This window comes from Strongylocentrotus purpuratus, unplaced genomic scaffold, assembly GCF_000002235.5.
Source record: "Strongylocentrotus purpuratus isolate Spur 01 unplaced genomic scaffold, Spur_5.0 spur5_scaffold_2, whole genome shotgun sequence".
Taxonomy (NCBI): Eukaryota; Metazoa; Echinodermata; class Echinoidea; order Camarodonta; family Strongylocentrotidae; genus Strongylocentrotus; species Strongylocentrotus purpuratus.
In genome coordinates, this window is record NW_022145605.1 from 16,907,802 (window position 1) to 16,958,286 (window position 50,485).

Sequence of the window (50,485 nt, forward strand, 5' to 3'; positions counted from 1 at the left end):
ATAACATTCACTCATTCTTTCAATATGTTCCCCCTCGCCGTCACTCTAACTTTATTCTGAACGTCAATACAAGATAATAATGCTCTTTCAGTTCTGGGCCTGTTTCTAAGATTTGCATTATAGGTGGGGCCGGGGAGGGGTCCACAAGGCCCTGATAATGATTTTGACTTATTCTAGCAAATTTAATCTGAGACAGATCAGTCTTTACTTCTTATTTCAATCTAAGTTTTACCGCCCCCCCCCCCCGCGCAAACCAGATTGGTGGCGGGGGGGGGGGGGGTCATTCCTAATCTTTATGCCGTCGATGATTGGTCGAAAGTCAAATTCAGCTGCGAAGTGCTGCTACGGTGCTAGCTAACGCAGCCACGCCGAGCTAGCCTGATGTGTCGCGCGATCGCAGTCTAGGCGCGGGCAGCGCTGGGCCGCCGGGGGCCGGGGGCCTGGCGATGCCTGGTAGTGTCAGCGCAGCTAGTTAGGTACTTCAGCTTCAAATCTGCTGCACGCTGTATGAATCCTGCAATGCACATCAGGCCGTCAACCAGATCAAAATGGAAATAAATCGAAGCAGTCATAGTTCTGAATCTAAGAACATTTTGCAAAGTATTCAAGATAGCTCTTTTATTGGTATGTAAATTTACATGATTCTTGAGTCAAGAGTTAATAAGGAATAGCTCTACTTGTACTTTTGGAATATACTCTTGCAGCCAGTCCCACGTGCTAATTTTAATGTTAGTGGACTGTTACTCTAGATAATCTTTTTGTGGTGATCTAGTAGGTAGGCCTAGTACATGTTGATAACGATGTCGATGATGATGAGGAGGATGATAAAGAATACTGTGGTGATGGTGATGAATCACTGATTGATAATGATTATTGTGATGTTAATAAGGAGGATGAGGATGACATAGCTCTCTGCCTCTGCTAGCCGCTGGGGAGCAGAGTAGCTGGGGAGCGCTTCCACTTTGGGGTGACCTCCATAGCGGGGTTCCCAAACAACAACTTTACAAGTTTATGATGACAATGGTTATAGTCCTATTACTACATAAGATGTCCAAGATGAAATATACTGGACCATCATTAGATCTACTCAATAGAGTTCTAATTACTTAAACAAGAAGAGATTTATATTTTCATTTTTAAAAACAATCTTCAAATCGGCCACCAAAAAAAATATAAATTAAACAACCATTAACCTTGTTCTCTTGTTACATCATTTTGCTGTTTTGACATCAAATGACATCCTCTCTCCATTCTTACAGCAATCGATACAGAATTCACCGGCCTTCATGCAACGCAGAGTGACATCAACAGTCTGTTCGACACCCCAGCTCAACGCTATGAGAAGCTACGGAGGATGGCCATGCAGTATACCATCTGCCAGCTAGGTGAGGTACAAACTAGGAGGAGGGGGGGGGGGGCAGAATAGAAGGAGAGAACGAGTGAGAGAAAGAGAGAGAGAGAGAGAGACAGACAGACAGACAGACAGACAGGAAAAGACAAACAGAGAGAGAGATTTGAGTTGTGTTTTCCAGTACTAGTTTATTCTCATTTTTGCTGGTCCAAACAAACTTTTTACATCATAGTTCACCATTTCAAAATTTGTGTTGTTGATTGGTGCTAGGTTCTCTATTTAAAAAAAAGAAAACAAATCTGACTCAAACTTAAGATTAGCTTTATTGGATTAATAAAAAAAAAGGAAGACAATTTCATCTAACATTTCGCTTCCTAAAAACCATGGACCCTATAAAAACTATTGGTAGGTGATGAGACCCTTCTATATGACAGTGTTCTTTTTCCCCCTCTCACTATATTTTGTTTTTTTAACAGGAGTATCTGCATTTGTCAAGGTACCCAATACGAACACGTGAGTATTAATTCATGTCTTATTATTATTTGTTGTCTTGAAAAAACTAAGGTATGATTTTCAAAATCAAGTGAAATAAGGCATACGGTAGTACAAACCTGGGGGGGGGGGGGGGTAAAGAAAAGTTTAGATTTTTTTCTCAAAGTTTGTCTTCGGCTGATTAATAAACGGTAGTCATAAGTTTTGATGTTGATGAAAACAACCTCTTACAGTAAAAAAAAAAAAAAAAAAAAAGACCACATTGTTGATTAAATCATATCAGCCATCGCATAAGTAGAATATTGGTTTTCCCTGTTGTTTACATTGTTATTTCTGTTGTTTACTTTCAGTTATGAGGCACACACGTACAACTTTCATCTCTTTCCAAGAAGTATATCCTCTTTGGATGCAAGGTTCACATGCCAGGTATTAAAACATGGTCATCAAAATTATAAAAACATGCATTGAATCTTTTTTTTAACCAGTTGTAGATGTGTAGTTAAAGACACTAGTTATATTATCATTATGTCAATGTTACAGATCATAAAACCTTCATTGTGAAGATAAGCAAAGAAGCTGAAACCTAGTTGTAGATGTGTAGTTAAAGAAACTAATTACATCAACATTATGTTAATGTACGAGATCATAAAACCTTCATTGTGAAGATAAGCCAAGAAGCTGAAACCTAGTTGTAGATGTGTAGTTAAAGAAACTAATTACATCAACATTATGTTAATGTACGAGATCATAAAACCTTCATTGTGAAGATAAGCCAAGAAGCTGAAACCTAGTTGTAGATGTGTAGTTAAAGAAACTAATTACATCAACATTATGTTAATGTACGAGATCATAAAACCTTCATTGTGAAGATAAGCCAAGAAGCTGAAACCTATCAAAAACCAGCATGACACCTCATTCTTCATTTTCTCATTATTATATGATTTTTCTGCTTTGCAGGCATCCAGTATTGAGTTCCTTTGCAAACACAACTTTAACTTTAACAAGGTGAGATAAAATTATCTTTTAATATCAGATGGACTGGTCGATATCCAAACAGTCTTTCAGATTGCATTGTAGAATGTGTAGTATCTTGTTCTGATTAAATGTTTGATTTATTTCATTGTTTTGTCTGTGATATGTCAGGAGTGCTACAACCCTAGCTTCCATTGAAGTCTAGACTAAACCATCTAGTGAATTTTAAATATTCCAAATAGCATGATGACAATTCCAGAGCAAAGGAGAACTCAAAGCAAAACCACCATAGTACATTTGCTAGCTCTTAAGATTCTGGAAGGTAGTCCTCGATTTCTGCAAGCCTACTGGCCTACTGGTCATTTACAAGGCCTATATGGTGGCGTAGTCTAGTGGATACATCACTGAACGTAAGATCAAATAATGTGTGCTTTAAGTGTAAGCTGCAAAACTAGTATCCTTATACAATCATTTTGTCAGCTTTTCTATGAAGGAGTGAGCTACCTAACTAGAGACGAGGAAGAAGAATTGAGAAGCCAGGCACAAACAAAGCCAGTTCAACTTGCCAGGTAAAGAGGTTTCTGTTTGTAACTTATTCTTGAAAGGAAGATACATATAAGGGCTTAGGATACATTTTCTTCTTTAATTTAGCAAGACTGGGTTTGTTGTGGTATTGCTAGACATTTTGTAGTACAAAGTAGTTGCTTAAAGCCTGTCTGCACTAGTTTGGCCAGGAGGGATTAGACCTCTCTGCATGGTCACTCACAGGTGGTTATCTCATCAAATCAGCTCTCAATTAATATAAGAAAAAGGGGGATCATGGGGGACCAACATGTACCGCTTAGGCATTGTTTGCTATATATAGAGGGCATAAGTAGCTACAAGTAGTGCAGTCCCGCTTAAAAGAAATATTTGTGGACAAATACTTTGCTAATTTGTATTGGAGAATTGGATTTTTAAAACTTTTCCTCTAGGGGACATAAATACATATTCATGATTATAAATGTTATTATTGTAATGCAAAGTTAGATTAAAATGAAAGCCACTTTCCAATAATTCAATACCTACAGGTATATGGATGAGGATTTGCAGAAAGAGGCAATATCAACCATTTCTGAATGGCTGTCGGAAGCACACGCAGGAGATGAGCTTACGGTTGGACAATACGAAGGTTAGAACAAATGTCCAATACATCATATACACCCATTATGCGGGAAGTGATGTATATTAATAGCTACCACCCATTCCTATTTTGGAGGAATGACTCTTATTTTTGGCTTTCAGAGATTTCTAATTTTTTCTGTTGAGTATTGGCAGGAACACACATGTATGCATTTTCATGCATTCTACAAGATTTTTCACAAGCTACCTATCCAGTAAAGACTCGAGTACAAGATACTCTCCATGGTCTCTTAAAGCCCCTCTGCACTAGATTGGCCAGGAGGGATTATACCTCCCTGCATGGTCACTGACAGGTGGTTATCTCATCAAATCAACTCTCAATTAACATAAGAAAAAAAGGGACCATGGGGATCAATGATCGCCGATTAGGCATTGTTTGCTATTTAGAGGGCGCAAGTAGCTATTAGTAGTGCAGAGGGGCTTAAACTCCAGACCATTCAGGCACCCATTCAGCTACTTTTCCAATATAATGGAGACTTGGAGAGGGGGAAATGTACAAGGCTGATGAGGCCTTTGATCTGAGAATGTTCACCAGTTTTAAAAAGTTTGGAGTAAGAGATTGTGGGATGGCAGATCTTTGCAGCTGTTGTGTGTGTCTCTCTGATGCCCTTTCTGCTTTAATATGTTAAATCAAGTGCATCAATCTCAATCTTCACAAAGAACATTAAAACTTTTCTAAAAAAAAGAAGAAAAAACAAACTACAATTGATGATTGCTATAATCATACAAATTATTATTCATATATGTAATTTATTGATTTTTTTTAGTCAGCCTTGGGTGGATATGTGCGTTTAACAAATCTAAATTTACAATTTTTATCAAAATTATTACTATGGCATCATAGTAGCACTATCTTATTCAGAATGACCCACAAATTCCTTGCACATATTTTTTTCTTTCTTTCTTTCATTTTTATTGAAAACTCAAGAACTGGATGGTCTTCTGTTGCAGCTTGTTATTCAAGACTCCTTTCCCCTTCTCAACACTTGCTTTGATGCTACCACCACACGGCAAGTAAGTTTCCTAAGCTGGTCGAGTTTACAGTTCACCATGCGTAGTCGTGAGGACTGTTAGAATGTAACGAGAATACATCAGTAAGGAGTGTGAAAGAGAGAGAAAGGGGAGAGAGAGAGAGAGAGAGAGAGGGGGGGTGGGGTATTTTTGTCTTGTTTCATCCTGAGAAAGACTACTTTAAATTTGGTTTAGATATATAGAGAGAGAGAGAGAGAGAAAGTGAGAGAATGTTCTTTCTTGAATAGAAAAAGGACTTGTACACTTGGTTGAGGTAGAGAGAGAGAGAGAGAGACCAACAAAAGTGAAAGAACATTCTTTCAGCAAGGCTGGAAGATGAAGGAAATCTTGACATTTTAAACAGGAAGAAAAAGTCGCAATGTGGACATGGATTTACTACAGTTTTCAAGTATTTTTTGACATACCTGAATGAAAGTTTAATAGCTATTGAACATAAAATCAATGTGTTGAAACTCTCCATTTCCTAATCTCTATTAATCTCATGTTCTACCTCTTTGTTTTAAAATGGTGATTTTCTATGCTTACATATTTTGCTTCATGAATGAGCCTCTTTGTGCCACTTTGTTGAGCTAAGCTACTTTAATTGTTGAACTCTTTCCTACCTGCTACTTCTTTTTATTAGATGAAGGTCAGAGTAATGGCAACTGAAAACAAGGAAGGATTAGAAGAGGATCAAGTCAAATTAGGACACAGGTAAAAAACAAGAATTTGAACTAAAGGCATGAGTCTAGTAAATGTCTCATTTATGGTTATTACATTTCATTACTGAATAACAAGGTGTAATAGAAATTCCACTTACAGCAAACATAATAATTTCCAAAGACATTTGGAAGAGCATAGGGACTCTAATGTGATATGTGCTATACAAAAACTGAGTATTAGTATTACAATACCAAAAGGAATATCAGCATTACTATACAAGCACAAAGTATTTGTATTTCTCTAAGTGAACAAAGTATCAGTATTATTTAAAGCAGTGCTTCTCAACATGTCTGATCTTACATGACAGAGCTGGAATTCAGCTATAAACTGTTGCATTTCTTTAAAAAAAAATCACAAAGATTTATATCACACAAAATCGGGGGTAAGTAGTGTAGTAGTAGCATTACAACTGACAGTGGCAAAACACATATTATTACTACAGAGTTTATTCTCTATTTTCTTGTGTCATGTGTTATTGTAATTTTTTGGTTGCCTATAATGTTTTTGTAAGATGGGCCTCTTTAAACATTTCTGACATCCAAAATGGGCCTTGAGTTAATTAAGGTTGAGAAGAGCTGACTTAAAGATTACCTTTAGTTCTGCTAATGAGGCTGTCTTTTGAGAGAAACTGTCCTAACACAATTAATCTTTTAGTCAATACTATTCCTCATTTTACTGGTGTTTTGGTTTCAGAGTTGTTGATAAATTGCTGGGTTTCACAGCAGTCTTCCGTGCCCTGGTGGAAAGTAAAAAGGTACGTTTGACGATCGATTCTAGTGCCGCCTCTCAGCAATCACTACTTCCCCTTTCTTTGAAAATATAGTTTCTATTCCTTTCAACATCATATTAAAATTTTCTAAGGGTTAATCTAAGTAAAACATTAACCATTTGTTTATGTCAAGAATACTATCATGCATTGTATGCAAAGAAGAAGTAATATGTAAAATATGAATAGTGTTTTCTTCATGAAGTCCTTTACCGGTACTTTTATATCCATATTCTTAATTGCTATTGAACCATAGTGTGAAGTTATTCTTATCGAGTAGTTTACATGAATAGTTTTCAATTGATATATCATTAGACCTGATTGCTCCCCCAAAACAGCATAACAAATAATTTTGACTTTTCTGAAATCCTATCTATGCATTTTTCAGCCCATTATAGGTCATAATCTTCTCACAGATCTGATGCTGTTTTTCCAGAAGTTTCACAATCCTTTACCACGTAAGAACACGTTTAAAAACATATTTTTCTATTCTTGTTTGGTGTTCTACAATACCATTATATCTTACAGTGTTTTGGCATGTTTTAAAAGTACAACATAATTTCAAATCCTCTTTTCACACTTGAGGTTTTAAGATGCATTGATATTCCTGTCTGATGTACTAAATAATATGAGATTCCACTGAATGTGTTTTCCATGACATTAATAGTACAACATAACAGTCCTCTCCACACTTCTTGAGTTTGTCGATGATTGGTTTCCTTACATATTTCAATAGTGTCCTGTTATTATCTATACAATCCTTCATGAATGGGACTACACAGCAAATCTACCATCGCTTTCCTTCATTCCAGGCAGTTATTCAACCTTCAAGGTCCAACTCAATGAGCTATTTCCAAAGATATATGACACAAAGTACCTGTCATTTGAAATGAGGAGGGTAAAGTACCAGTCTTTTTAATCTTTTATATCAATATCTGTGTATTGCTCTCAATGAATGCTGACATTTTCCTACCTACATTCCATTATTTTAACATTAAATGTTATTCATAAATTTATGTATCAGACTCAACAGTTTCTTTGACTTGGTGTACATTATTTCTACCATCGTATGATCGTATCCATCTGTTTGTGTTTTTGTTTATATATGAAATCCAACCCCAAGTTTTGGTTGAAATAAAGAAATAATACCGGTAGTAATTTTATTGCTTGATTACCTTTGTGATATTACATTCTGCATCCATCAAGAAATATTGATCATTTAATACCGAGGTTAAAGTGTACCTCTCACCTAATTAAAATCATATATGTGCAGCTAGAATCTACTATAAAATCAAGCTCACAAAATTTTACTCTGTATTCTATGGGCTAATGGATAAAGGAGTATGAAGAAAATAAAGAACGGCATATAACCGCACGCGTAACGTAAGTAAGGCCTGGGTTCCATGCGGGCCCTAGTTTAGGCGAGCACATACGGGTGCATCAAGTCGTCTACTCATAAGTTGCTTTTATTTCAATTGAGAGTATTTTTAACTTGTAATATCTCTCAGCAAAAGTAATATATAATCTCAGAATTTAAATATATTATAACAAAATGAAACTACTAACACACACAACAAAATATATGTTGGTGAATGGTGCACTTTAAAGTCTTATTACTTGTGAGGTGAGCTATGCCTGAAAATTTATCAATCAATATTTGTCTTTTCTTGCAGAATCTAATTGATGCTGGCCTACCGGTCCAAAACACAAGCCTAGGTTCCCTGCTAGACAACCTCTCAACGTAAGTTCTGAATTAGCTTCAGGTATGCATCCCAATTAGGATAAAGGCTGAGTTATTCCTGAATCTTGATACATGTATCTTTGAAAAACGAAACATTAAAACATGTTCATTATAAAGTTTGTATTTGTTTGTGTTTGTTTTGTGTGTTTTTTTCTTCCAAGGTCAAATGTGTGAACATGTTTTTTTGTCTCATTCATCAAATTTTGTTTCAAGTGCAACCAAACTTGGGCCAGGGATGCACTTCAGTAAAAGTCATGTAATTTAGTCACAGGTGGGTGAGACACAATGTGGCTACTGCCTTGTGCAAGGGAAGAAATGTCCCTCATTATCATTGTTACATTAGATAATACTGGAATTATTTTCATGTTTATTTGGAAACAGAAAGGAAGGAATCCTGATTGTGCTTCACTCTCCTCACATCGTCCATGGGTCAGGGTTTGACAAATATGGTAAGAATTAAACAGTATGCTTCATTTTTCATTCCCTGGCAGGCGTACAAATATTAATTTTGTCTATAGGGTAGTATCAAAGTGAAATGCTAGGTTTCTAGACTTGCAGTGAATCACTGCAGAGTGTCTCACTGATAATGCAGAGTTGAAGATGTAGCAGTGAAAAATTTGATGAAATTTAGTCATTAAATTGACTGAGCACATTACTTAATCTTGTTATGTCATTCTTCAACCATACTCATGCATGATGGTTTTCAATTTTGAATATTTTGCAATAATCACTCTTAAAACATATGGGCATGTATTCTTACATCCTCTTTAACTGCCACTCTACCATCTATATGTAAAATGTACTGTTTTGATGAGGTAATTGTCCTCATTGTTTTGATTTTAATTGCCAATTAAATCATACAAATTCTTCTGTTATTTGATTTAGTACAGTAGCAAGTACAGTAAATTATTAATTCTACAGTTTAAGTACAAAATATACACTTGTATGTCGGTCAATACAAAGTGCTACCAACCAGATTGTAATTTGTTGTTTAATTGATGTGACACCCCCCTTTAAAAATAAGTTTGTCTGGATTTTCTTCTTTTTGTAAAATTTCAGTGAATGGTGGGACCCTACACGAAGCAGGCTATGATGCGTATGCAGCTGGATATGGTAAGAATACCTTTTGTTTTTCCGTAAACGTAAAATTATCTCCCTCTCTGTAATTTTGTTGCCCCCCCATCCTCTTCCTCTGCATTGTTTTACCTTTTTCTTTGGGACATTGTATTTCTTTGCTGTTATGTAACTTTATAACTTCTCCTTTTTCTTGTTTTTATGTTTCAAAATTTTGCAGAAGAACTTGGTGCTTTTCCATTATGTAGCATTTGTCTGAGCTGAACAAACTGCTATGCCTGTACGTATCGAGTACACTGTACATTTAAGATATTAATACATTGTGTTTATTATTTTAATTTCAGTTTTCCTGAGGCTAGCACATTACATCACAGCCAAGGATATCAAGTAAGCAATTTTTTAATTTTAAATTGTGTTGTTCATGTTTGATAATTTCAAGTATTTTTGGCTATATATCTTTTGTCTTTTGTTCTGCTGTATTGTAAGCACTTACTGATAGCGCCTTGAGCACCATTTGAGTGGATATGTTGTACATTTTAAATGTCTGAATTATTATTATTCAAATTGAAATAGTCACTTTCTGTGTATTATAAGATACAGAAATGTGCAGCATATTACATTTCGGTTGTAAAAATAATACATATCTGCTGCGGTTTACATTGTTAAATGTAATCAGCCTTAAAAGTTGTTGAAGTGCAAGTCCAATAGAGATTTGAAATATGGATAACAAACAGAAGTCCTTCCTTGTTCAACACATTTCTGAAAGCTTCACAAACAAACACCATAATATTATTGGAAATAGTGATAGTGATGGCTTCTAAGTTCTTACATAGCCTTCAAGTCTGTCATGCCTTGACGTCATAGCCGAGCAGCCAAATAAGTAGCACTCTAGCATGTTGGGTATCCATTTACACCTGGGTGGAGAGTGGCAAAAGTGGATTAACGTCTTGCCAGAGGACATTCGAGCTAGGCTGGGATTGGAACCCTCAATACTTTTATTGAAAGTCAAGTGACTGAACCACTGTACTATGACACCTCCACATATTAAGCCTTATATTAATTACTTTTTAATGAATTTTAGATGTAACAATTAATTCTTTTGGTGTCTCTGTCCTTGACCTATATAAAAAAATCCCTATCTCTCTCTCTCTTACTAATGTCCTTTGGCAAGACGTTAATCTACATTTGCCACTCTCAAACCAGGTGTAAATGGGTACCTGATATGCTTGACTCTAGTTACTTTGGCAGCTCAGCTGTAACCAGGGTAATATGTGTAAAGCATCAGAGCCTGGGGGATACCGCCGCTATATAAATATCCATATTATTCTTATTATTATTACTTTCTATCTAGTGTCATGGCAAGTCGACCCCTTGACTTCAGAGAATACATGTGGAAGCTCAAAGACTATGTAAACAAAATCAACATCATTCGGGCAGCTGTCAATCATGTGGTGAGTATATACGTCTGAGGATGCGTTCAAGCGACACTTTTTTAACCCTAGAAATGCGGTTCTCAATTTTCCGTCATTCGTAAAAATAAACATGTTTTAAAATGCAAAAAAAAATGAAACGCTGAAAAAGATGCGTTTTGTAACGTGATTCTGCTCAAAATCACTTGAACGCAACAGAGATCTCAATCATGATTCTAGGATGTCATTATCGTGGCCCTCCACCGGTTCGGCTGACAGTCGACCGTAAACAAATTCAGAAAGTGCGCGCCGAAGATGACCTATACTTCCTGGGTCAAACTGCGCAGTGTGATGCGCAGTGGCTGGGCTTGAAATGAGCGAGAATCAGCGTTCATGGAAAATCGCTTGAACGATCTCCCGCAGTAACCGTGTTTTGTAACGGCGTTTTGATTTGTGATTCATGTTTGTGATTCTAGCTTCAAGAAATTGCTTGAACGCACCCTATATCATGCATAGATGATTACGATGATTAAAAAATGATCAAAATAAGCAAAGAAGGGGTTGCTCATTAATTAGCTATTTATAGTATTGTCAGTGATGTGAATTTGTATGGCTGCACTACCTAACGTGGTGCTGGAGGCAGTATGTTTTGGGTAGTCTCTCCATCTGTCATTGATCAATAAAAATGTGGGCAGAGGCATGGTGGAGATGCAGTTGCATTCCTCTCGTATTTATTTATTTATTTCTGATATTTAGACAGGGTGACTCATTATCACCAATAATGGTCGTCTTCCATGAGGCCCTGTTGTACAAAAATGATAATAATAACAAAATCATGAACATTAGCTCATAACAGCAAAAAAGAATAAGTATTTTTTTGCTTGGCTGCAAAATGCATGCATTTTCCCTAGTAATCTACAATCTGTAAAATCTACTGACCTCTATAAGTTATCCACTGAAGTCACTCCCTTTCACCCTCCTTTACTATTCAATTTTATGATCTTTAAAGGTAATACAAAGTTTTGGTAAATTTTGAAAATTGGGTGGATAGTGATTCTTTACAATTTCGATATAATTGGATGCCCCTGTGGATGTATAATAAGCACTAGAAAATTTAGCCCCTAAAACATTTCTGCTTTCGAGAAAAATTGGATATACAAATTTACCGGTGCTCCCGGTAAATTTTGATACATTTCAAATAGCGCCTACGGCCGTACAACGATAGCTGCATCCATGAAAATCTCAGTATATGTAGTTGTGATATATAATTTCCGAACGGAAATAGGTAATTGGTCGAATTTAGTCGATAAGCATTGTTTTATAGCTTAATTATTATCTTGACCTTGAGAGGGAGCTATACAACATAAAGAGTTTATTATTTACAATTTCATAACTTTAGACTCGATTTCAACCGCAACAACGATTACTGAATATTGTAGGACCGCATATGCTTCCAATATGTTCATTTGAACCAAATTCATGTCCCCATACCAAAACTTTGTATTACCTTTAAGGCATAAAAATAGTACTTCATGATGATCAAGATGATACTTTATAAATATTTATACAAAATTCTGAGTGATCACCTCCAATAAAAATATAAACTATATTATTGTGTATACAAAAGCAAATTTGACTAGAGATGTTCTCCATGCAAAAGTCAAGGTAATTGGAAGTTGAGCTGTCTGAAGAGATATGATAAAAATGCGAACCCCCAAATGAAAACAAATATATCCTCCAGTCTGTCAAAGGCAGGTAATATTTATATCAATGTTTTCATCGGCAAGTTTTCAATGATGTTTTATTTCATTTTATTTATTTTTTTGAACCAAGAATCTGACCGGGACAGACCCACAGAGCAGGAGACCAGAATGGTTACATGTGACCTCAAAGAAGCTGAGCCAGTCATTGGATGGGGTCAAGGTTAGTGATGAACGTCTGGTTTACCTTCTATAAACCGATCAGCAAATCTTTTTAAACTATATTAGGAAAGTCATTGGGAAATTGAAGATGTGATGATTACTGTAATATCTCAAACTTTCATTTTCATGAATTTGGATGAGTTTCATGCATAATCCAGATTTTAAAAGTTCATGCCATGGAATATTGAATTTGTTTTTCAGCACTAAATTTGCGTTTATGGTGGAAAATATTGTGCCATAAAATGGTTAATGTTCAAAATTCTTGACAGTTTCATGTGGCAAATGTTTCCATGGTCAATATATCAGGATTTTGCCTCCTTTTTACTTTCTTCTCTATGTCCGTTTGACCGACGCATATCATAAAGTTTTACTAGGAGTGATTATACACTTCACTTTTGTTGTACCTGTTGGTTATTTTGCTGCAGATTACACCCTTCAATACTTTGGACTTGTGTTAGTTGAGGTGTAGAATTGAACCGTATCAATATTCCTTGCATTTTAGGAAATTCTCATGACTGTATTTCTTGTTCACATTTTGTGTTACCAATTCTTTTATTTTACAGCTTGCTCAGGTGTTTGGTGCTTACAGCTCTGTTGATGTACAGGTCATTGACAGAAGACACGCTCTGCTGGCAGTAGCACATTTTGGAGGGTGGGTACATATATTTCTTTCTCTCTCTCTCTCTGATAGGATCAATCATATAAGGAGTCTTACACAATAGGCCTGTTTTCATCAGCTCGAGTTGACAAATTACCCGCTATTTTAACTATCCCGATCGCAAATTAACCAGTTAATTTGCGTCTTCATCAGCCTGCAGTTGCAATTATCAGGATATTTGGTCAAGAAAATATCCTGAGAAATCTTGGTCTTGTTTCCAAATATCCCGCTATTTGGGAAATAGCAGGCTAATTTGCGCCTGTCCGGGCTAGTTTGTGCCTGTCTGAGCTAGGTTGTGATGAGCATATCGGTCTGGTTAAGACGCAATTTTGAGCTTCGGGATAATATCCCGAGTCTGAAAATAGCAGGTTATTTGGCAAACTCGAGCTGATGAAGACAGGCGTATGATCTGAGCCAAAAGGCAGTCTCCAGTGATGATTTCAATATGTCGTTGTATAAGATCAGACGATTATATTACAATGATTATTATAACGTGAAGAGAGCAGTTGATAAAAGATATCAAAGAGTATGGCTTGATGACTGTTGCGTCATCACTGAGACATCAAAACATGTACATCTCAATGATACTTATTGTGCCATGTGAGACATCAAAACGTATATCTAAAAAAAAGTATTACCTTGTCTCTAAAACATCAAAGTATATATCTCAAAGAAATTGCAATATAATATCTCAGTGATTGTCAGTATGTCATATCGGACATACATGCATAGAGGAATGAATTGACACATTTCTATGATTGTTGTATACAGAGGGGCCATATTATAGCAAGAATATCATGAGAGCTTTCAGGGACAGTTTCTGTTCTTGTTACTTTATGATATTAAAGTCAGAAGGGGAAAAAAACATTTAAAAAAATAAAAAATAAAAGTCAGAGCCTACCGTATATCTCACTTTGCCAAATAAGAAATTTAATCGGTATACTGAGAACCGTGCTTTGATATATTTCTCTGATTTTCCTACACAGAAACAAAGATATCATGAGAGCTTTCAGGAAAATTGATACTCGTTCTGTTCTGGTTACTAAGTCTTATAAGACATCAGTGCCTATATCTCACTCTGTCACATAAGAAATCTAATCAGTATACTGAGAATAGTGAATGAATATATTTCTCTGACTTTCCTTTACAAAAGCAAGGGTATCATGAGAGCTTTCAAGGAAAAAAATAATACTTATTCTGTTCTTGTTACTATATCTTATAAGGCATCAGAGCCTTTATATCTCACTTTGTCATATAAGAAATCTAATCAGTATAGTGAGAATAGTGAATTGATGTATTTCTATGATTTTCCTACACAGAAGCAAATATACGATAATGAGAGCTTTCAGGGAAAGTGATACTCATTCTCTTCTTGTTACTTTATCCTATAAGATATCAGAGCCTATATCTCACTTTGTCATATGAGAAATCTAATCAGTATACCGGTACTGAGATTACTCAATTGATATATTTCTATGCTTTTCTTTAACAGAAGCAAAGATATCATGCGAGCTTTCAAAGAACACGACAAACTCTCTGTGGTCAAGTATAGCCCCTTACACCACAGCAAACGTGTTAGAATAGGACTTTGGTGAGTTGATCATTAGTGCAGTCTCTATTTCATAGTTTTTAATATGTGATGTTCTGCTTAAAGAAACAAAAAAATGATTGGCTAGATGTTTGAGCAAACTCCAACAAGTAACTAGAAATATGATTACTTTTGAAAGGGATCAAATGATGAATTTAGATTTTGTGTAGAACTGTGTCATGTAAATATCATGTTAAACTCTTCTTGCTCAATGTCATCATATAGAGATATTAACCTTATTTTTAAAAACGTATTGATATAGTAACTTTCAGTATGTTTTTTTTTTATTCATGGTTTAGCTTTATTGTAAGTGGAAAATTATATACAATTACAACTTTCTACTTTCCATATATATATTGTCCATTACATATATTTTTATTCAATTGCTATGGGCAGGTTTTGAAACATTGTATATTTAATTTACTTTCCAAGTAGAAACAGCATGTTTTGATATTTCTAGTTTCTTTCATTTAATTCATCTTTGCCAAATGGCAGTTACGTATATTTTTGTAATTGGAGTATTCACAACATTGGCTGCCAAGTTCATAGTGTTTATTCTCCTGTCTTCTGTGCAGGAGTGCATTGCTTGTCTCTGGGGCTGTGTGTGTCTGGGCTTTCTTCGGCAACCAACCCAAACCAGCCAGATGATTCCATTCCTCACCTGACAGCCATCAGGTGACCAAGTCATGTGACCACCGCTGAATCACACAATGATGTTGGATTATGACGGATTTCCCAACTTCACTCCTGGACCCAACACTTCACCCGACTCTAATAAACGCTGAGCCTATTATTGAACCTAAAAACACAATTGCAACCCAAACTCTAACTCTAACCATATAGCAGTGATGAAATAGTGCCTGAAGCAAATGTCAGATCACCAGACTGAGAGATGAGGGTTCATATCAAACTTGATATTAAAGGGGGTGTAGCATGGTTAACGCCATCTACGACTTCTTTTGGACAACTGCACGTAAACGAATAGACTTGATTTGCAGTCAGCGCACCCTAGCATTCGCAAAACAGACCGAAGTTCTCCTCTCGCTTCGGTTTCATGTATGTTGCATGCACGTTAATACTGTGATCACGTCGTCCGTAGTCATATTATACCCGATTGGCCCCGAGTCAGGCCACGTGAAAGACACGTAGTCTCGTCATGCTACACCCACTTTAAGCTGATGTATCCAAAATAGTCCTGAGAGTTAAACTTCTTTAGACAGCTATTATACAGATGAAAATTCAGTTGACTAAATATCCTCTGAAAAAAGGTACTGTAAATTGAATTTCTCATGGAATTATGTCTACCCTCCAATATGAAATTGTCTACCAGCTGAGCTAACCGTCCAATGTGCTATGTAAGTTATTTCTGAAAAAAATAGATTTTTTGGTCTGTTTGCATTCAGAAGTGTGTTAATCCTGTGTAAGTTAATGCCCTTCTGGCTCCAAACAGACTTTTTTTTTAATATATATGGGGATATTGTTTATCTATTCAAAATGTCATGCTTTCAAAACTGTGCATCTGTGATATAATGAAAACAACACCTTTTATTAGGGAATACATCAGTATATCTGGGGGGGGGGGGGGGGTGTTTCACAAAGACTAAGATCAACTTAAGTTGGACTTGTACTATGGCAGGGCCTTCATGCCACTAGTATCTCTAACCATTCCTGGCATTGGTTTCTCAAGGGACGTATAAATCGTGGTCACGAATGTACAGAATTTTACCTTTTTTGATAATTCATTATTGAAGGAAAATATATTATCTAAAGATCATAATTAAGAGAGCAAACATTGGCATGATTGGCCTGCCATAGTTCAAGTCCAAATTAAGTTGATCTTAGTCTTTGTGAATCACACCCCCAGGTGATACATGTCTTGAAATAGATAAATTTTTAGGTCAAGGAGTTTAGATCTTGCCATCTCACTATTTTTAGGTGACCATTTCTTTTTAGTATTAAATGATCACCTGACATTTTCCAGTCATGTGACCAACATGTGCAATGATACATGTCTAAATGAGTATTTCTTGTTGTGTGTGGAAATGAAAATTTTGAATGAAATAAATTTTCTTGTTGTACATGGTACAAATGGTTTTGTCTAGTGTTTGTCTTATATATGTGACTTGTTCTAGCATTAATGTCCATGGCACGGTCAGCTCTCTGTCTTTGCCTATAAGCTGACTCAGCGGACCTCAGTTCGAGACCAAGTCACGTCTTACGGATGGTCGATCTTCAGACATAAATTATCATATGTGATTAATACACGTCTGTAAAATCCCTTTTTACACTAATAATGGAGTGCCAGGAGCGGCACCATCGCAGCCATGAGCGCCTTAAATCCCCACTGCACTATTTATAGCTACTTGCACCCTCTATATAGCAAACAATACCTAATCGGTGACCACCGGTCCCCCATGATCCCCATTTTCTTATGTTAATGGAGAGCTGATTTGATGAGATAACCACCTATCGGTGACCATGCAGGGAGGTCTAATCCCTCCTGGCCAAACTAGTGCAGTGGGAATTTAAAAGACTCCACTGTTATCATCATTTTGACCATTATTGTTAAGATTATTATTATTATCATTATTACTATGTAATCTAAAGTAGGTCATCTATTAGTCTCTAACCGCCCATGGTCGCTCCAAACCATCACATATTAGTGCCCCCCCCCTAAAAAAAAAAAGCACCTGCTGACGCCCTAGACTCTCACTTTGTTTATCTTTTCTGTTTGATTAGAACGCCTCCAACCACCACCCCCCCCCCCCTCCCTCACCTTGGAAAAATGATAAAAATACCTCCCCCATATCTATAACCAATTTCAATCAACATAATGAAATATCCACCACACTTGGTGATCGTACCCGCAAAGCAATTAGGGCTTCACCGGTAATGAAAATGATGTTTTTCGTCATTGAGGCATACAAAGGCCTATAAATATTTGATAGATTAATTTTGAAAAAAGGCCATGCATCCGATATCACTTCATGATAGTCGTACAATAATGAAATGACTATGTTTAATTCAATTTTTTTCTCTATGCACAAAGTTAGCTTTCAACAGATTATAAGCTTTCAAATTTAATTGATTGGATTTTTCAGGAAATTAAAGGAATATATATGTACATGATATGTACTTTTAATTGGTATTAAATTCTCTGTATCCCTCGTCCTTCATTTTTCTTTTTCATCTCTCTCTCTCTCTCCCTGTCTCATTGTGTGTAATTTCATCGACTCTTTCTGTATCTGCCCATCTGCCCCCTCCTCTCTTTCTCTCTCTCTCTCTCTCTCGCTCTCTCTCTCTCTCTCTCTCTGACACTCTTTCTTTATCTCACTCTCTTATATTTGTGTTTTGCGCCCTCGTTTCAACGTTGATGTCAAAATGTATTGTTGCATATTGACATGAACAAATTTCATATAATATAAGCTGTCATCTGCAAGAGCAAAAACTAATTTAACAAATTGCAGCATACGTGACATGCATGTATGCTTAATTTTAATGAAAAACTAAGCCATCAAACTCGATATGATAAATTTGTATCAGTGTAATATCGAACTCAGATGTTATCAGGTTTCCTCTTCCCTTCGAGTCGATAGGCTTCACAAAATGCAATATCACTGACAATTATGGTTATGAAAATTGTGGGCATTGGTTTTTTGAACATCACATTATTTGCACCGGCGTCAATATTAGGGTGGGGAAGGAATTAGGGAGAGATTGGGGTGGGGATGTCAGCTTTGTCTCTGTATTTTCAGAACGAGTCACACCCTCACTAGACCTGTGATTCTATCTAGGGCTTATCAAATTGTTGATTGCGAGTAAACCTTTAACAAAAATGGAGGACAACATCAAAAATGGGGAAAAGAGAGAGAGAGAGAGAGGGGTGGTAGTAACTTAAAATGTAGATGATTTAATCCCCCCCCCCCCCAACAAACACACACTCCCACACACATTGTCAAATATACCAAGTCATCTCACCCCATCCCCTGCCCCACTCGGTGGCCTTGTTTTCTATCTCATTTACCTAACTCCTACTACCGACTCCCCTACCCCCTCCTCTCCGCCGCCACCATGGCTCCTTAAAAGGCTAAACTTACGCTACGCGCCACAGCCCTGGGGAAGACTATAGTACCCTTTTCACATCTACCAAATATTGCTTAACCCCGGGAAATAGGTGGGGCTAAGGGGGCTCTTAGCCCCACCAATTCCTTCCTTAGCCCCACCAATTACCCGGGGTAATTTTAGCCGGCTTTCTGTTCACATTACGTTTTGCCAAAGTGGGCTAACCCCACAAATAGTACGGGACTATCTGGCCCTGCAAAATAGCAGGGTTAGCCGGGCAATTGCGGGGTTAGCCGGGCAATTGTGGTGCTAAGCTGCGTAGTGTGAATCCGAACCGGGCTAAGGAGAAGCGGGGCTAAGCAACAGCCAATCACAGACAGCGTGGTCGTGTGGTCGTGAATTTGCATTTATCGCGCGCTATGCATGCAGTTCACGTTACGCATGCATGCTCTCTGTATTGACGTTTAGTCTTTTACGAGGCAGAGGTCATTATGAAAAAATCTTTATTATAAAATTGATTAAAAAAAATAGTGAAAGAACATGTAGCTCATAATTTTTTATTGCATTTATCATTATCAGTCATATTTACGTAGGTAAATTTATCAAGTGAATTGGATGAAAAATGGGTTATTGATTTGTATCGGTAAAATAATAAAGGGAAAACGCTTTGCGCGGTAGCAAAAGCATTAATATTCATGAGCTATCGAATAGTCCGGGGCTAAGGCGAACGTAGTGTGAATCGCGTGAAATTTTTTAACCCCGGCTAAGCACATAGTCCGGGGTTAAGAAAATAGATGTGAACAGCAAAAAAAATAGTATGGGGTTAAGGATAGTATGGGGTTAAGGATAGTCCGGGGTTAAGAAAAATAGATGTGAAAAGGGTATAGGGGTGCCTATAAATCAGGCGAAGATCCAGGATTTCTAAGGGGGGGCAACATTTAATGAGCACTATTTTTTATTTTTGGGGGGGGGGACCAACTCCAAAAAATTAACGCCCCCCCCCCCCGCCTGGATCCGCTACTGCTATAAATTCACTCGGCTAATCAAGAATGTTCCTCATCATTTTTTTTTTTAATGAATCGTGTTATATTTGAAATTACTTAAGCTTCCTTTGGCTTTGACTCTACTCCAAGTGTGTGGTTAATTTGAAAAGACTCCACTAATTTTAGCACGGATTTCCACTTTAAACGAAGTAATCCTCCCCCCCCCCCCCCCCCCCCACCAGAAACACCTGTGCCCTCTCAATACGCCACTGAACAGATAACTTAATTTAATGTATCTATCACTCAGCTAATTAAGGGTGTTCCTCCGCTCAAAAAAAAACACGTAGGCAATGTCTTAATATAGAGGAATGGAAATCAACTCACTTCAGATGTAATGTCCCCGGAAAAATGGTGCTCTTTACATGCCCTCATATTTATATATGATGAAAATCGGCTAAAAAGTGTTATGCCACATGTGTTTGTAATCCCATATAGCCATTTTATTTCTGCATGCGAATTTCAGCATGACATAATCAGTTTCTTTGTTTTGTGAATACAAAACCTCACAGAATATACACTGTCGCTCATAAAGTTGGAATATGTTAGTTTACCCCAATTTATGGTATTATTTTTAAAATAATTAAAAAATAATGATAGATCTAGATAATAGTATACATTCTCTGATTTTATTGAATGATAATTTGACAATGTGTGTTTTGCGTGACGGTTTACCCATGCTTTTCTGAACACTTCTTCATTTGTTATATTTTTGTCCATGATAGAGTCATAATCTTTCTCAAGATCCCCGTCTCTATAGCCTCTAAAAAAAATCAAGCTCTTTGTTTATTGTATCTATACAGAGTGTATTTGAAAAGCATTTTTTTTCTCGCAATGAAGTACTTACTCTGTATATGAAGAAGAAAACAACATTGATAAATAATAAATGATAATTCGGTCTCTGATCTACTTAAGAGCGTTTCTCCATAAATACGTAGATCTTTCGTGATGCGGAGGAGTGAAAACTAATTCCTTTTCTACGAATCATATTGCATAAGGGATTACTTCCAGGAAGTCCTTCACTAGAGTAGAATCCACTCATAAAAGTTGGTTGAAAAACTCTTTAAGGAGAATGGATTCCACTAACTTTAGCGCGGGTTTCTATTCCAAACTGAGTAATCCGTAATTTACTAATCAAAGGTAAATTTTAATCGTGTAGATCTAGAGAGTAGACAGATTTTAATTTGATTGAATATTTTTTTCAGTAACTTTCCAATACAGGGGCATTAAAAGAAACAACTTTCTGATCAAATCAAATGGCCATGTGTTCATGGTCCACTATCATCGTTGCCCCTCTTTCCTTTAAACGATAAACATCGCCAAACTTTATCTCATATTTTCTGCAGAGCCCTCAAAGTGTCAATTTGTCACCCCACTATTCCTGTGAACTCGTTCAATTTGAATGTGGTGTCATAAGGTGCTTCATTTCTATCGTAGCCGCTCAGGACAATAAAATATGTAGTTTCATTATGTCCTTTTTTTTAATAAATAATAAGTTACAATTTCATAATGGTGGCCTATGTACAATCTATGACGACGGGGCATTTAAAATGTGCATATAAATCATATTGAATTGCTAGCATGTCCACGTTTCAAATGATCGATTCAATTGAATATTCCAAGGTTTCTATGTTCCAATCAAGCAACGGCGCGTTCTAAAAAGAAATGAATAAATAAATGAAATATGTTACCTTTATCTCTAATTGGAGATGTAGCCAATTTACATTTTATTCTCATTTTCATACCACATTCATCATCCTACCATGTCTATCATCAAATTGGATATCCTAGAGTGATCAATCATCCTAAATAGGCTGATGAATTAGCTTTATGAGTCCTTTCAAATTAATTAATGAAAGATATCATTCTTTTCCAATATATCGTAGAGGTGTTGTCAGGGGCGGATCCAGACGGCGGCAGGGGAGGGGGCCCAATTCGTGAGGAAATATTTAGCGGCGAAACAGCCAGCCGCTAATTCGCTCAGTGGAGGGGGGGGGGGGGGGGGGTAGTGAGCATTATTTTTTTTTTTTTGGCCCTCAAAAGTTTGAAATATCGCACCCCACCCCCCCCCCCCTTGAGCGCCAGGGGAGGGGGTCCATCTAAAAAAAACAAGGTAAAATTAACGTGTTTTTACGCGTTTTTCCCCAGGGAAGGGGGCCCCTGGATCCACCACTGCCATTAGCTGCATGTTATAACTTGTAAAGTTGTAAGAGAGAAATAATACCGATAATGATGGAATAGCAAAGAATTTAGGAGTATCATGCATGGGGACCATCAATTCAATGGAAATTTGTATTTTAAAAAGAGCCCCCGTCAGTAGTAAAAGAGCCCACGTGAGAAGGCTCACGAGGGCTCTTTTTGTTATGGAAGAGCCCCCGTGAACAAAAAATTAATTTGAGCCCTGTTTGCGACTTCATATTCAGTTTGATCCAAGTTCTAGTAAGGCTATTGGCTTTTGATACATGAATCAGATAAACTAAAATCTGAAATGTGGACAGCAATGTATGATTGATTGATTGATTGATTTTTATTCGACAAGCTTCCAACATACAACAATATACAATAATAACAGATCAGAAATAAGTCAGCTTGAACAGGATAACCCACGAGAGCTCGAGAGCTTATTTCCAGTGGGGTCCCTTACGTCATGTATAAAAATTTAATAACTTAAAGTAGTAACAATTATTTACAGACAGATAAGAAAAATAAAAGAATTACTTATTAAAAATAATAATAATAGCAACATTAAACTGATGATAGAAATGATAATAAGTACAAGAAGAAAAGGAAGAAGGAGAAGAAGAAAATGAGGCGGAGGAAGAAGATAAAAACCATCCTTGATGAATGCTCCGGGTGCGGTTAGAGAGCAAAAGATAGAATATTGTAATCCAGGTACAGTTGTAGCACACTTCCTGAAATCAAAACATCCTCTTTCCGCCAGAAACGGAAACTGTTTACTTATTTTGTTTGACTAGTATAGTCTGAAGAAAAAGTAAACTTCGGGGAAAAAATCAAGGATAATTATGTAGAATAAGTTCTCCATTATTGACAATCTTGATTTCTTTACAGTGCGAATAAAAAAAGAGTACCCAACTCTGGTAGCTTCTAATTAAAACAGCTATAACCTACACAGTAAAAACGCTGTTTAAAAAAGTGATGTTCACTTACAGTTGTACACTATCTTAAACAACAGTTGAACAAATTGTAAACAATGTTGCTCGAAACGAAAGTAATTTTGTTAAACATTCGTTGTTTAAAATTTAATGACTGCTATATTTACTATACGAGAGCTTTTAGACAGTGTTGTTTACATATGACGTCATGTGTCTCGTGCCAGTAAAGTGCGCGCTGGCTAAAAGCTTTATTTCACATTGTTATGTTTAGAAACAGGTTCCTTGAAACTAACATGCAATTGAAATTAACATGCCACTTAGAAATGCAGTGCAGCTGTTCAGGCACAGCTCATTGTTATTCATATTAGATGCATACACACAATGCAAGTATATGCAAGGGTCTTCTGTTGACTACACAGATTGATACATATGTAAAAGCACATGGACATTGGCCCGAATTCACAACGGAGGTCTGAGGACAGACCCGGTTTGATCAGACCAAGGTTTGTACAAACCTCGGTCTGAGCTCAAACCTGGTTTATTTTCAAACCCATTCCACAAAGGAAGGTTTGTATAAACCTTGGTCTGTAATTCCCAAACCTCCGACCAAGGTTTGTAAAACTAGTCTCAGCCATAGGGTTTCTAACATAATTTTTATGGGCTAGGGTTTAAATGTTAAGAATTGAAAAAACTGTTAAACTAAGCATTCTTAGTACGATCCGGACATCTTAATGAGCAATCTTGAAAAGATGATGGTTAGAACATCTCTGAAATAAACTTTTGAATTGTATTTTCATGAATTAATCGAACCAAACTGTCGCGCCGATGCAGAAAGTGCCCCACGTACTCACATTTGTGTGGTGCTGGTGAAGCACTCAATCTGACCCAGAACAAATTGACATCGGCACCTGAAAACCTTCGTTAGATAAATACATCTAAGGTTGTCAAGGGCTCTTTTAAATTAACTGTAAGAGTCTTATTGTTTTGGGGGTTACACATTCTTATCAATAAAATCACCTAATAATAATAATAATAATAATAATGATTTAATATGAATTAAGTTTTTATTGTGATTAATATATTAATTCATTTGATTGCAATTGTTAATTACTATACATCTATATAGTTATTTTGTTAGAATGGTCAATCAATTATTATTTTAACTAGTTCCCCGTTTGTTTCCCCAACTGGCTATTTTTTTCACATCAAAATTGCAACTGGTAAATGATTTGTTTCCATATAATATTAATTTTTAAAAATTCCTCTATGGCCATCTTTTCTTTCTCTCTCCCTCCCTGTCTCTTTCTCTGTCCCCGTCCCTCTCTCTTTCTACCCATTTTTGTTCTCTCTTCCTCCCTTTCTCTATTAATTCTTTTTCTTTCTCCCCTCTTTCTCTATTCATCTTTCTCTCTCTCCCTCCCTGTCTCTTTCTCTGTCCCCGTCCCTCCTCTCTTTCTATACCCATTTTTGTTCTCTCTCTCTCCTTTTCTCTCTCTATTCATTCTTTTTCTTTCTCCCCTCTCTCTCTCTCTCTCTCTCCCTCCCTTTCTCTCTCTATTAATTTTTTTCTTTGTCCCCTCTCTCTCTCTATTCAACTTTCTCTCTCTCTCTCTTCTTCTTCTTTTTTGCAATGAAACACATAATGCAAAACCATGCAAACTGCAAACACACACATCTGCACCCCCCCCCCCCAAAAAAAAAGGGAGAAAGAGAGAGAGAGATAATCTGACACATATCTATTTCAGTTATCTTTGTAAATATATGAAAGCAAGAATATTGTATTTGTATTTTCATGTTTTACATAAATAATTGAGCATACAACACAATAGTAATCTACCGTTTGTTCAAACAATGCAGTTCACATTTGTAAATTTTGTAGCATGCTTATATGAAATATAGCCCACTAGAGGTTAAGAGAGGCTCTGGAAGGCCAATTAAAAGTCTCACTGTAGCGCTATTAGCAGAAAGAAAATCAGGAATACAACAAAATGGGTGACGAAAATTCAAATTTGCACATAAAAGTTCTTTAATTCTGACTTCGCTTAGTACAGTAAATAATATTTGTTCGAATACTCTCCCCTAGCTGCCAACCAAATAATTTATATTGACCCACCCCTCAACTCAGCAGTACAATGCTAATTATAGTTAAATCGGGTGCATTTAATCTATAGAGAACACTTAATTACAAATACCGTCAGAGTGACAACAAATACTTATCAACTAAACATAACATCAAAAATATTCAACACCCAGGTTCTTGATGTAATGCTGCATAACTACGAAGTATTGTGGGAACACCAGGGAGGGGCCGTATTTTGAAATACTCTTAGTATTGATGAGGCATGGAACGTCCTCATCCTTGCATTTAATAAATATGCGCTCAATCACACATCTCCCTTTTTTGTGTGTGAAGTGTTAAAGCCCCACTGTACTACTTCTAGCTACTTGCTCCCTCTATATAGAAAACTTCCCCAATCTGTGCCTGTTAATCCCCCATGATCCTCTTTTTCTTATGTTAATTGAGAACTGAATTTATGAGATAGCCTCCCGTCAGTGACCTTGCTGGGTTGTCTAATCCTCTTTGGCTGAACTAGTACAGATGGCCTTTAAAGCACATCTGTGGTCGACCCTCTGAATGAAGAAATGGCTTCTGATGAGGCAGAGAAGGCATGGATACCTGCAAAATTGAATGAACAAAATAAACAATATCATAAACAATATTTTTAATTTCGACTTGTTCATTTTTTTTCTTGGAGGGGGGTGGGGGGGGGGGGGGGGGGGTAATACTATAGAAAGGATACAATGTATTGTACACATAATCAGGAATTATTCAATCCTGTGTCACTAATACAAAAACTATGAGGTTCCACTTGACAACAAACTAATCAAGTTGCATCCAGATATCAAAAACATTAATTGTGATTTGTGAACTGAAATTTAAAAGCACATGAGCTCGTTTGAATTAATTACTTAATGCGAGTTGTTACTATATTAACAAATGAACATTCCTAACATGTCACATGTTGGCCAAATACAAAAAAGGAAACAAGATTGATTAAGAAAAAGAATAAACAAATGTTTTCATATAAAGAAATAATCTACAGTACCTACCCTATAGTCTATCTCCAAGAATCAACTGTTATTCATATGCCCTAGCATCAAGCTGTCAATTCAGTGCACACTCAGAAAAGATCCTGGCATCGTGGCTGCTACCAGTCCAGGCCACCTTGCAACGATACTAGTTATTTTCCCAGCATAATCACAGACAACCTGTCAATATGAAATAACATGTTGGCATTCATTAGTTATGAAAACTCACTCATTTCACACTTCAGATAGGCCGCGAAATGTATAAATTTCACTTGTTATTTATGGTAATTAATGCAAATGCAGTTGAATATGTGATAATTGCTTTTCAATATCTATTCATACAACAAAAATTGGAAGAAAATTCTAATTACCCTATATTTATTGACTGATGAAGTATTTCTTCATTTTTAACTCATGTTTTCATTGTTTATCTTGTAACAATGTAAACAAAAATAATCTCACTTTTAACAAAACATTTCGAGCCTAAAACAACAAATGCTTTGTGTGTGTGTGGGGGGGGGGGGGGGGAGGGGGTACCCACTCTCGCATCTTTTTATTGGAAATGAACCTGTTTGTTTTTCTATAGTTTAAAATATATAGTGGTAATTGCCATTGATCAATTTACATGCTTCTCTTTGTTGTTTTTTCTTTCATTGATCAATGGCAAAAACAGTGGCCCAATTGCCATGGCCATCAACAAAATATCAGAAATCTAGAGGTCATATCCGTATTGCCAATAGAAGGATGGAACAAGTTTTGATTTTTCAAATTTCCCTTTCGTTAAAAAGATATTAACGAGTGTTAGGATTTTTAAGTTTAACTATCCATTGGATATTCTTAACTGTGTACAAAGGCAGTGAAATGAGTACCTGTACGCGAATATTACTTTAATATCCATTTGGCCACTAGAAATCTTGCATTGGTCACCAATGAATTAGCATGGATGTACAACACACAAGACTGGAGAGTGTATATATCTAATGTGAAAATTTTGCAAGGTACAAAAAAAAAGGTCTAAAGGGAAAGCCGTGCTGGATATTCTCACCTGAACATCGATGGAGTACCTGTTCTTCCTATTGAAGTAGTACCTGGCTCTTGCCCCACCAGGGCTCCTGATGTAAACATGTGTCCCATCAACAGCAACTCCTGGAAATCTGCAGTACTGGAAAAACTGCTTCTGAATAGTAGTCACTATTTGCCTTGTAACTTGTAGGAAACTTCATGACTTGTCCCTTTCTTCTGACAACAGCTTCGGAAACATCCCTCACTACTCTCCATTCGGCAAACAGATGAATATGACACGGCATGCCACCTCCTTACGGTGCATCCTTTAGATCGAATTACCTTTTTAAAAAAATTAAAAAAACAAGCATTCAAATAAATCATTTTTTTGCTGGTTTATGCTATTATATTTTTACATCCCCAACTGTCACTGTCACTTTAAAACAAAAAAAAAAATCCTGATTTCTAGATGTGGTGTGAATCAATTTAACGTAAAAGACAAAATTGTCTATGCCTTTTCTAATCTCCTTCACGGCTTCACCTTTTGAAAAATAAGTTTAAGTAGTTAAGTAGTTTTACACAAAACAAGAAATCACAAACCTGTTTCCAACACATAATCTGAATAATTTCCTCATGTATTAAAGCCAAATAACAGTATTGGGAAATGCCCCACACACAAATTATCAACATTAATGCTCCCATCACCTACAGTACCATGTAAAAGAATAAATATCATAACTAATCTATCAATGTATCGAATATGACAGAAAATGCTTAGAAATTGAATAAATTTATGTAAATGCACATGTGTATTGCATTGGGGGCTTGCACGGTCGTAGGCAGACCAGCGAAGCGGGGCAAACGAACAGTGAATTTAGGCGGTCAACATGAATTGAAATATTTCTGCATTTTAATAACGACACTAGTCTAGGGTTGGATTTTACAACAGAAGCCCTTTTTTGTATAGCTATGTTAACAATATTCATCAAGTAGTTTGGCCATGTTTTCAGCAACTTTCCCAATACAGAATTTGAATTCAAAGTAGCCTACCTCAATCTAAAACAAAAGGCTCATCATCCAGCGGGTTTTCCCAATCTCAGACTCAGAGGCCTCTGCCCGGTTGTGCTGCTATATATTGCTCCAGCTCCTCCTCCAGGTACACCAGCTCATTATGCTGAATCAGCTGCATTTCTACCATCTTTACTAGAGTGAAGATAAAATTAAACAAATGTTTAAACAATGTTTTTAAATTAAAGAAATGTTATTACTTGTGCTTGTGACTTTGTGGGTGATCCTTGCTCTGGAGACTAAGCCAGTTAATTAAGACAATCAGAACCAGATCTAAATTTAATAAAACTAAGCTTTGCTTGTCACGACTCATACTAGATCTAGTCTAGACAGAAATAACCGTCTGAGTGATATGGGTCATTTCTTTAATAAAAAATAATTAAAACTGACATTTGTTGACATTCTATAATCGGAGGTCTAGTGGAGCCAGGCGTAGTCTCAGTGAACAACCGGCGATATAGAGAGACTGAAGCTTTTGGTCCATGCCTGTCAGTGTGATTCATTTTGGGGAACATTGGCATTGCTGATGCCATTTTAATTTCTATTTATTTAGGTACCAGTGTCAGTGAAACAAGTCAAGTGATGGACATCATTGCCAGGCCTATAGGCTATACTAGGCTAGAGCCTGGTATTATTATTATCATGACTTTGTAATAACTAGTGTAGGTCTAGGCCTATTCTAATAGGCATGTGTCATGGCATTGCTGACAACAAGACGAAATTAAACATGACAGTCATACTGACATACTCAGATATAGCCTACTGTAGCCTAGGCCCGGCTAGGCCCAACTCCAGCCCAGGGTCAGAGGGTGCGAGCTCCCCCGCCGCCTTGGGCGTTGGACTCGAGCTCCCTCGGACTCAGTCCCTGAACTCTGGAATTGAGAGGCCGTCGGATATGTAAACACCGAACATTTCATGGAAAATGGAAAGTTATAAAGCATATCACATATTGAAATCTCAGTAACGTGAAGAGTATGGATTCGACTACATGTACAGGTTTTATACTTACGATTTTAAGGAAAGGATCGAGAGATTGAGAGATTTCAATTGCACTAAAATCGGGCTGACCAGATACTATCGCAGATTGTTTAGGCGGTGAATTATTTGGATAAAATCAATCGAGCATAAATTATCTCCACCCAGTGCTGCATCCTGATTGGTTGATAGCTCTCAAACCAGGTTTGAGAAATTACAAACCTCCTATCTGAGCAGTCTGTAAATTTCGGGTCTGATGACGTACATAAATCTGGTCTGAGGACAAACCTTGCTTTGTGAAATGTAATTTCAGACCAAGGTCTGAACTCAAACCTGAAACGCGTCATATGACGTACATAAACCTTGGTCTGAGGACAAACCGGCTTTGTGAAATGCATTTCAGACCAAGGTCTGAACCAAGGTCTAAAACGCGTCATATGACGTACGTAAACCTTGGTCTGAGCTCAAACCTTGCTTTGTGAATTCGGGCCAATTGAGTCTGGATTAAACTACCAAAGCAACCACACGTGTTTCTGCAGGCTCCATTTTGTTTGTCTCTATACTTACATTTATTTAGCTTAATAGTTTTTACTTTCCAACCCACAACACAACACACATCATGGCCGACCAAGCTACCGACGCGCTTCTAAGTGACTGGGGATTCAATGTCTTAATTGAAATCACTTTTCTATTAACCAATTTGAAGTTTTTAACTTATAGCGTAAGTTCACAGTTACAATTTTCAGTATCTGTACGCAAATGTCAGAATAAAGGTAGACTTAAAATCGTCGCGTCATGCAGTGCGGCACTGATCGCGCACTCGGTTATAACGTGTGCTAAATTCCTTGCCATATAGATTGCATGTATCCCTATATATGCAGTTTATACGTGCGTGCATGCGCGCTCATGCAAAATGGGCACTGTTTTGGCGCTAATTCATGAATTGCAGAATTACCCTACCATATTGTAGTCTTGTAGTCTTCATATACCTATATAGAGACCCAGAAGTAGTGGTGCACTTATTCAGAGTATCAAACCCAAATTATACCCCATTATACAACCCTTTTGTTGTAAACAACCCCCACTGAACAACAGCTCCTTTTTAAACAACTTTCTTTAAACAACCCAGTTGGTGTAAACAACCCCCACTGAACAACAGCTCCTTTTTAAACAACTTTCTTTAAACAACCCAGTTGGTGTAAACAATCCCCACTGAACAACAGCTCCTTTTTAAACAACTTTCTTTAAACAACCCAGTTGGTGTAAACAACCCCCACTGAACAACAGCTCCTTTTTAAACAACTTTCTTTAAACAACCCAGTTGGTGTAAACAACCCCCACTGAACAACAGCTCCTTTTTAAACAACTTTCTTTAAACAACCCAGTTGGTGTAAACAATCCCCACTGAACAACAGCTCCTTTTTAAACAACTTTCTTTAAACAACCCAGTTGGTTGTAAACAACCCCCACTGAACAACAGCTCCTTTTTAAACAACCGTCTTTAAACAACACCAGTTGTTTAAATTGTGATTTTAAACAAGTTGTTCAAAATGTTGATCAACTAAGTGTTTAAACTTTAAACAACTCGAGTTGCTTAACATTTTAAACAACTCTTAGATCAGGTCACCCGTTAATCAAGAGTTGTTTAAACTTTTAAACAACTTGTTCACAAAAATTTTAACTGTGTATGTGACGTTGTATCATTGTTTTGTCATAGTAAAGGGTAACTAATAAACTGTTTAATCATGCCATATTCATAATTGTGGTGCCACGGATGACTGAGCAACAGGCTTTCCAAAAAGGATTGTCGTTGTGGTCTAGTGGATGAGTCACCCGACTGCAGATCACAATGTACGGGGTTCAAATCCCAGCCCGGTACTAAACGTTCTTTGGCAAGATGTTGATCTACATTTGCCACTCTCCACCGAGGTGTTGAATAGGTAGGCTACCCGGTAGGATGCGAAAGTTAATGTACAATGTAGTTGGTTTGAATTGTGAGCGTCTGTGAAATGAAGCCTGACTGGAATACTCCCCAGGGAGTGGAGATTGGAGAATGTGCATACATTGTGTGCAGGAAAGCCTGAATCCGATGGCCGGGGTAATAAAATATATGTAAATTATTATTATTATTATTATTTGTATACTGCGCTTTTCCCAGAGTGGCCCAAAGCGCTTACAACAAGAAGAATCATACAAAAAATAAAAATGAAAACTTACATCATCCTAAAAATCTGGATTACAAAAAAGAAATGTTTTAAGTCCCTTTTTGAATGAAAAGACAGATGGTGATTGTCTGAGTGTTAAAGGTAGCCTATTCCAATATGTAGATGCAGTTATAGTAAAGCGCTTAGAGACATCGTCTTAAGCACTGTGTTAAAGTGCTATATAAAAGCGGAATGTTCGTTAGAAGATAGGTACCCCTATATAGGAAGTGTTAATTGGCATTTCCGGTTAATTAGTTAATCCTTCCGGTTAATTAGTTAATCCTTCCGGTGACTTCCGGTAAACAATAGGGGAGTGTTAATGAGTTAATTGGGGTGTCCTTCCGGCGGAAGTTACGTAATGAGGGTACATCCCCTGGAGGAAGTTCTTTTGTTTACATCATTCATTCATTCATGGAGAGGTGGAGGATGGACGTGTGTAGGGTACGAGGGACAAGGACCAAATGACCAAACAATGGGCCACCCGGCATGTATGTTGAATGTGTGTGTTACCGACCAATGAGAATGCGAGGATTTTTTTAGAAAGGAAGTGACCCAAAGTTGGTACTTGTTTGTGATTGGACGAGAGAAAATGGTGAACCTATGGGCAAGTATCATCTAACTGTCGTTGAGTCAACATCGCTTTGTTTTTGTTGTAATACTGGCCAGATTCTATAATGTACCATGATTTCTACATGTGATTTAATGCACAAGCTTCGGGCATGTACATGCCTGGAAGAAGTATCGAGTTTTCGTGAGGAATATTATGAAGACCTTGAACCAGAACAACATGCTTTGGTATTTGCAAGGTCATCCTACTTTTTGAGTTTGCAGGACTTGGAAGATGGTAAGTGCTAATCATATTTATTTATTTATTTTCATATTCATAATTGAATAATTTTGTAGTGTTACCATATCGGGTTTGCATCTGGAATTCAAGAAGGAGATTAAGCATCGAAAATCCATAATAGGCAACGATGTGACATAATGAGTGTTTTTTTTTTGTTCAATGCAAATTAAATAATGATTGATATCTCCATTTGAAACATAAACTCACGTGTAAGCAAAAAAAAAAAAAGATTTATAAAGTATTATAAAGTATACGTTCAAATTATAAATTTAATTAAATTATTCAATTATACTTGTAGGGATTACCGATGATGATTTAGTGGATGTGTTCGTCGAGAACCAACAGCCCCCTCTCCCCCTAGCAACGCAGCACCAGCAAGGTCTTCCACATGACGCAGCTACTCCATGGCAACCAAATTTTGATGACGGTTAGTGTATACTTCATTTATATATACATCAATGCAAAGGATCATTGGATGAATGTTCATTTTTTTTTTTCATGTATGAAGACAACACAATACATTGTAGCGGTTGAATGAAACTTTTTATCCGTTCTTATATATCTTTTTTTTTTTTTTTTTTTTTTTTTATCTCATAGGCATTTCCGATGACCATTTAATGGAGATGGACATCAATACAAATAAGCCATGTGACGCAACATCAGTACCTGGCCCCTCTAACCGCCAACCAGCAGCAACAGCAGTGGCTGGACCCTCCCGCCATCCAGCATCAGCAGTGGCCGGACCCTCCCGACAACCACCAGCAGTGGCTGGACCTTCCCGTCAACCAAGAGCAGTGGCCGGACCCTCCCGACAACCACCATCAGTAGCCGGACCCTCCCACAGTCAACCAAGAGCAGCAGCAGTAGCCGGACCCTCGTCTTTTCATGTTGGGGGGTCTAAGAAACGTGTTGTAGATGCACCGCCTGCAAGAGAACCCAATCTCCCTACTCATCACGTGACCAAAGTGAGTCAAAAACATGTACGCAAATACAATGCTAATGTAACTGATTACACCGTTTCTTTCCAACCCATAGAAAATAACGGTCCCATGATAGAAATGATGCCACGCGTAAATGAGATGTTTGAAAATATCATTGAAGAGATGGTTGAGGGGGTAAATGATAGAGATTTTGTTAGGATTGTTTTCAATTCCCCACAATTAGATAGACCCGTTAGTATGCCATTTGTAAGGAGGGATCAAATGAATCACGAAGCATTTGCAACCAAACTTGAGAATACTATTCAATCGAATGATAAGGTAAGCTTGGACGAAACAATCTCTTTCAACATATTACACATGGCTATGCCAAATGGTGGTGGTTCCAATGTGAAGTGCTTAACCATCGAAGAGACATTGTCCAGAAAAAGATGCATCATCAGGATGAAGAATAAAGATAACATGTGTTGTCCAAGGGCTATCGTAACTGGCATTGCCCGGATTGAAAAACACCCTAATTTTGAGTCGATCAAACGTGGTTACAAACAGCAAAGGGAATATGCCATTGAGCTGTATAAACAGGCCAAACTTCCAGAAAATACCAAATGTGGCATCGAAGAGATTAAACTCTTCGAAAAGACGGAATTCATGGCCGGTTTCAGGGTGGTGGTTGTTTCAAAAGAGCACTTAAACTTCATTACGTATGCTGGCCCCGAAGACAGGCAGCATACCATTTATCTGTATGTTCATGACAATCACTTTGATCTCATTACATCAATGGCCGCCTTCTACAACAAGTCATATTTTTGCCACGAGTGTTTGGTAGGATACGACAAGAAACTCAGACACGACTGCATTTTCCGCTGCAAACTTTGCAAGGGAGATGACTGCCCCGCCTCCAATGACCCCGATTCCTACAAATGCATTAGCACCTGACTTGATGTACAAAGAGCATTAGCGCCTTTACACCTTCTTATTTTGTTTTCTTTAAACAAAAAAACTTTTTTATCATTACGTTTTTTTCTTTTTTCTTTTAAAAGTTTCATAATATTATTATTTTTTTTTATTTTTTTATTTTTTTTTGGTAGATCATTTTGCACGAACCGATCATTTTTTTGTCCACTTTGAAGACTTGATTCTTTAAAGATGTCATTTCTTTTTCTTTAAAAAAGGTGTATAACATTTTCTTTATTAGATAATTTTGCACGAACCGATCTTTTTTGTTTCCACTTTGAAGACTTGATGCAAACAAAAAAGTGTTTACGCCTGTACGCTTTTTTTCTTAATTTATATTAACATTTTTTTTTGTGTGTGTGTGTGTGTTAACTTTCTGTCAAGATGATATTTCTTTATCTTTAAAAAAGTTTTATAACTTTTTCTTTACTGATAAGTTTGCACGAATCGATCTTTTTTTCCACTTTAAAGACTTGATGCAAAAAAGTCTTAACGCCTGTACGCTTTTTTAATTTGTTTTAACATTTGTTTTTTGTTTTTTGTTTAAATTTCTGTCAAGATGTTATTTCTTTATCTTTAAAAAAGTTTTAAAACTTTTTCTTTAAAAGATAATTTTGCACGAACCGATCTTTTTTTTTTTCCACTTTGAAGACTTCATGCAAAAAGATGTTAACGCCTGTACGCTTTTTTAATTTGTTTTAACATTTCATTTTTTTTGTGGTTGGTCATTTTGCACGAACGGATCATTTTTTTTTCCACTTTGATTCTCTCAAGACATTATTTCTTTTTCTTTTAAATAAGTTTTATACTTTTTTTTTTTTTAAAGATCATTGTTGCACGAACCAATCTTTTTTTTTCCTTCCACTTTGAAGATTAGATAGAAAAAAAAAGTGTTAACGCCTGTACGCTTTTTTACAAATTTGTTTTAAATTGTTTTGATTTAACTTTCTGTCAAGACGTTATTTCTTTTTCTTTATAAGATTATTTTGCAAAACTCGATCATTCCCCCCCCCCCACCCCTTTGAAGACTTGATGTACAAAAAAGCATCAACGTCTGTACACTTTCTTTATTCTTATTTTTATTTTTTTTAAACTTTCTGTCATTACGTTATTCTTTTCTTTAACATTTTGTATAATTTGTTGGATCATTTTGTACGAATCGATATGTTTAACCCTATTTAAAGACTTGATGCAAAAAAGTATTAATACCTGTACATTTTCTTACTTTATTTAATTTTTTTTTTTACTTTACGTCAAGGGCGTTATTCCTTGTTTCTATACAGACTCGACATGAATTTTTCTCTCGTAATAATGTACAAGTTCCGACAAGATTGAGAACAACTTTTATATGGTTGCATGTTTAAGAAACGATTTGTATATATATATTTTTTTTTGTCAATTTTTTTTTTAATGCACTGGACGGCCCTTTCAATATCGAATAATGATCTTCCAAGGGGGCCCTGTCTTTATAGTTCAAATGCATTTATAATGAAAAAAACATATTATATAAATTATAATACAATAGAAACAAGAATAAAGTACAAAAACATTCAAAACTAAGATTTAGAACAATGACACAGCATAACTCCCCAAAAAAGGTTTACAAAATATGACAATACTGTCATACAATATCAATATAAATATGAATCAAAAGACAGAAATCGTTTCTCAGAGGGCATTCACAATACTTATCTGTTCGTATTACATCTTCAATGATAATAAAGATAATTTACTTGTACGTAAATCAGGCGATAGGGTACTCCACATGAGTGAACCTTAGTAGTGAAGGGATCTTGTAAAACAATCAGTTGTAGGTCTTGTGATTAAGAGTAGGGAATGTTCCGCATGTCTCGTATAAATGAACACTGGTACAAAATTCTCGGAATAATAATTGTTTTCAGCTCCAAAGGTATACATTTTGTTGTGTGTGGATTATATGCATATTATAGACAAAATGTGGTACTCCATTCTCCGACAAACCGATTGCCAAGAATTTTCAGATAACATAAAAAAAACATGAGGTGTAGAAATCTGCGTTAAATACAAGTCTTGCATAGTTGGGGTTTGAAATGTTTGAACTCTTGTTATGTTACATATTGCACCCGGCACCTCGCCACAGTATTTTCACAGTAGTTAATGTACGATTTACAAAAGAAAAGAGAAGAATATTATTATAGGTCATTAATAAAACACGTTTGGGACAAGAGATATCGATTGTGTCTGATAAAACCAATAGTTATTGGCAATGCAGTACATGATCTATAAATGCGACATTTCCAAAGTAGGGAAGACTTAATGATCAATACAAGTCCTGATTTATATTCGTGTTTCACTTGTTCGAGAAATGATGATATTACTGCTTCAAAGGCTGTAAAATCAGATCAATGCAGATTGTTACTAATATTCGATATTCTAGCAAGTAGTAACTGTTTGCTTCGGCAGTTTAGATGACAAGGGGGGTGGGGGTATCAATGATGATGATTATTACAAGTGGAATCTCGAAGGATAATAACATTTGAAGTAGATTGTAAAGGTTTTTTTTTTCCTTTAAATTGGAGTTCTGCTTTAGAATAGAAGTCAGTTGAAGAACTAGGTATTCGATAAACAATAGCAATTAAACGAAATTGTGGATATTTAAATCTTCCTTCAAACCTTAACATTTCAAGGTTCTCATGTTTTAAATCATGTTTGCAGTTGTAAATCAAATTCTAATTTCTAGTTAATATAACAAGCAACAACACTACCTGATATATTGTTATCTTTTCTTACAAGATTGTAACTACTTAAATCAAGCTCAGAATCAAGGCTTCTTGCAAGTCAAGTTTATCAAAAGGATTGTTAAACAAATGGTTTATGTGGTTAAATTCCCATCTAGTGCTATGTATATGTAAGTGAGCTATTGTAAAAAAAAACCTTTCTATCAAAATCCAGATTTCCCGGCGAAACATTTTATTTTAGTTTGTTTAGTTTATCATTATCATAAAACAACAATAATATCTACAGCATCATGTGAGTTAAAAGGCATATATTCCTTCACCATTAACCATACACTACTATCATCACGATCCGCGACATGAAGGTAGCCATGATTCATTGATAGTGTTGCGTTGATGAAACAAATGATCTAATTGACTGTTGCTTGTGGAATACCGTATTGTGATAATGTCAAAAACGTTGTGATTGGATAAGTATCTCGAGTCAAGTGATACAAATGTATTTATGTTTTTCTCCGTTTTTCAAATAATGCGCGAGTTTTGTGCTTGTACGACTTTCAGGGAACGTTATCAGATATATATTTTTTTTAAACAATATCATGTAAAAAACAACAACATGTAGTTCCTTGAGATGGGTCACGAAAGTAAACAAGTTTCGGCGAGTGGACACTTTTCGCGAATCGTAGACTCATCGCGCCGATCTAGACTGCGGTGAGATGGGTCACATCTCGCACGTAGACTGCGGCGCGATGAGTCTACGATTCGCGAAAAGTGTCCACTCGCCGAAACTTGTTTACTTTCGTGACCCATCTCAAGGAACTACATGTTGTTGTTTTTTACATGATATTGTTTAAAAAAAATATATATCTGATAACGTTCCCTGAAAGTCGTACAAGCACAAAACTCGCGCATTATTTGAAAAACGGAGAAAAACATAAATACATTTGTATCACTTGACTCGAGATACTTATCCAATCACAACGTTTTTGACATTATCACAATACGGTATTCCACAAGCAACAGTCAATTAGATCATTTGTTTCATCAACGCAACACTATCAATGAATCATGGCTACCTTCATGTCGCGGATCGTGATGATAGTAGTGTATGGTTAATGGTGAAGGAATATATGCCTTTTAACTCACATGATGCTGTAGATATTCTTGTTGTTTTATGATAATGATAAACTAAACAAACTAAAATAAAATGTTTCGCCGGGAAATCTGGATTTTGATAGAAAGGTTTTTTTTTACAATAGCTCACTTACATATACATAGCACTAGATGGGAATTTAACCACATAAACCATTTGTTTAACAATCCTTTTGATAAACTTGACTTGCAAGAAGCCTTGATTCTGAGCTTGATTTAAGTAGTTACAATCTTGTAAGAAAAGATAACAATATATCAGGTAGTGTTGTTGCTTGTTATATTAACTAGAAATTAGAATTTGATTTACAACTGCAAACATGATTTAAAACATGAGAACCTTGAAATGTTAAGGTTTGAAGGAAGATTTAAATATCCACAATTTCGTTTAATTGCTATTGTTTATCGAACACCTAGTTCTTCAACTGACTTCTATTCTAAAGCAGAACTCCAATTTAAAGGAGAAAAAAAAACCTTTACAATCTACTTCAAATGTTATTATCCTTCGAGATTCCACTTGTAATAATCATCATCATTGATACCCCCACCCCCCTTGTCATCTAAACTGCCGAAGCAAACAGTTACTACTTGCTAGAATATCGAATATTAGTAACAATCTGCATTGATCTGATTTTACAGCCTTTGAAGCAGTAATATCATCATTTCTCGAACAAGTGAAACACGAATATAAATCAGGACTTGTATTGATCATTAAGTCTTCCCTACTTTGGAAATGTCGCATTTATAGATCATGTACTGCATTGCCAATAACTATTGGTTTTATCAGACACAATCGATATCTCTTGTCCCAAACGTGTTTTATTAATGACCTATAATAATATTCTTCTCTTTTCTTTTGTAAATCGTACATTAACTACTGTGAAAATACTGTGGCGAGGTGCCGGGTGCAATATGTAACATAACAAGAGTTCAAACATTTCAAACCCCAACTATGCAAGACTTGTATTTAACGCAGATTTCTACACCTCATGTTTTTTTTTATGTTATCTGAAAATTCTTGGCAATCGGTTTGTCGGAGAATGGAGTACCACATTTTGTCTATAATATGCATATAATCCACACACAACAAAATGTATACCTTTGGAGCTGAAAACAATTATTATTCCGAGAATTTTGTACCAGTGTTCATTTATACGAGACATGCGGAACATTCCCTACTCTTAATCACAAGACCTACAACTGATTGTTTTACAAGATCCCTTCACTACTAAGGTTCACTCATGTGGAGTACCCTATCGCCTGATTTACGTACAAGTAAATTATCTTTATTATCATTGAAGATGTAATATGAACAGATAAGTATTGTGAATGCCCTCTGAGAAACGATTTCTGTCTTTTGATTCATATTTATATTGATATTGTATGACAGTATTGTCATATTTTGTAAACCTTTTTTGGGGAGTTATGCTGTGTCATTGTTCTAAATCTTAGTTTTGAATGTTTTTGTACTTTATTCTTGTTTCTATTGTATTATAATTTATATAATATGTTTTTTTCATTATAAATGCATTTGAACTATAAAGACAGGGCCCCCTTGGAAGATCATTATTCGATATTGAAAGGGCCGTCCAGTGCATTAAAAAAAAAATTGACAAAAAAAAATATATATATACAAATCGTTTCTTAAACATGCAACCATATAAAAGTTGTTCTCAATCTTGTCGGAACTTGTACATTATTACGAGAGAAAAATTCATGTCGAGTCTGTATAGAAACAAGGAATAACGCCCTTGACGTAAAGTAAAAAAAAAATTTAATAAAGTAAGAAAATGTACAGGTATTAATACTTTTTTGCATCAAGTCTTTAAATAGGGTTAAACATATCGATTCGTACAAAATGATCCAACAAATTATACAAAATGTTAAAGAAAAGAATAACGTAATGACAGAAAGTTTAAAAAAATAAAAATAAGAATAAAGAAAGTGTACAGACGTTGATGCTTTTTTGTACATCAAGTCTTCAAAGGGGTGGGGGGGGGGGGGGGGAATGATCGAGTTTTGCAAAATAATCTTATAAAGAAAAAGAAATAACGTCTTGACAGAAAGTTAAATCAAAACAATTTAAAACAAATTTGTAAAAAAGCGTACAGGCGTTAACACTTTTTTTTTCTATCTAATCTTCAAAGTGGAAGGAAAAAAAAAAGATTGGTTCGTGCAACAATGATCTTTAAAAAAAAAAAAAAAGTATAAAACTTATTTAAAAGAAAAAGAAATAATGTCTTGAGAGAATCAAAGTGGAAAAAAAATGATCCGTTCGTGCAAAATGACCAACCACAAAAAAAAAATGAAATGTTAAAACAAATTAAAAAAGCGTACAGGCGTTAACATCTTTTTGCATGAAGTCTTCAAAGTGGAAAAAAAAAAAGATCGGTTCGTGCAAAATTATCTTTTAAAGAAAAAGTTTTAAAACTTTTTTAAAGATAAAGAAATAACATCTTGACAGAAATTTAAACAAAAAACAAAAAACAAATGTTAAAACAAATTAAAAAAGCGTACAGGCGTTAAGACTTTTTTTGCATCAAGTCTTTAAAGTGGAAAAAAAGATCGGTTCGTGCAAACTTATCAGTAAAGAAAAAGTTATAAAACTTTTTTAAAGATAAAGAAATATCATCTTGACAGAAAGTTAACACACACACACACACAAAAAAAAATGTTAATATAAATTAAGAAAAAAAGCGTACAGGCGTAAACACTTTTTTGTTTGCATCAAGTCTTCAAAGTGGAAACAAAAAAGATCGGTTCGTGCAAAATTATCTAATAAAGAAAATGTTATACACCTTTTTTAAAGAAAAAGAAATGACATCTTTAAAGAATCAAGTCTTCAAAGTGGACAAAAAAAATGATCGGTTCGTGCAAAATGATCTACCAAAAAAAAATAAAAAAATAAAAAAAAATAATAATATTATGAAACTTTTAAAAGAAAAAAGAAAAAACGTAATGATAAAAAAGTTTTTTTGTTTAAAGAAAACAAAATAAGAAGGTGTAAAGGCGCTAATGCTCTTTGTACATCAAGTCAGGTGCTAATGCATTTGTAGGAATCGGGGTCATTGGAGGCGGGGCAGTCATCTCCCTTGCAAAGTTTGCAGCGGAAAATGCAGTCGTGTCTGAGTTTCTTGTCGTATCCTACCAAACACTCGTGGCAAAAATATGACTTGTTGTAGAAGGCGGCCATTGATGTAATGAGATCAAAGTGATTGTCATGAACATACAGATAAATGGTATGCTGCCTGTCTTCGGGGCCAGCATACGTAATGAAGTTTAAGTGCTCTTTTGAAACAACCACCACCCTGAAACCGGCCATGAATTCCGTCTTTTCGAAGAGTTTAATCTCTTCGATGCCACATTTGGTATTTTCTGGAAGTTTGGCCTGTTTATACAGCTCAATGGCATATTCCCTTTGCTGTTTGTAACCACGTTTGATCGACTCAAAATTAGGGTGTTTTTTCAATCCGGGCAATGCCAGTTACGATAGCCCTTGGACAACACATGTTATCTTTATTCTTCATCCTGATGATGCATCTTTTTCTGGACAATGTCTCTTCGATGGTTAAGCACTTCACATTGGAACCACCACCATTTGGCATAGCCATGTGTAATATGTTGAAAGAGACTGTTTCGTCCAAGCTTACCTTATCATTCGATTGAATAGTATTCTCAAGTTTGGTTGCAAATGCTTCGTGATTCATTTGATCCCTCCTTACAAATGGCATACTAACGGGTCTATCTAATTGTGGGGAATTGAAAACAATCCTAACAAAATCTCTATCATTTACCCCCTCAACCATCTCTTCAATGATATTTTCAAACATCTCATTTACGCGTGGCATCATTTCTATCATGGGACCGTTATTTTCTATGGGTTGGAAAGAAACGGTGTAATCAGTTACATTAGCATTGTATTTGCGTACATGTTTTTGACTCACTTTGGTCACGTGATGAGTAGGGAGATTGGGTTCTCTTGCAGGCGGTGCATCTACAACACGTTTCTTAGATCCCCCAACATGAAAAGACGAGGGTCCGGCTACTGCTGCTGCTCTTGGTTGACTGTGGGAGGGTCCGGCTACTGATGGTGGTTGTCGGGAGGGTCCGGCCACTGCTCTTGGTTGACGGGAAGGTCCAGCCACTGCTGGTGGTTGTCGGGAGGGTCCGGCCACTGCTGATGCTGGATGGCGGGAGGGTCCAGCCACTGCTGTTGCTGCTGGTTGGCGGTTAGAGGGGCCAGGTACTGATGTTGCGTCACATGGCTTATTTGTATTGATGTCCATCTCCATTAAATGGTCATCGGAAATGCCTATGAGATAAAAAAAAAAAAAGAAAAAAAAAAAAAGATATATAAGAACGGATAAAAAGTTTCATTCAACCACTACAATGTATTGTGTTGTCTTCATACATGAAAAAAAAAAAATGAACATTCATCCAATGATCCTTTGCATTGATGTATATATAAATGAAGTATACACTAACCGTCATCAAAATTTGGTTGCCATGGAGTAGCTGCGTCATGTGGAAGACCTTGCTGGTGCTGCGTTGCTAGGGGGAGAGGGGGCTGTTGGTTCTCGACGAACACATCCACTAAATCATCATCGGTAATCCCTACAAGTATAATTGAATAATTTAATTAAATTTATAATTTGAACGTATACTTTATAATACTTTATAAATCTTTTTTTTTTTTTGCTTACACGTGAGTTTATGTTTCAAATGGAGATATCAATCATTATTTAATTTGCATTGAACAAAAAAAAACACTCATTATGTCACATCGTTGCCTATTATGGATTTTTCGATGCTTAATCTCCTTCTTGAATTCCAGATGCAAACCCGATATGGTAACACTACAAAATTATTCAATTATGAATATGAAAATAAATAAATAAATATGATTAGCACTTACCATCTTCCAAGTCCTGCAAACTCAAAAAGTAGGATGACCTTGCAAATACCAAAGCATGTTGTTCTGGTTCAAGGTCTTCATAATATTCCTCACGAAAACTCGATACTTCTTCCAGGCATGTACATGCCCGAAGCTTGTGCATTAAATCACATGTAGAAATCATGGTACATTATAGAATCTGGCCAGTATTACAACAAAAACAAAGCGATGTTGACTCAACGACAGTTAGATGTCATATGATACTTGCCCATAGGTTCACCATTTTCTCTCGTCCAATCACAAACAAGTACCAACTTTGGGTCACTTCCTTTCTAAAAAAATCCTCGCATTCTCATTGGTCGGTAACACACACATTCAACATACATGCCGGGTGGCCCATTGTTTGGTCATTTGGTCCTTGTCCCTCGTACCCTACACACGTCCATCCTCCACCTCTCCATGAATGAATGAATGATGTAAACAAAAGAACTTCCTCCAGGGGATGTACCCTCATTACGTAACTTCCGCCGGAAGGACACCCCAATTAACTCATTAACACTCCCCTATTGTTTACCGGAAGTCACCGGAAGGATTAACTAATTAACCGGAAGGATTAACTAATTAACCGGAAATGCCAATTAACACTTCCTATATAGGGGTACCTATCTTCTTTCGTTTCATTTTAGTCGCTATGAAATTTAATGGAAAGTTCTTTATCTAGCTACGACGGGTACTGTAGGAGTGGAAACACAATGTTATGGCTTCCAGATATTTTGAAATAAAAACACTACATCATGTTCCAAATACAATGATTGATGTTATCGTAACTATTGAACTATTATAAAGTAGGCTTGCGGGTACACCATGTGAGAGAGAGGGAGGATTGAGGAGTCCTGAAAAGGACTCTCGGTAATCTTTCTTGAGGGTACTATTGAACTATTTGAAAAGAGAATTGTGCTCCGTTTAGTGTGTGTGGGTGTGAGGATAATGTGCATAGTTATGTCTATGGTGATGATGATGATGATGATCCAACTACTACACTACTACTTCTACGTCTACTATACTAGTCCTCATGCCCAGTATCATACCAAATGAAGCACTGAGAGTTGCAGCCAGCATCAGGAAGTTCTTCGGCATAATATGTAATGCGAATAATAGGATGATCCCACTGTGATTGGAGCCTCAGGATCGTAACAAGACACACAAGCTTCCTGGCTGATCTTGAAATTGACGTGTTATTTGAAACAATAAAGAAATCGAATTTTCTTTTAGGTCTATTTGTTACTCGTTATTCTAGTCGTTATTAATTGTTTTATACTCCTTTATACACCTAACATCCACACATACACACACACACTCTCTTTTTCACTTTCTCTCTCTCTCTCTCTCTTTCTCTCTCCCTTTCCCTTTCCCTTTCAACTTCCCCCACCTATACTCTCCATCCTAAAACTGCTCCCCCCAACAACAAATGTGAAAATGAATGGTAACAAAGCATCTGCGCATAATCAATGAGCTCTGTGATATCAGATACATAAATGTGAAGCCTATAACAAAACGCGTCACATCTACCATATTTTATAATGTAGGTCAGTACATCCACGCAGGCAGACGGCCGAGGCGGTAGCAAATATTGACACTTCGCTTAGGATATCGTCTGCACAAAAAAAGGCAACTGTCGGCACCAATGTGTGGATATTAGATTTATCATAGATAGCATGTTTGCATTTAGAGTGTGTGGGTGTGTATGTGCGTGTGTATGAATATAGCATTAACATAATGTCCTTTTAATGTTCAGTACCGGTATATATCGCAGGGCTATATAATTATAGTCCCGACCTATCCAGTTACCCCCCCCCCCCCCCCTCTCATCCTCTCCCCTGACACTTGCAGTCGGAGGGCATACTGTGAATGATCGGATTTCTTTGCTCACCGTAATATAATGTTTCACTACGGGATAGAAATCCTACATAGATCCATGCTTTGGCATAGGTAGCACACTGCTGATATGAGAAATTTATGATGCATTTCGTAACTTTTTAATGCGTCTGGTCAACATTAATAACTGCTAGGTGTTGTATTGTGTTTGCACATGTATTCTCCGAGGGCACGGGTTCATTCTCCTATTGGGTACCGAATACATATTAGCATAGCGTTCAATTATTGGGCTTGTTCACAGAACACATAATATTTCCCGAATAGGTTAGGTTTACGCTGTCAAGTTTTAGTGAAAGTTGATGAAACTAGAAAAATGAAAGCTTTTGTTGTTTGACATCCGAATTTTGTTGTCTATTATGTTTAGGTGTCTTAATTTCACCCAAAGCCTGAATGGCCAAGGCATGTTTATTACATAATTATTATTACAGTCAAACCTGTCTATAGCGACCGCCCAAGGGAAACACAAAGAGTGGTCTTAGTAGACAGGTGGTCTTTGTAGACAGGTTCCTTTAGTACATGTTTCAATGAGAAACCATTTTCAAGGGAGACAACAAATGTAGTCTTTGTAGACAGGTGGTCACTACAGCAGGTTTGACTGTATTATCTTAATTGAAATGACCTTTGTGGAGGTGTCGTGGCATTTTGACAATATATTAATCGACATTAAGTTTGTCACTCTCCACCCTGATGTAAATGGGTTCCTGGCATATGACGGAGTAATAACAATTTCAGGACCCTCATGAAGATCTCGATTGGTGCTGATGAGGCCTTCATGAGTAAACAATATTATCATCAATATAATTACGTTCCAGTCATTTCATTCTTGTCTTCATACTAATGACAACTTTCCCAAATTGTTATCATTTACACTGATTGTGTGACGTTTACACTACTTTTGTTTGAAATTCGATTTTATTGCCTATTACGTTTAATTGTATCCACGTTACTCAATGACATTTGTTTCTTACATTGTAACACCAGTAAGTTGTGTAATGATTTTGTGACGTTTACACTATCATTTCGTATGACGTCCGAAATTTCTTGTGCAATATGTTTGAGAGTATCCATTTTAGTGGAACCATTGACGACAAAGGCATGATTATGACATTTAAGCTTACTGTCATAATTATTGCAATGACGTTTGACGAATCCATTTATTTGATACATTTCTTTATACCAGTGAAAAAAAGATTGCATAGTCATTACTATGAAAATTCATCAGCGGGTTCTTTTGACGATAGAATATATCAACAACCCTTTTCAGTAAGGCTACCACATGGTGCTCCCGAAAGCCTCAATTTGTGAATAATTAGAGTAATGCTAAAATAGATTATATTACTTTTATTTTTCTGCTCGGCAACTCTATATCAAATCGTATTTCTTGCCTTGAATTTTCAAGAAAGAAAACATCGTTTACTTCCCGCTGGCGATCACTTAAAAAATCTGCGACCGGATAAAATCAGACAGTAATGTCATCGATGACAAGTATCGACAAACTTTTGGCGCGTGCAACAAACATTGAAACGTGCTGGTTCACGAGGCAGGCATCATCTACTCCGCATGCTTTTGTTTAAGCACGTTTTTCTTAAATTTAATGAATAGTGAGTTTTGCCAAGTTTGTATTATTGCATGCGTTGTAAACACGCTTTAATGAATGAGTTGTGTATGTAATTATTATATAACCAGACTGTTACACTAATATGTGTTTTGTTTTATGCATTTTTTCAATGAAATAGCTGTGTATGTGTTTTCTATTGTTGTATATGTTTTTTTTAATTCAACTGGGTAACTCTCTCAGTATTAATACTGTTAATCTGTACCAAAACCAGACATAATGTGATTCGTTTGAGAACGTTGAATAAAATATATATGACTGTATATGCATACCAAACCCAACTGTTATGCCAACATGTGCTTTGGCCAAAAGCTGTTGATGAGGCGTGGTGGGGGTAAGGGTGTGGGCGAGAATAGTGACGTGCGTGAAAGAGATGATGTGCGTGCATAGCGCATGTGAGGGGAAGGGACTTCAGTGACCCCGGGCGAGGGAAAGAGGTCTCTTGAATTAAAACAGGAAGATTGTGATTAGAGAGAGGTGGGAGCAGAGAGCGTGCGAGAGAGAGAGAGAGAGAGAGAAATACGTAAAGAGAGAGATCTATAGAGAGGAGGGTGAGAGAAAGAGAGAGAGAGAGAGAGCGTGTGTGTGTGTGTGAGAGAGAGAGAGAGGGAGAGAGAGAGAGAGAGAGAGAGAGAGGGGGGGGGGGGAGTCGGAAGTAGTGACATACAAAAAACGAGAAGAATGAAGGAGAAAATGCGAATCTATCGGATTCAGGATTTTGCAAAGTACATTATGATTCTGAAAACCTTTGACAATAAATAAAAAGTTTTCACATTCGTATGGTGCTTGAACGATATGATATCCTAGTTAAAAATCTGTGATAAGCAAGAAAAAAGAAGAAAACAGGAATAAAGCATAGTAAAATGAAAGGAGACATTATTTGGGACTTGTTTACTCAAAGTATGCCATTTTGTTTTCAAAGGGCACGAGCTGACTATGCCCCCTAATCGGATACCCCCCTTAGTATTATTAGATTATTATGTTTCCTGCTCATACCCCTTTACATTAAAATAAATCCATTAGATTTTATCTTAATTTCATTCATTTTATTCAAAGTGTTATAATCAATTCGATCGGTGGTTCTAGTAACAACGGAATCAAATTAATATAATTTACTTTCAAGGTTACAAATTGATTATTATCTGTCAAACGATCTCAGCAGAACTGAGCTAAAATAGTTGATGGTTACAGATTAGAAATCAGGATGGAAGCCTCGACACATTATACTCAACACATGCCCGCAGCACGTGGTCTGCGGTGTGCAAATGCGAATGTTTCGTTTTTAGTAATGTGACTTCCAGCGAGTTTCGTATTTGTCTATATTTTGTTGTTCCGAAAATCTTATCTTGTCCTACTTCCATAATCATAAACCAGTTTCTTTGAAATGTGAGCATTGATAGCATTAAGAGCGTCTGTAAAATGGCGCCTTGCTGGAATTCAGTCCCTAAAGACAGAGTATAGGCGTGAACGGGCAGATATTATTCAGGTTTTTAAGTTGTTAACGATCAAGTTACGCGAGGACACAAGTTTTAGTTCTATAAGAGGAAGCACCAGCAACAGGTAACATTGTTCAGTCAAAGAAAGGGTAGTTATTTCTTGGAATGACTTTTTTTGCTGACATTGTTGAGGCATCATCAGTCAATACTTGTCCAAATTTAATGACTACTGAAAACAGAAGTGCAATAAGTTTGAACCTAATTGCTTGAACTAAATGTTGACACTAGCTGTATGAGGATTGATGTGATGAGCTTGAAATGATCATGAATAGGCCTGTTGAATGGCCCTCTACGTATATCCCACAGTGTGTTATGGATGCCCTCATTAGTTTTAACATGCTTTCCGTCACCTTTTGGTGGGCCCATGTTTTAAAGCTTATCTGCCGTAGTTTATAGTAGGGATTAGACTGCCCTGCAAGGTCACTGGGCAGGTGGTTATCTCATCAACTCAGCTCTCAGTTAACATAAGAAAAAGAGGATCATGGGGGACCAATGGTCACCGATTAGTCATTGTTTGTTATATAGAGGGCGCAAGTAGCTACAAGTAGTGCAGTGGGCCTTTAAGTTAGACAAAGCGGCTGGCCTATCTCGCACATCTAAAAGTCACCTCGGAGATGCATTTTAGAATAATCACTGCAAAAGTGATGGAGGTGTTTCATGAATACCTTCTGTTTGCACACTTGAAAATAATACAACCACCTGTGTATTATAGAACGTACCGCCGATGCATAATTTGTTTGAATCAAGCAGTCGTCTCGATGGGTTTTAGAGTTTTGAACGGATGACCTTTATCTGCCCATGCGCAGATGGTATCTCCGAGATGGCTTATCAATAAACTCTCCTGAATTTTGATAAAAACAAGCGGATGCCTGTTTCTGTTCGTTCTCTCTTTCATTCCTTCATTTGTCTTTTCTTTTCCTTTTCCTTTTCCTTTTTTGTAAATGGCGTACCATTATCTCTTATTATATTTCACGCATGCGACATCATTAATAGGATATATCGCGAATTTCATTAGCTCGTGTTTGCAATTTATTTTCCATCTTATCAAATCATGACAGTCAGGTCCATTATTGGACAGTAAGAACACCATTAATTTGCAAAAAGGGATAAGAGGAAAATTGCTAAAAGGAGGAACTCATTTTGTTGTGTCAGAGCAAATGAAAACATGAATTACTTCTTTGGTTCATCCATTAGTGCTGTCAACCCTGTCAACGACTATTATTGAGAGACGCGAGGATTATGAGAAATCGATTAAGCGTAAAGGCCATTTTCGTAGAACGTAACCATATTTAGTATTAATTGTATACTGCCTCGTTACGAATTATTTTACGCATCTTTTACTAATAAAATGTATCTCAATAAATTGCATACAGTATTTGTTGCTATGTAGAACAAGAATTATGGCTTGCACCTTTTAACAGCACGTATTTTACAATACATTTTCTGAACATTCTCGGACAAGCGCTCTTGTACGTCCTTTCCACTTTTTTTTATTTGGCAGGGGCATCGGGGCAGGCGCGTACACAGAGGGAGGGGGGGGGGGTTTGGGGGGTTAAACAAAAATATTCCCACGGCTGACCTAAAAAAGCTGACCTTACCCCCCCCCCCCCCCCAACGGAGCAAAATTTCAAATTTCAAATTTCGAGACCAAAAAAAAAAAAGTTATTCAGCGGCTGGCTGAGTCGTTGCGAAATTTTCGGCCCGATTTATAAATTTTAAACCCCCCCCCTTGAAAAAATCCTGCGTACGCGCCTGCATAGGGGTATGTGCATTATGCACCCCCCCCCCTCCCCCTTAACTGATCCACCACGGATAATTCTGCAGCCCTCACGTTTTGCTGTCACCTAGAAATACGATATCTCCGGCAAGTAGCTATGTCACGGCGCTGCTCTTTCATCCGCCGCAGATGACAAGAGTACGGTTTTTAAAACGATAAGCGCGAAAACCGCGGGAAAACCGCTGATCAAACATCTCACAAATTTCTGTCATATTTGACATTTCATGTGGCGTTCAATAATCATTCACTACTTTTATTTGTGTATCATGTTGAAAACCACAATGCATTATCCATGGTCACCGATGGATGTAGTATTTAGGTGCCTCCTAGTCGCTGTGAATTTTTGTTTAATACAAAGAAAAGAGCTTAAACGAAAGTACGTTGATTGTAGGCCAATACAAAAGCGCATAAAGAAGGAACGGTCCAGCAGGGGACAACAGCAGGCAAAAGCGGATCCAGTAGTATTGCTAAAAAAGGGGGCCAATGGGGGGGGGGCGTAGTGTTTTACAGCATATACAGATTCTAGGCCTCTGCTTGGTCAAATATACAGGCATGACATTCATTACTGCTGGGCAGTATAGCGCAAAATATTGACGGGGCACAGATATCCTGGCGCATACATTATTTAAGGACGTAGTGGTTATACTTAAGACGGTTTTGTGAAACGCTGTGCAGGTTACTAAGAACAAATATCTCATCCTGATTTTCTCTTTCTGAATTAAA

General features: G+C 36.6%; 3 protein-coding genes and 1 long non-coding RNA gene across 7 annotated transcripts; 2 read left to right on the forward strand and 2 right to left on the reverse strand.

Annotated features, from left to right (window-relative positions):
* Nucleotides 1-489: 489 nt before the first annotated feature.
* On the forward strand, nt 490-16,460 carry LOC100891016 (pre-piRNA 3'-exonuclease trimmer). Its single transcript, XM_003726372.3, has 21 exons — nt 490-624; nt 1,260-1,385; nt 1,828-1,864; nt 2,194-2,269; nt 2,801-2,848; nt 3,296-3,384; nt 3,886-3,986; nt 4,926-5,011; nt 5,652-5,722; nt 6,425-6,485; nt 6,886-6,955; nt 7,310-7,395; nt 8,171-8,238; nt 8,620-8,687; nt 9,298-9,351; nt 9,657-9,699; nt 10,664-10,763; nt 12,555-12,644; nt 13,207-13,295; nt 14,794-14,892; nt 15,465-16,460. Exons 1-21 carry the CDS (start codon nt 549-551, stop codon nt 15,535-15,537), a joined length of 1,611 nt encoding a protein of 536 aa, XP_003726420.1. The 5' UTR covers nt 490-548; the 3' UTR covers nt 15,538-16,460.
* Nucleotides 16,461-25,642: 9,182 nt separating this feature from the next.
* On the reverse strand, nt 25,643-29,590 carry LOC115926701. 2 transcript variants are annotated; one of them, XR_004065221.1, is made up of 5 exons: nt 29,274-29,590; nt 28,247-28,399; nt 27,240-27,538; nt 26,216-26,374; nt 25,643-25,781 (listed from the first exon to the last, which is right to left on the reverse strand). It is a non-coding gene; the product is annotated as an uncharacterized LOC115926701 (long non-coding RNA). The 2 variants fall into 2 exon arrangements; XR_004065222.1 differs by having other exon boundaries at nt 28,247-28,394; nt 29,274-29,589.
* Nucleotides 29,591-31,640: 2,050 nt separating this feature from the next.
* Nucleotides 31,641-34,239, forward strand: LOC115926702. 2 transcript variants are annotated; one of them, XM_030991830.1, is made up of 3 exons: nt 31,641-32,287; nt 32,589-32,717; nt 32,888-34,239. In XM_030991830.1, exons 1-3 carry the CDS (start codon nt 32,125-32,127, stop codon nt 34,162-34,164), a joined length of 1,569 nt encoding a protein of 522 aa, XP_030847690.1. In that variant the 5' UTR covers nt 31,641-32,124; the 3' UTR covers nt 34,165-34,239. The 2 variants fall into 2 exon arrangements, with proteins under 2 accessions (XP_030847690.1, XP_030847691.1); XM_030991831.1 differs by lacking the exon at nt 32,589-32,717.
* A 6,859-nt stretch (nt 34,240-41,098) lies between these two features.
* Nucleotides 41,099-43,602, reverse strand: LOC115926703. 2 transcript variants are annotated; one of them, XM_030991833.1, is made up of 3 exons: nt 42,961-43,602; nt 42,531-42,659; nt 41,099-42,357 (listed from the first exon to the last, which is right to left on the reverse strand). In XM_030991833.1, the coding sequence occupies exons 1-3, from the start codon at nt 43,121-43,123 to the stop codon at nt 41,498-41,500; spliced, it is 1,152 nt and encodes a 383-aa protein (XP_030847693.1). In that variant the 5' UTR covers nt 43,124-43,602; the 3' UTR covers nt 41,099-41,497. The 2 variants fall into 2 exon arrangements, with proteins under 2 accessions (XP_030847693.1, XP_030847694.1); XM_030991834.1 differs by lacking the exon at nt 42,531-42,659.
* Between the last annotated feature and the right edge of the window lie 6,883 nt (nt 43,603-50,485).

Coding starts and splice junctions, on each gene's coding strand:
- LOC100891016 (XM_003726372.3), top strand. CDS start 549: ATGGAAATAAATCGAAGCAGTCATAGTTCTGAATCTAAGAACATTTTG. Junction 6,486..6,885: donor CCCTGGTGGAAAGTAAAAAG/GTACGTTTGACG, acceptor TGCATTTTTCAG/CCCATTATAGGTCATAATCT. Junction 8,239..8,619: donor CTGCTAGACAACCTCTCAAC/GTAAGTTCTGAA, acceptor ATTTGGAAACAG/AAAGGAAGGAATCCTGATTG.
- LOC115926702 (XM_030991830.1), top strand. CDS start 32,125: ATGATTTCTACATGTGATTTAATGCACAAGCTTCGGGCATGTACATGC. Junction 32,288..32,588: donor TTTGCAGGACTTGGAAGATG/GTAAGTGCTAAT, acceptor TTATACTTGTAG/GGATTACCGATGATGATTTA. Junction 32,718..32,887: donor GCAACCAAATTTTGATGACG/GTTAGTGTATAC, acceptor TTTATCTCATAG/GCATTTCCGATGACCATTTA.
- LOC115926703 (XM_030991833.1), bottom strand. CDS start 43,123: ATGATTTCTACATGTGATTTAATGCACAAGCTTCGGGCATGTACATGC. Junction 42,660..42,960: donor TTTGCAGGACTTGGAAGATG/GTAAGTGCTAAT, acceptor TTATACTTGTAG/GGATTACCGATGATGATTTA. Junction 42,358..42,530: donor GCAACCAAATTTTGATGACG/GTTAGTGTATAC, acceptor TTTATCTCATAG/GCATTTCCGATGACCATTTA.